Here is a 71,640-nt window from a genome sequence, read left to right as displayed (position 1 = left end):
TAGTTCTGCAATATCCTTTTAGAGGGCCAGTGATACCACTCATCAGGAAGCCCTGGTAATGGGGGTGGGGGGGACTAAGTACACTACTGTGAAACTCATCCGCGTTACACTTCAGAGTCCTCAGTTCCTTTGTGGCTTATTTAAAGGTTTGCTGCTCTGACAACTTTTAAGAACCTCTCTTAAAACCTTAAGCCTTGTGGGGGCAGAGAAGAGAGAGAACGGCCTTGGACAAAGCTGTACCTTCTGGGAGATCAGGTCTGAAGCCACTCATAGAAACGGAGACAGTCCTGCTCGCTTAGAACCAGACCTCTGCCCATCAATGCCTTTTCTGTTTTAATCCATGGCTGCGGGTATGTTGGAGCATATTTTATCAGCTGATGCTAATATACCAACTATGTATCCTACCTCATCCTAACCAGCCTGTGACATTTACTCACATTAGTTACCTCCCATTTAGGCTACTGCAATGTAGAGTTGCCTTTGAAAATGGTCTGGGAACTTCAGTTAGGCCAAAATAAGACAGCTAGATTGTTAACTGGAACTGGGCAATGTAATCATATTGTGCCACTGTACAGACTGCAAGTCAGTTCCTGGGGCCAATTCAAAGAGCTGGCTTTAACATTTAATGCTCCAGGCAGCTTTGAGTGAGGGTGCCTGAAGAAACATCTTCTTCAATACTTATCTATCCAGACACAAAGGCCATCACTGCAGGGCCCTCCTCCACGTGTCCCCACCAAATGGGGCAAGACAAAAGAGAAGTCCTCTTTATTGGCGGCATCCCATCTGTGGAATGTTCTCTCCAGAAAGTCTTGCCTGGAACCTACCTGATGGTCTTTTTGACATCTGCTGAGGACCTTTGCATTTTGCCAGCCATTTTACAATGCACATGTTTTCAGGGGACTTTTATTTTGATGTTTTTAGTTTTGCCTTATGCGCTTCTTTTACTTTTTTGCTACTGGCTTTATCTTGGTTTTATTATGTGCTATTATGTGCTATTATGTGCTATTTTTATTCTTTTTATGTTTATGTTTTTAAAATACTGTATACTGGTCAGGGAACATAGGATGGTTTTAAAGTGCAGTAAATGATAAAGAATGATTCAGAACTTTGCCAGTCTCTATTTGCAGACAGCAAGGTGTTTCTTCTCCTAATTTGATTATTATACTTTGTTGTTCAAAAGAAGCACTTACCTTTACAGAGAAAATAGCACCACCTTTAGGTGTAAATGAGTTTAGTAAAGCTAGTAGGTCCTTCGCTTTCAGTCGATCCCAGTTCATGTTGCAAACTGCCAATCTGTGTGTGATCTGTATGAAAGAAAATAAATTTGTAACGTAACATTTTGCAACCCAACTCTATCTAAGCTTTAGCACAGTGCATAATGCAAAAGCATTAGCATAAGCAACACCACTAAATGTGGCACTTAAATAACATGAAAGTTCAGTTGCAGACTGAGATGTGCGCATAACTGGCAGGCCTCTCATTTCAGTCTGAGCACTGCTGCAAAGCTCTTCCAGCCATGGAAAGACCAGAAAATTGATTCATCAAACCATACCATGACTGTGCTTCCCCACCAAAGATATCAAATAATGGAAGGGAGTTTTCTTCTTACATAGGCATAGACATTAATTGAAAGAGTTTGCCATTCTTGCTCACCGGACAGAAAGCATAAACTGTTAGCACCAAAAACATTGGCATTTAACTAGATGCTGAAGTTCTGCAGCTTTTTCAGCAGCTCACAATTCAAGCTTTGCCTTGAGAATGAAACAGCAAAAGCCACTCTTACCCTTGACCTGATACTGACTAGATCAAGCTGCAAAAATTGCATTGCCTCAGCAACTAATTTTTGCTTGGATTGCTTAATGACAGCACACATTCCATATTTGGTGGTCAGGAATCCCAGGTTTTTTTGACTAGCCACATAGTGGAAAACCTTGGAATGGATTACAACAATGGATCTTCTACTCATCAATGGATCTTCTAATCATCAATTTACTACAAGGAAATGAATGTCGCCTGGGTACTGTATGATCTATATGTGCATGAGTTACCTCTTCATGAATGAGACTGTATGAAAAATATCACACCAACTGCTTTCCCGTACAATAGGGAGTGCAGCTCTTAATCGTGCTATAAAAAGCTTATGTACAAATCTGATCAGTTCATACTGAAGTAGCTATCTGTTATCTGTACACTACTAAAAATTGGGAAAAAAAATTTATAATAGTTGCATTTTTATTTCCTTTAGCCACAGGTAGGACTACCTAAGCTATACACCTTACCTTGTCTTCACGAGGAGCATCTTTAGCCAGTTCTCCCCATTCATGTATAACTTCTGGCTCCTCTGGAAATATATCAGTCAAATCATTCTCCTCTTCATCCTCAGAACTGGTTTCTACATTTCCCTTTCCTCTCGCCAAATCTGGCCCACTGTCACTTTCATCACCATCAGTCTCGCTTTCGTCTCCAGTTTCTTCTTCATCTTCTGATGCACTTTCCTCCTCGCTTTCTCCAGTACCCTCCGATTCTTCAGGATCAAAGCTCTCCTCATCCTGGTGGGATTTAGTTTCCAGACATTTCTTGCTGACAGGACTGACAGAGGGCTCTATTTCCTTTGCTAAATAAATGGGCAACATATTTAATATGCGTGAGTGACACTGGTAACCATGGGAATCCTTGACAAAATGAGAATGATGACTGTTATCACCTCCAAATGAAAAGACATTAGGCATGATGCATGTAAAGTAGAATGGAATACCATTAAGAGTTGTGTTGTTTATGTTAAGTGCAGCTTATTTAATTCATTATAAAATGAATTAAACATGGCTATTAAAAATACTAGTTGAGTATTACATGCTCAAAACTACCTGTGAAATTAGTATCCAAGATTTTGTATGAAGTAGTGAGAATAAGTTTATCGCATATGAAGTTTAACATGTTTTTAAAACCACTGAAAATGTTATTATTTTTGATAGTATTTTTATTTAGGGGGGAAAGTACACAAATTTTGCAAAAAAGCTGCTTTCACTGGTTTTTATTTGTAAGTCACACTTTAAGCCTTTTCTCAATTTTCAGACAGCTGGAAATGGTATAATTTTAAATTATGTTCTGCAATATATCCACCAAGTAATTTTGAATTTTAAGAAATGACCTTCAGTTTGGTCAAAGTTTAAACAAAGTGTGTATAAACACCAAACTTCAAACAGGAGGATAAACATCAAGATTTTTTTTACAAATTAGGTTTTAAAAACACAAATTATTGCAAATGAGGGAGAAAAGTGCACCAGAGGCCAATCTCAAATTATTACAAGGCTATTCCATTGCCTCTGTTGAGAGAACAGCTATCTTTGGATCTCTCCAATTATTACCTGCTAGAACTGTTCCCATCCCAACTGATAGCAATGGTGGGTTACACACACCCTGTTCTCTGTATGCAGTGGGTGCAAACAGTAAAATGGAAGCTTCTACTGCCATTTTAGTTTAACCACAGCTTAGCAGACTAACTGAACTCTAAACTGAGGCTATCTTAACTAAACTTTGAAACAATCCAGCCTTATAAACTATGGTTTGAAGCTGACTCATTTCAACAAACCATAGTTAAATTATACTATCTAGCTTCAAATGATAAAACAAGCTGTGATTAATCTAAAATGGAACTTCTGAACTTCTCTCTACATAATCATTTTTCTATCACCAATCCACAATTCAGCATCATACCCAAACTAAGCTACTGTTGTTAGGGGCTTGATGCTGGGAGTCAAGGACTGGCAAATCATCACAGACTCAAGCTCCAGAAAAAGCCATCTACCAATCATCAGAAGGATAATCCACTTGGGTGATCCTGTATACTGCTATTTTTATGATCTTTAACAATAGAAGCTCTGGTATTCTTCAGTTTCCAAATTATGAATACCTACTCACTATAAATAAATAAGGACTGTACTTTTCATCTTATGCCAATAACAACTCTGTCCAGAAACTGCCATCCCTTGCTTCTGGAAAACTCTGTCTAAACAAAGACAGATGGACTGCAGTGACTAACCATTTCAGTTTGTTAGCTCCTTTGTTTAACTAAAATTGTATATACAGTGCCTTACAGAAGTACCCACCCTTGACTTTTCCACATTTGTTGTATTACTGGATTCATTTAAAATGGATTTAATTAGCATTGTTACTTGGTAATACATACAAGATACTAAACACTGTGAAAGTGCAAAATAGTTTTATTGTGGCACAAAAGGTAAGAGTTGCAGCTGAATCATATTCTTTCCATTTTGTAATAATGGATTTAATGGTGTTCAGGGGACAGTCAGGGCTGGAATATTTCAGTATTTCTGCACAACTTTGTCCTGGAGTTGTTTTGATAGTTGCTTGGGCTTCATAAGGCTGTTTACTTAGCTTGGTGCTCCAACAAGCTCTGGGGCCTTCCAGAAGTTCAATATAAAATCATATGGCACTGTAATCGCCCATAGGTGGACTCGAATCCATTATTTACAGTATGTGACTTCTGAAGCAGTGGGATACATATCACAGGAAAGGGGCTATATATTCATGCAACTAACAAGTGCCAGTTTGTTATTATTTACTTAATTCTTGTGCCACAATAAAATATTTTGCACCTTCGCAGTGCTAAGCATCTTGATCAAGTATTAACAATTAAATCAATTTCAGTTCCAGATTGTAACACAACTAAATATGGAAAAGTCAAAGAGGAGGGAATGATTTACAAGGCATTTTATCATGGATTGTTAAGTGCTTTGTGTAGCAGCTATAAGCAACGTATTTTAATGGCTGGACTAATGATTAGTGGAGTAGAACCCCCACATCCTGGGAGACAGACTGGTTCCCAGCCCCACCAGTGGATGCCTGAAACCACAGATAGTAGCAAACACTAAATACTATACAGTTAGCCCTCCACATACACAGGGGTTAAGGACACAGGATCCCCACAAAAGTGGAAAAACCACAAATGTCTCTAGAGAAAAACTCAATTGTCTTTGGAGATGCCATGCTCTTTCTCTCAGTGCCAGCCAGCCTCACTCATGTAGTTTGTCACTAGATATAGTCACTTTTTTCTTAGAGATAATTGTGTTTTTTCTCTAGAGATATTTGCAGTTTTTCTACTTTTGCAAGGGTTCTGAGCCCCTAATTCTCATGAATGTAGAGGACCATGGTCGACTGCAATTAAGTGAGACCATGGTAACCAAGACACTGGATGCAGGAGTCCTACTCTATATACCATTGTTTAGGAAATACATAAGTATCAATGAAAATTTAATTTCAACCGGCCTACTCCAACTTTCAACTAAAATTAAACTCAATCCAACATTACTGGAAATTATGACAAAACAAAATAAACCCTCATGGTTTGGGGACTGCAACCCTAGCATGTGCAAAGCAGGGTGTGAAACAGTTTTTTAAAAAGAAACTGGACTGCCTGACAGTTTAACACAGTGGTAAACAAGCTGATGCTCATCAGATATTTGAATTACAGTTCCCATAATCCCTAACCACTGGCAGGCCAGTTTGAACTGATGGGAGTCTGAAACATATGTAGGACACCAGGTTGCCTATTCCATGCCCTAAGTGAGGCATACTTAAGTGGAGGCAGGATTCCATATAGAGCAAAGCACAAGGACACTTTGGCAAGGAAAGGATGTCTATATTTGATTTTTATGAAAGACTGCACTGCACCCTGCTCTTTTCACATATTATGCAATTGCAGCCCCCATTTCCAACTGCATCAGCTGTTTAAAAATACTGATCAAGGCCAGTTTTCTTTCAGACTCTAAACATTTTTTCACTAATTCATAGATCAGAATATGTTCAGAGCATGCTTTTGTTACAGGAACCAACTACTGCTCTGAAATACCACAAAAGCTAGCTAAGCAAAATTGATCAAGTCTCTCACAAAGTGAAATTTAGCATGCAGAAACCTTTTTTTAAGGTACACAAGAAACTATTCACTGAGAATGCAGTCCAACTGGGGTACATGTAAGCCTCTGAAGCAGAGTGTGAAGAGCAGCAGAGGTGATCTATGTTTTCCCCATCCCCACCCATCCACCCACCAGCCATTTAATCCATGAACCCTCAAACTAAGGCCCGCAGGCCGGATTCAGCCAGCATGCCCATTTAACTGGCCCGCCCCACAGGTTTTGCACTCACTGTGCACGCGCCCAGCGGCAGCTTGCTCGCAAGGAGGTCATTTTGAACTCGCTCGGAAAAAACAATCTCCTTGCAAGTCAGCGCCTCGCACCGCGTGCTCCCCCTTCCGCCCCACCTTGCCTTGCCTGTGCAGGCCCCACCCCCTCACTGGCCCGCACCTCCCCACCGGCACCGCCTTGGCAGCCTGCGCCCACCACTGGCACCTGCCAACTGGCCCCCTTTAGAAAAAGTTGAGGACCCCTGATTTAATCTTTCTCCAAGGTTACTTTCCCAAACTCAGAGTGTAACTGGAGAAGTTTCCCCCGCACTGGCTGCATGTGGGTGGACGGCAAAGCTCTGACTGCAAGGTCTTACCTCAGAGAGCTATCTCTGACCTCTGATCTGGGAAGCCAAACTAATCCACAAACTCACAGACAATGTCTGGGGTAGCACAGGATTGTTCCCTCTGAAAACAATATCAAGCCCATGTAAGAAGGAAGGTTTCCACAGTGGCCATCTTCCAGCAATCCTATCTAGGCTTAATAAGCAGATATATCCAAGCATTTTCCCACTCATGCAGCCTTTTTGTGATGCTTTACAATCAAAGCAGTTAGTAACTGATTAACCATGGTTTCTTGTTTCTTCTCAAGGGGAAAGTATGGTTAGCAGCTTTGGAATATGCAAGGTTCTTAAACCAAAAGCAAATCACAGTTTAAGATTCTTGGCTCATTCCAATGTTTAAAAAAAATAGAAACTAGGGTTAAGTAGAAAATTCCTGCTTTGACTTTCAAAAGGCTTTCATGCACAAGCAAACTGCTTTTGTACATCTTGCCTTAATAAGCTGAGATAATATTATCCAGACTGAGCTAAAGAAAAATACTTCTAAGGAAAGGTAGACAAGATCCAGATGCAGATCCAGATACAGGCAGCAGACAACCAACCTAATTCCGTTCTTTTATGGGCTGAAAATCCTTCTGTGTGACATTCTTTCACTGTTTTTTCTTTTATAGACTTCTGTGAAGATTTCTGACTTGTGCTTTCTGCAGCAATTACATCTTGCTTGTTTTGCTTCTTTGGTACATGGTCCTTATTTGTGTCTTTTACATTTTTTCTGGACATGGATGATGCACTTTTTTGGCCTTCATTTTCTAGAACTTCCGATTTCAAGATGGCTGAACTCTCATCTGTCACTTTGCTTTCTTTACTATCAACAGACTTATCAGGTCCTCTTTCCCCTTTAGACTTGGACTTTCTTCCTTTAGCTTTCTTCTCTGTTTGTTTGTGGTCAGACTCTGACAAATTAGAATCTGAATCAGAAAGGTCATAAAATCGTTTCAAGTCCTCTGTGGAGCTGTGTTGAATTGGTCGCCCTCGTTTATCTACAGTGTATTTCAACTTGAACTTCTTGTCATGAAACATAGCCTGAAACCTTTTATCAATTTTGATTTTACGTTCTTTTTCTGGCATTTCCCAAAATCTAGGGTCTTTCGTAATGCGGGAAAACCGCTGATCACTCATGAGTTCCTTTTTAGAATCCATTTTCTCACTTTAAAAAATCCAAAATCGAACTGTTAAGAAGAAATAAAATTAAAATCCATTAAGTTAGATTATGATGAAAGAAAAAAAATGTTTTGCCCTAAAATTACTAATAGCACTTGTAAAGTAGCAAAGCAGCTTAACAGTATGCTTGGTGGGATGAATGTTACACACCTAGTCCAAAGAAGTACATGGCAAAATCTGGTTAAAGGGAGACTTACTCAACATTTCATTCCACCTTTCAAGTTCTAATAAAACCAAATTAGTTTAACATGGATGGGATTACAACATGTATGACTGTGGCAAATCCACCTTTTCCAGGAAAGTGCACACCAGCCACAACTTTGCAAAAGCATTTCTGCCCTCACCTGTAAATTCACCATCCAAGATCCATCTCAGCCTGTGCACATGCAAAATCATCTAAATCAGACCGTACACCTAAGCTAAGCTGAGCTTTATACTAACAAAACCATCTCTGTCTTATTTGGATCAAGTGGCAGCATCTTAGCACAAATCTTATCCATCAGTGAATGCAGGGAACAGTGATTTCAGGACCCACACTATCTCCCTAGAATAAGGATATTAACTGATAACTGCAGATCTTTAGAAATTATTTCAAGTTGACTACCTGTGCTAATGGCCAAGTCCAGCATAGTATACGCAGATAACCTTCTGTCCTTCAGATACAACTGGAGCCAATGCAAAATGAGATCTCCCAATCCTATGAGGCCAGAATGTCCACAAGCATACATGACTCTAGGTACTGAAAGCCACTGAAGACCAATGAGAATGCACTTCCCTGCCCTCATCCTGTTCCCATCCTAGGTCATCCAAAGAAGACATTGCAGCTTCAGTCCCAAAATTGGACACTACACTGAAAAGGATTAAGATAATCAGTAAAATCCAAAATATCACTATCACGGTAATTATCTGAGATGACAGAGTCTAAGAGGCAGGATCAATAAAAGGCAAAGATGTCTACGAAATGAATTTGTAAAACATTTAAATAGGTTTCCTTCCTGTCGCTGGTTGTATGCAATTTAGAACTTGAGAGTGATTGGCTAAGTTTATTACTACTCTTTCTCACAATGATATATTTAAAATATAGTGTGGCTGCCATCCCACCTGCTGGGGCAACATTTGGCTTTCACAATGTGCTTCATTGCTTCCAGAGTACCACCACATCTCTGTGGCATTGCCTGGGGGGCCTCCAGGCTATTTAGCCTCAGACTTCAGTTGGGCAAATGTATATTTTAAACACAGCAGCTTAAAAAACTGCATTATAAACAACTAATATATATAAAATGTCCATAGCTGCTCCATCTCAGTTCATTTAACTCAGTACTTACCCATGCCTAATACAATGCCTCATATAGAGCTTTTCCCAACCCTGCTAACCTGAAATCTTTAATTGGAGATACCAGTGACAAAACCTTCCGCATGCCAATGCCAGTGTTCAATACTGGAATATAACTTCTTCCTATATTCAACTATACTGCTCAAACATATTACAAGATTGAAAGTCCTCAACCATGAACTACTGTTTCACTGGACATAACAAGGAATACTCCTGTCCAGCATGACATCTCTTGTTTCAATACCCCAATGATGTTAGGATTCTTAGTTTTCTGACCTGTACTTAGTATCTGCCAACACTAACTCTAAGAAAGCAGTAGCTATTGTTGCCTAGTTAAGATGAAACTGCAAAGTGCAGATTTGTGTGCCAACCAAGTATATTTTATTCAGTTATTACATTTATTTCTCGCCTTTTTCCCCGTAAGAAAGCCAAGGTGGTTTAACAGAGCCCTCTTCTCCATTTTATCCTCACAACTATCGTAGGAAGTAATTAATTTGAAAATCAGTGACAGGCCCAAAGTCACCCAGTGAGCTTCTTGGCCTAGTAGGGACTAGAATCTGTGTCTCTCAAGTCCCCATTCTAACCCTTCACCACTACTCCACACTGTCTATTTGTATTGTTGTGGGAAATAGCAAAAGGAAAAAACCTCCCATGAACCCGCAGAAAATATTCCATCCACCAGCGCCCCCACCACACGAACACAACCAGTACACACCGTCTGCCACACTTCTCTTTTAAAACCCCTTTAACTGACTTAGTTGCACTTGGACAACTCCACGCACCGATCACACGCTCCGAGAAACTTCCGTGCGCAGATAATTTAGGTCATTTCCGGAACGTATTATTATGAACGGCAGCCGACATGGCCAAAATGTTTCACATGTGTTCGTACGTTTGAAAGTGTTCTGACTCAGTTGTAGGCTTCTCCAAGGCATCGGAGCTCAGACAGTAAAACATTAAAGAAAGCTAAAATTGCAAGTGAGCGTTGAAGATTTCTTTCTCTTTAGAAAACATTGCAATGAAAGGGAATATCTAACTCTCACATGATGTGAAATTTTTAAAACTTTGATTTCTCATCCCATCTCATATTCCCCGCACATGGAGCACTAGAGCTGCAGCCAAAGGAACCGGAAGTCGTACTGAACTGCCGTTGAGGCCACCTCTTTAATCTAACCATAGACTTAAGCGGACTAGGGTGCCTTATTCCCTTTTGATGCCAATTATTTTCGCCGGTGGAATGTAATTTCCACTGGAAAACATAGCAAATTCGAGGACTTCAGCATACTTCTGACAACGCATTAGAGTGCTTGGTTCCTGAACTGCCTTATGAATAATTGCATATGAAACATTTCAACTGGTACTCTGAAATCCAGATGTTTTGAACTACACCTCCCATAATCCCTGGCCATTAGCCATGTTGGTTGGGGTTCACTGGAGTTGTAGTCCACAAAACATTAGACGGCACCAGGCTTCCTGCAATGGGCGTTTTTTTTCTTTTTACATGTGCATCCATGGTTATGGATATGTACAAATATATTTTTGTGTTTAATTTATTCTAATTTTCTCTTGCCTTTCTTTTTGCAGTTTTTGTAGTTTAAAAACGAATTAAAATAATTATGTGTAAACATTGATCTTCCAAAGCTTCGTTGGCATCCTCATACTCAGAAGAAGGGTTAGGTTATCAATGGTAGCTGTCTACTCCCTCCAATCCAAGGGGCAGCGTGCTTATTCTGCTTAAAACATCCTTCCCCAGAACGAATGCCTTCCCGGTGTTGCAGACTGGGTCCCATCAACCCCAGCCAGCAGGACCACTGCTCAGGAATCGTGATCGTTGCAATCCAGAAGAACAGATCTGAAGGGAATTGAGGAAGGTTTGCTGCTCCGTACGAGCCGGCGGCTGCAGCGACACTGCCTGGGCTCGCTGCATTGCTTCGGGCGCGCGCGGGTTCCGACTCGGGCGAGAGGAGCTGGACATGCGCGTGCTGCTCTTTCCGCTTCCTTCCTCTGCGACTAGCGCGGGGTTTCTCCCGCCCGGCCCAGCGATGGGCGCACGGACACTCCTGGGGGGCGCCTGCCTTCTGCCCTGCCGCCGCGCCTTCATTTCAGCGCCGCCGGTAGCCGGATCTCGTTCCATCTCGGGGCCCGGAGCTCTTAGCCCTTTCGACCGGCAGCTGAAGAGGAAGCAGAAGAACTGGGCGGCGCTGCAGCCAGAACCGGAGCGCTACGAGTACCTGCGCGAAGAGGTAGGCTAGGGGAAAGAGGCCGGGCCGCCCACCCTGGCACGGTTGTCGCCCGGGGCGGGCTGGATGGGAGCAGCTCCCCTTGCTTTGTCCCCGTGAACACGACGACACGGTGTTAGCGATCAGAGGCGAAATGCGTGTTGCCCGGCTCACGGCTGCAGGAGGCATTCATGAATCGAGCGACCTTGAGCCAAAGCGCGTGAGAAGGAAGAGCCTGGTTTTCCCAGCTCCTGCGCCCCAGTTGTACGGCGGAGAGCATAATACAGGTTTTGCCGGGGGAATGCCTTGGTTAGTTCCCTCCTGAGGGCTCTTGCAGCAGTATCGAGCAAGACGCGTGCTGGATCAGTAGCAGGTCGATGCGAATCGAAACAAAACAACTCCACGTGATTTAGTACGCACAGCAACGAAAAGGACCCGTAATGGGCCACAGACTTCCCCGGTCTTCCAGATTTGCCGGACTACAACACCCATAAATCTGTCAGCCAACATGGTTGTAGCATGACATATCTGGAGAGTGGGAGGTTGGGGAAGCCCTAACTTACAGGAGTCCTTACATGAAACCATATAAACTGATGCACTCCCAGCACTGCTTTGTTAGCAATTCTCAGGCCACTTTACCATTTTTAAAGAGTTCTTGGCAAAGAGCTGAGGGCTTTTTTCTGGCATTAGGCCTATTGTGGGTAATGCACTCCTCACACAGTTTCAAACATGCTGGAGGCCAACATATGTGTGAGTCCAGAATCAGTTATTTGATCTGCTAAGTTGTGGTGGGCAACTTCTGCCACGTGCTTTGGTCTACAGTTCTCATAGGCCCTTGAAGACCAAAGTATGTGGAGGGTCACAAGTTAAAGAAACAAGAAAGAAAAAGCATTCCTTTTCCCTTAACTGGACTAATAGTAGCATTGAGGAAGAAATACTTTTGACTGGAAAAATACCACCAGGAGAAGGAGTTGAACACTAGAACTGCCCTCAGACTGTGTATGCTTTCCTCCCTGAAACTTTTTAAGCTTTAAACAAAAATGCTGTGCTGCTAATCACAGATCTTCCATGTCATAGGCTCAGGGTGAATGGATATCCACTCGAACAATGTTACAGACCCTTATGAGGAAGCCAGCACCTTAAGTGTCCTGAAAACCTCCCTTCTGCAGCTATTACAGTTGGTAGGGAAGGTTGGAGTGGCTTGAAGTAGGTGCTTTCACTTTCACCTAACAACAAACCATGATTTACCACTTGGGAGCACCACCATAACTTTGCAGAATTGTTTCTTTCTGTGGCATTCCAGTTGACAAACAATGTTTAATACGACTCACCACTGCTATTCACTATTTCAAACCAGAGTTTCAGACAAACGTGAGCCTGTAAGAGCACTACTGATGAACAAATAAAGCATCTGAACTGACATTAGGTATGAAGTGAGCTGCTGTTCAATATACTTTTTCAGTCAACTACAGCAAAAATGATTGGTTAGCCAGTAGCAGTGGTGGACTGTGTTGATTTTTTTCTGTATTGCAGGTTGGTGCTAGGATAGCTGACCGTGTGTTTGATGTAGCCAGGTAAGATACTGGGCATATTAAATTTATGTGCATACCTGTTTTTCAGGCTACCCAGTTGAATACAATACAATGTTTAAAGAGATACGGATGTTTCCTTAAAAAATAAAACTTTGGGAAACAAAATGTTGTTGATTGTATTCAGTGGAAGCAACGGAATGGGAGTTTTGCTTTGTATTGTGATAAGGATTGGAAGTTATTTTCCTTGGAGTTCCATTCTGTGTCTGTTTGAGGTTGGTGTTGCTTGCTGTGGTTGTTAAGAAAAAATTGACATCAACCATTTGCAAGTGGAGCTACTGATTTCTGAAGATTTCTGTTTCAACTTTATGTTCTTTACTTAAATGTGAAACCCCATTTTTAAATCATGCCAAGTCATAGATTATTTAATCTATGCGCTATCTGGGCCAAGCCTCCTGTCTGTTCACCACTCCTGGTTTGCATCACGATTTCTCTTCACAGCCCATGAATAAAGTGTTCCTGGGTTGTTCAGCTACTACAGGTGAAATCAGCACTCTGTGTGGCTGAGGGACAACCAACCCAGAGTTTCCACCCAGCAGGTATGAGGCAGCGTATCTGCTCACTCCCACACAGCCCCAACAATCCACCGATGAACAACCCATGTAGGTCTGCCGGTGAACATTCCATTTTGTGGACTACTTGTATTGTATTTGTATTGTACAAATATTTTTAATATCTGTTTTATGGAGTGTTGTAAATCACCCAGAGAGTTTCAACTGTAGGGCAGTATATAAATGAAAACGTTATTATCATTGTTATCATCAGAGCAAGCTTAATGTTCACTCTGATACTTTCACTGAATTCTGTGGGATACTGCCAAGTAAGTGTATATTAGATTGCAGCCTGTGTCTAATTTGAAAAGCATGAATTCCATCAAAGTATTGTATATTAAATAACTCACTGTGCTGCAGCTTTGCAAGGTAATCCCATTTATTGTTCCTAAAGGACTTTTCCCCTTGCCTTGGACCTTGGCTGTGGACGAAGCTACATAGCTCAACATTTAAACAAGGTATGATTTCTCTAGATTTAATTTGGTTTATGCAGACTGATTAAATATTAGATTAATCTCTATTGGATGGTAAATAAGCTTAAGTTGCTAAAAGTCTAGATGCAAGCTAGGCGTCTTAATAGCCCAGATATATGCTTAATTACAGGAAAGTAAATTCCACTGAATTTGATGGGATTTACACTCAGTTAAGAATGCACAGGACTGGAGATTACACAATTGGATTAGATTATGAGTTTGGGCAAGATAAAGATTAAATAAATCTTTAACATACTATTCTTGCTGAAGTAGTTCCCACAGAGTTTCTGGGGCTTATTCCCAGGTAAATGGGTATAAAATCAAAGGTAAAAGTTTTGATTTTACCAAAGGTATGTGGTAAAAGTTATCTGCATTTTCAGGGAGAAAAACTTACATTTCATAAATAAGTTTGAAAACAACTTTCGTATTGAACAGTTACTGTTTCAAAAGTATTCTGGTATAAGAAACTAAAGAATAATATTTAGGTTACACATTGAAAAATATCATCTTTTAATAGATAATTTCTCAGCACAAACTAGTGATGTGCAGATTCTGTTTTTTCCTCCACACCCAAACCAGCAGCCTTCACTTCCCCACCCCCAAAAATCAGTAAAATGGTTAGAAACTAATTCCAATGCATTTGTTTTAGGATGTTGTTGAAAAGCTTTTTCAGACGGATATTGCTGAAAATGCTTTGGTAAGTAGTTTTGGGGCAGCTCTTTAATTCATGATATTGAAAAGTAAGGTAGTCTTAACTGCAGACCTAAACCATGTTTATTATAACCTGATGTAGAAAAACACAATAGAATCGGAAATACCCACCATCAGTGTCGTGGCTGATGAAGAATTCCTTCCTTTCAAAGAAAATACATTTGATCTTGTTGTCAGCGGATTGAGGTAATTCAAGTAGACAAATTGTTATGATGAAAACTGTGTTTTCCTTGAAGCAGAATTCACACTCCAACATTTTGGATCTTAGTGTTGTGTGTCAGCATCGTTTTCTAGCATGTCTTATGCTGATATATAATTTTTGGCTGGGACTCCAAAAGACCATGGATGTGCAAAGTACACTTCTGCTATGGGGTGAGGTGGAGGCACAACTAAATTTCCCTTCTGGATGCATATCCTTACATTATATTGAATGCTGGAGGACTAGGTGTCGTAGCTTGGTATGGATTTTCAGCATCCACAATAGGAGATTGCAATAGGAAGTGGGTGCTGCAAAGTCCCAAAGGGCATGAAGAATGATGAAAACAGTTCTTTGAAACCTGGGCTCTGTTTAAAGGGGTGGAAGCTGAAATCTCCTGAGTTACCGGCCAGTTCTGTACACTTCTTAATTCTAGGTGGAAATCAGTGGAACACACTTCTGAGTGGACATGTTTAGAAGTGTAAAGTGGGCCAGTGGTAGCTTGGCTCACGAACTTAATCTGTTCCAGGACTCTGGTCGTGACCCAAAATGGTCATGAGCCAAGTTAAATTTCCCCATAAGATTCAGTGTAAGGTTTATCCATTCTGTAACTAATTTTTTTAAATCAGAAAAAATGTGAAGCAAAATGACAAAGAACAACAAAGATTGCGGCCTCCCCCCCCCCCGCGAGCATGAGTGCAGCCATCTCCCAGCCCCCACAGCATGACCACAATTGCACCCGTCATCCCTGCACACACTGTTATCCCAACGTCCTGGGGGGAGGAGAGACGGGCACAAACGCGGTCGCGCTGGAGGGGAGACGGGTGTGAACACGGCGTGATCCTGCTGAGAAGGGAGATGGTCGAGATCGCTGTTGTCCTCCTGCAGGAAAGACAGGTGCAATCACAGGCGTGCTCGTGCAGGAAAGACGGGTGCAATCTTGGCCATCTCCCCCCACCCCGGCCCCAGCACAATCGCGGCCATCTCCCCCCTTGAGGGGGTGGAGAGATGGCCATGATCACAGTTGCCACCCAATGCAGAGTTCACAACCTGAGTCAAAAAATTTTTGAAATGTTTGTTCACAACCCGATTTGGTCGTGAACTGAAGTGTTTGTAAGCCAAAGTACCACTGTACTGTTGTACTTCATAACTATTAGTATGGCTTCTTCTCTAGTTTTAATCTTATTTTTCTAGTCATACTTTACATATAGTTCTACTTTCTGCAATCCCTGGGAAATGATGACATGCATGAATTTGATTTTTCTCGCTCTCTTCTTGCTGCAAAACAAATGCTGAAGAGTAGTCTTCTTTAAAGGGACCATATTCCCAAAGTGTTTAAAACCTCCAATCAATTTTGATTGATATTTGGAGTTGCTGAGATGAAAAATTAGGTTCTAAGGCTGCAGAGCTATGCATGCCAAACAGGGAGTAGCCCCCCCCCACCCCCCGGGGACAGAGTGATTGTTGCAGCCACCTGTGTGCTGGCTGAATTTCCCCAATTAACCACATGGACATGGTTTGCTCTGCTGTCCAAACCCAGGCAGCATAGCTTAGTGGGAGTGGGCAGCAACCCTCAGATAACCCATGGGCTGCTGCTAGCTTATTTGAGAGTAGCTGGCCACCCTGAACAAACCACGCTGCCCAGGTTCTGATGTGAGCAGTCAAAGAAATACAGCTGGCACGCATGGTGTTTCTTTTGGTTACAGTGATCTGCAAATCACCTTAGTAAGACTTATCTCTGAGTAAACAGGACTGCATTGTAAATGTGGCTTACATTGAGGCTGTTTACACAGTAGCTACAATAGGTTGTGCTGCTTCTGGAGCATGCCTGGCTGCCATTTTGTCATGCAGCCATCACTTGGGAGTTTCCTCGTTGTGTGAACCTGGCAAATGTTGGTTATGTGAGGGATGTTTAACAGACCTTATATTCTGTTTCAGGGCTATGCAAGCATTCTTTAGCCCTCACATAACCAGCTTGAACAACCTGCCTAAAATGAGGAATGCTGCAAAAATGTTATTTTTATTAATTTATTTCTCCATCTAAACCTTTTATAGCTTGCATTGGGTAAATGATCTTCCAAAAGCACTGCATGAGGTAAGTACAAGAACGACTGCCTTTATAAAGATGCTTATATGACTGTATTTTACTTCTTTTCAGTCTTCTCTGTAGAGCCTGTAGGTAAGAAACTTGGCTGAGTGTGTGGAATGGGCAAAAGTGCTGATGAGAGTAACATTGAATCCTACAGTTCTGTCAATATTTCTGCTGTGTTATATAATCTGCAGCCTCTGTGCATTGTCCAATCCATTATCATTTTCAGTTCAAAACTCTTCCTGGAGCTATCACTTGATTATTACTTAATTAGGTTTCCAAGCCTGTTGGGTGCCAAAGATAACAACTCGCCTATGTGACTGGACACTTTGATTTCTTTTGTACGGTTTTTAAAAACCTGCTCATAAGCATCTAACACCAAGGTGTTGGGAATGTCAGTGTTGTGCCAGGCTGTCTTTTAATCACATAGTTCTACTTATTGCTGATGTAACACTTCCTGCCATTGCAAATTGAAATAATGTGTGGACAGGATGGGAGGCAAAATGAGAGTCTCTGAGAAAGAGGAGGGGGTATTAGAGGAACACTGAGATTGGCACAATACAAAAAGGTTGTTTGTCTGAAGTTAAGTCTCCATTGGCATAGGAAGAAAGGAAGAGGTTAGGGTGGGGTGGAAGTAGAAATCCCTAGTTGTGCCTGTATTGTTGCTTGCACTGCAATGAAATCAGTGGGACTTGCTTTGTCTTAGGACAGGCATGGGGAACCTCTTTTGGCCTGAGCGTCAAGTCGGCTTCAGACAAGCATGTTGGGGGCTGCATGCCAGCCACAGGGAGGGCCACAGCTGGTATCCAATCCTTGGTATGCTTCTCCTGCCACTCCCTCAGAGACATACTTGCATGCACACACAGTGGGCTTCATCTGTCCCTCACCTTCCCTGATGGAGAATGATGAGCAGCTGTCAAAATCCGGCCCCGAGTTCAGCTGGGGTTTTGATAAACCACTTCTTAAAGTGCCAGCTGAGTCCATAGTCAGCTTTGCCTGGCTAACAGAGGAAGGTGGGTGGCAAGCAAAGCCCTGTCAACTGGTACTTTGAATTGCTGCTCATCAGAGGATGGGATGCAGGGTCAGCATGGTCTGCTGCTTGTCACCTCCAGCTGGGGTGGCAATCAGCTCTCATGGGGTTTGAGTTGGGGTCATTCCCATAAGGAGCAGCCTAAATGAGGAATTTGGCAGGCCAGAGGTTCCCCATGGCTGTATTCAAATCCAAATTCTTATATCACTACTTAAAAAAAAAACTTTGTTCATGCATGATATATTTGTGGTGACTTGTTTTAGATCCATCGAGTCCTTAAACCGGATGGAGTATTTATTGGTTCCATGTTTGGGGGAGACACACTCTATGAGCTTCGCTGTTCTTTGCAGCTGGCAGAACTAGAAAGAGAAGGTGGATTTTCACCGCACGTATCGCCTTTTACTGCTGTTAATGATTTAGGACATCTACTGGGAAGAGCAGGCTTCAACACACTGACTGTGGTAATTATTGGTTTCAAGAAAAGAACAGTCCAGAAGACTACTACAGGGGCTGATCAATACTAATTTTTCTGCTTTGGTACAAAGCAGCCTGAAAACTCAAAAGATACAACAAGTTTCACCCTGAGGTGGAGTGTTTGTTGAATGAATTAGTGGTGGCTCATGATCGTTACAGCAGATGAAAAGGGTTTTATTTATTAAATGAAGAGGTGTTGAAGTGGCAGTATTTAAAAATGAAAAAGGATGAGCAGCAACAAACAAATTCATGTTTCTATTTTGCCCCAGTAGGTTAAACGCACAGGCAGTGTGGCTCTCCACATTTTGCCTTACAGCATCCATGCTCCCTCATCACAGGTTATCCTGGCTGAAATTGAGGAGGGCCAGAGTAAAAGAATCCATAACAAACATAAGAATATGGATTAAATCAGGACCTTATGTATAATATGCATGTGTGGCAACTCTTAATGTAATTACTGGGGAGGGTGGTGAGCCAGTGTACCATGATCCCCAGTGGGAGTGGGGTGAGTCTTGTTGCAAAAGCTAGTGTTCCTTGGTTCAGACCTAACAGCGAATGCAAGCCAGGAGCTGCACACTGAAACTAACATGGGATGGGGGTGGGGTAAAGAGAGGAGCACTCATCAAGGACCACATGAATCATGGTTTAATGTGTGTGTTTTTCCCAACCCAGCTTTCATTCCTCCTTGGTCTTTCTTTCCTATAGGCTACTGGCTTCTCCACTTAGTTTCCCTTGTTCACCCTCCTCCACATCCTCCTCTTCCTCCAGATACTCACTCTCTCAGCCCTCTTCCCAGTTCGGTTTCTAGTCATCAGCTATCCTGCTTAACCTTTCTCTTCCTTTAAACAGTACAGTTTTCTGGTGGTTCATTTGACATATGCTTTTCTGCCCTGTTCTCTTCCCTTGTTCTGCACTGTCAGCTTACTACTGACAGATACTTCCTCCAAGTATGTACACATTCTTGAAAGTTGTGTGACACAAGTACAGCATTGGTGTGCAGTGAGGTCTAGGCAGTAGGCAACAATCAGGTTTAGCTTGGTTAATGTATCACTGTTGCCCCATTGCTAGTTGGGATGTTTTAAAAACCCCAAATCTTACTATCCTTAGGATGCAGATGAAATCCAAGTTAACTATCCTGGGATGTTTGAAATTATGGATGATCTGCAAGGTAAATCAACTTCATCTTTATTTACGTTGTAAGCTGCCCAGAGAGCCTATGGCTAGTGGAGTGGCATATAAATTGAATGAATGAATGGCTTTCAGATAATGAAGTACAAGGAACAGTAAACTTTGCTGAATAAGTGTCAAATTAACATCCATTTATTACAGAATGTCAAAATTGTGAAATGTTATTGATGGGTATTAATTCAGTTTTATGAATTATCTCTGCATTGGAGGAATTAATACAAAGTATATCATTGTAATATAGAAATGACATACATTTAAGTATCTATGGATGGTAGTTTCTTAATGCTCACATGCTTATTATGTCCTGTCAATATGGACAAAATAGTATTCTGTACATTATATTTATATATCATCTGCGTTTCAGTTCCTTTCAGAGAGGCATTCTGACTGACTAAACCATAGCAATGTGTACCCTTATAGGTGTATTCTAGAGCTTTGCCAAAGGAGAATGTCTGGGGTACCATTTAGGCTGACATGGGTTATTTGCAAGCAAATACTCTATGCTTGCCTTCATAGACAGACAGAAAACCAATTTAATAATTGTGACTAGCTGTATATATCTTGAGTAAGCAACATGCCACCTCTGCTGAATTGTGAAACTCCAGTCTAATTTTAGATCAAGCTGAATGGCCATTTCTGTTCTTGCCTTAATGTAAAGAATTCAGACAGTTGCTCTGACAGCTGCTGCAGGCGGGTTGTTGTCAAAGGGCAGAAATGAGGTTTTGAATAATCCTTGATTAAACTGTACACCAAAACAGAAATTTAGGCTGCATCCTATACATGCTTACCTTGGAATAAGTCCTGTTGAACTTAGTGGAGTTTATTTCTCAGCAGACATGTAAAGGATTGTATTGGTAGAAGAACATTAATTGGAAAGTTTCTCCAGCAAATGTTTGGAAGACACTCTAAGGTATTTACCAGATAATCTGCTGGTTCTGTTGTTGGCTTAGCATTACAATCCTAAGGTATACTGTTTTGTAGCTGTAGACATTGTTTACTAAGGTTACAATTGTATGCATACTTATCTGGGTGAAAGTCTCATTGAATGCAGATGAACCTAACTTCTCAGTAAGCATGTATAGGATCAGACCACATGTGATATTTTGGGTTGGCTTTAGTTGTTCCGAGATGCTGCTACTTTGATTCTGTCCCATGCTGCTGTACTGCATGAAAATACACACAAAGTGGAACTCATGGTGTATGCTGTATCTTCTTTTAAAGCCTGAAAACTATTTTTAGGTATGGGAGAAAGTAATTGCTCTTGGACCAGAAAGCCTATGTTACACAGAGCAACAATGTTGGCGGCGGCGGCGGTATACAGGGGTGAGCTTGCAATTCCACCTGGCATGTTTTGACTTGCTCATGGGAGTGCCTTCAGTGGTGAGATGCTAGTTTGTCAGAATTTCACTAACAGTGGGACTTTTAAGTTGTCATTGATTTTGAATGGATAGAATCAAACAGCCTTTTAAATAAGTCTTCTAGGACTGGATACCAACCACATAGTATTTTCTTCCATTACCTTCTCCTTCCCACTGTAGTGAAGCAGCATTCCAGTGGTGGTGTGTGATCTACTGGATTGAATGGCAGTAAAGAGTGGAACCCCCACCCCCAGCTTCTTCCTGTAGTATGTAGCAGAAACTCAGTGAGATGGTTGCTATCTGCATCCTCTTCTGCTATAAGGGGGAGCAGGTTATACACCATCACCTTAGCCAGGGAATTGCTAAGCAAATAAAGGTTCTAAGATGGAAATGGCAAATTGCAAGTTCCACCACCACCATCATCTTCATCTAAATCATGGGTCCTCAAGCTACAGCCCGTAGGCCAGATTCAGCCCACCATGCCCAGTTATCTGGCCTGCCTCAGAGGTTTTGGACTCCCCGCACCTGTGCCTGCCGCTGCCTGCCTCACCATGCACACGCATGCCTGCAGTCACCCCCACCTCACCGGCCCATGCCCGCTGCCACCGCCTTTCAACTGGCCCCCTGTTGAAAAAGTTTGAGGACCCCGATCTAAATTGACTTCTTTTATACTGAACAATAGCCAAAGTTCTCTGGGCAGTTCACCTCATTGCATAAGTGTCAATACAATTAAGGAAAATTGTACAATAAAAACTGTATAAAATTTCAGTGCACAAAATCTAAAGCAGTTTAAACAGCTAAAACAATTCCAATAAAAATTAGAGCTGTTAAAAACAACTGGCATCCTACTATATGCCATTAAATGCCTGGAAGTAGAGAGCAGTTTTAACCTGGCACCAAAAAGATGATCAGGTTGGCAACTGGCAGACCTCAGTGAGGAGATTATTCCTTGAAGGGACACCACTGAAAAGGTCCTCCTTGTTGGAGGAAGGCCTCGGATATAGATTGCATCGTGCAGATATATTGCAATTTTGAAGAGGCGTTCCATCAGGTGTTGCAGTTCCGAGCCCTGTAAAACTGTCCAGGTTAGAACCAACATCTTAAAGCGAGCTTAGAAACATAATGGCAGACAATGTAAGCGGGCCAGAATTGGTCTTGCATGTTCAGATTCATGCATGCAGGGGCATGCAGGGCCCCCTCAAGACTTGTTGAAGTCTTCAGAATGGCATGGTGGGGGGCATGAAGGCTGCAGCAAGATAGTGATACTGGAGGGGTTTGGCAGGGCTGCCTTAGAGCGTCTCGTAGAAGAGTAGAGTTGGAAGGGGCCATCAGATCCAACCCCTGCCCAGTGCAGGACTTCAAGTTCAACCATCCATCTCGGATGTTTTTCTCGTGGATCTGAGGCAAGAATTTTATAAGGGATGCCATTTGTTTCTGTTGTAGCTCTTCAGTATTTTGTAAAATATGTATGTTTCTTCCACAGAAATGTATGGAAACAGCGATGGTACTGTACCTGCAACATATCAGATCTATTACATGATAGGTTGGAAATTCCACGAATCACAGGTAATGTGCAGCCTCCTCTGTGATACATGGATGTCTGAACAAGCATGCTGCATATATTGCTTTTTCAGTAGTATTCCTTCATCTCTGTTTTTATTTAACTTGATTAAATAGTTGCTTTGTGTACATAAAATGTCTTCCACCTTATTTTCAGGCAAGACCAGCACAGAGAGGTTCTGCAACTGTGTCATTTGGAGATTTGAGAAAAATAAATGAATTTATTCCAGGAAGCAAAAAAAATTAACACGTGGTGTAACTATGACAGATATACTGGACTCAGCACTGCAGATGTTCCTCAGTTGACCACTTAAAGTTGAAGGGCATGTGGCACTATGTTTCCCAGCATTCTTACCTCAGTGCCTAGAAAAAAGACTGTTTATTATTTGACTGTTGTGACTCATGTATATAAATGGTCGTGGTATAGAGTTGCAATTTTTTCATTGTGTAAAATCAAATAAATTATAGTATTGTGTGTAGTTTAATTTTCAAAATGTGAGAATATGAGAGGTCTACATAGTTTTTTTTAAATGAACCACAAGGAAGGGACTTGTTGCACTGTGGAAACACTACTTTGTTATGGTCCAGGATTTTCCAGTGAGATAATACAAACAGCGAATGGTTTGAAAGGGAGGGGCTAGATACTGCGAAGCAGTGCTTTAGAATAGCATAACCTAATTGAAATCTCAGTGCCATATTTTTAAACAAAAATAGTTGATAACAAGGTAATTTATTGATTTCTGGGTTAAAATTTGGACCACCCTTTGCAAGCATAATGCTAAACATCAACTACACAAGCTCAGTTGCATTAGGTGACAGATAGCTTGCTAGGAACTAAAAACATGGAGAAAGACAGGAGACATTTGGGAGAAAATTTACACTGCTCAAGAGAAGGTTCCCTTTTGTTATTTGAGGGAGCAAAACAAATGGCTCTGGCTGGCCATCTTGTTTGCATCTGTACTAACACATTCATACTCCCTCCTACATGGGAGCGCTCATGACGTGTCTCCAGCCCTGCCCATTTCCATGGCAAGATAGAGCAGTGGAGGTGGGACCAAGCTGTACCACAGAGACAGCTTATAGCAGCTCATGCCAGCAGTTCTCCAGCCACCAAAATTATAGGGGCTGAAATCATTTTCAAACGTATTTCCATTTCTTTCCCTGAGCCTAGGATCACTGATAAGGCTTGTTGGTATCTAGGCAAAAACAAGTGTGTGAATTTGTCCTTAAGCTGTGTCATTCTGTATTTGTGATTTCCCTACCGTATTAGTTAGGCAAAGAACTTGGAACGTGGGAGGTGAGGGCATAAATCATTTGAGCCATTAGCCACTTCTAAATGGTAGTGCTCTAGCTTTCGGTATTAACAGCTTTTAAATCATTTGGACTTTTTGATCATCCTAACCTGTTTTTCTTACTCAGTTCCATGATTTACATAGACCTGTGTTCCCCCATTGCTTTGGTGAAGTTCCAGTTCATTGAACAATCTGTGAGCAGGAGATCATGGAAGAGCTGAACTGGAAAGAACTGTAACTGTACATAAATCAGAAGCATTTACCTGTGGAAGACCTTGACCCTTCTTAACATAGGAAGAGAAGATAAATTTAGTAAAGCAGCCTTATGAAAAGATGATTATTTAGTTCGATTAGTGGAATGCATAGCTATTATCCTGTCCTTAACATAGCAGGCTTGGTTTCTCTTCCTATTCCTTTATTGGGCAGCCTGGCCCAAGGTCACCTCATGTGTTTCCATATTCAAGTTGGAATCAAGTTCTTGGTGACTCATGCAGACAAATCTGCTATATTACACTGCCTCTCCTCCAGCCTTATACTTTTGATGAAGTAATAGTGATATACAGAAAAGGTATCATTTTGTCCTAAAGACAAAAAAAATAGTCATACACTTTCTAGAAATGAATGAGAAAAATGTACTAGAACAACTCTAAGCAGCTAAGAACAAATTTAATCCCAGCCTGCAAATACTTCATATCAGTGGAAAGCTTGTAGTCCATACTAAACAGAACTGTACATATTCTGCTAAACTGTGCTGTGATTGTGACCTATATAAATTATGCAGATTGAGCGTAATTCAACTGGTTGTGTGGAGTGGGGAGGGGCTATGTCTCAGCACAGGGAATGCTACTCCTTGGCTTCAGAAATTTTGCATGCATTGCCTACACAATTTCAGCATCCATTTTCAATCCTGTTAGAAATGGTTTCACTAAAAAGCAGATAAAAAAAGAGTGCTGACCTGCTCAGGAAGCTGAATTCCATATTCAGTACCATTTTCCATGCTTTAGCAGTGTACAATGGTGGAATTGCAGCACACCCACCTCCCTGCGTACAATTATGTTAATATACTGCAGCAGAGAGAGAGATGAGGAGACTTGTATGAGCTCTGCTGAGAAACTTGCTCCAATGGCTTCCTTCCTTCCCTGAAATGTTTTGTGTTTCAGCTGTAAGTACTTTAAGGCTTTGTGTTTTAGTTGCTTTCCTTGTCCCTTTAGTGTGGATCCACTTGCAGATCACTAAGTGATCTGCAGTAGACCTGCAAGGATAGGATACCCAGTTATATTGCAACAGCAGTAAAATGACTCTCACCCTCGCTATGACGTACAACTGAAATGCAGCGAGCTTAAAGTAACCAATGCTGAATTTTATGTGGAAGAAGTATGAGTTGCCTTCAGTTCTCCTACTCAAAACAGATTCCCTGCTCAAAATTTATTAATCCCAAATGCATGAATTTTGCACAAAGCTCTAATTGGTGGATCTTAAAAGTTCCAATAGAAAGGTAAGTTTGAAGTCTGCTCAGCACTGTTTTATGTTTGATTTTTACCTCACATAATTCCCTCAGCTTGAGACTGAGGCATGGCGTAGGGTTCCAAAGAAGTTCCACAATGACTATCAGGGTTGCTTTGTCGAGATATAAAAGAAGAAAGGAATTGTGCATCATTAATAGCTGCATGGAAAAGTTTATTTCAGCTGGTATAGCTACTTCTGCATCTGGCCCAGTGTGGACAAATGCAAAAAAGGACACGGTTCCTGCACCTTCATTGTGCGGGAGGAAATTGCAGTATATGAAGCATGTATGACAAGCTACACCTGCTGAAATCCCACCTTTTACACAACTGTTGAAAGGTAAGGAGCCCTATCCTTTTTTCTTTTTTTTCTTTTTTCTTTTTGCATTTTGCCACCCTATATATATTTACAAACCAAAAGACCATCCATCCACCCTTTATTTAACATTGGAATTGATTTAGGCACACCAGCAGCAACCCTTCTGGAAGAAGTAAATCATCAAGGGGAACTGAGATGTATGTCAAGCCCAGAGCCTATACATCCTGAGGGATATTCTTTACCATGAGTCCTACTGTCCTATAAATGCTGAAGTGTTTCAATATTTACACCCTTTGTAAAGTAAGATAAATAGCCCTCTCAAAAATCAGCATGACTAAGACTTAACTTGAAACACAAACTCTGCCTTTAGTCATTGCAGTTCTCTCTAAACATGCAGGTTGGTGTGCTGGCAGAATTCCCTTAATAAACTATGTCCATAATGAATTTACTTTTACAGACCGGGAAAAACCTTAGAAGTTTTCAAAGGATAGATGGGATTTTCATTCCTTCTATGAACAGTCCATTAAAATATTTGACTCGGAGACAAAAGTTGAAGTGTAAAAAGTGTGTGTGTGTGTTTACTGATGTTCGAAAAGGCAGTTTTCCAGGCATGATTGGTGCAAAGAGCTAACTCATTTTAGGCAGTCTTCTGTTCCTATCAGCCAATGTATCTAGTCTTTTTCATGCAGTTCACTAGGTACTACCCAAGTTGCTACACTCCTGAAGGTAAAATTTCAACCTCCTATATACAAGCACAACTAGTGTATTTTTGCATCAGGTAGCTTTCGATTTCAGTGAAAAGCATTTTGAATACAATTCAGTTTTGCCTACTGTTTATTAACAGTATAAGCAAAGCAACAATTAATATAATCACAAAGAGACCCAAGTGCAGCCTTAGCTTGCTGTTGATTGCTGAGAGTTTCCAGTTTCCAGTTAGCTATTGAAGAGAAAGAAACACGAAACCTTTACATGTGTGTCTTGTATGCTATGCATGATAGGCACCCTTCATATAAAACTTTTCACTTTCTTTTTCTCTTTAGCTACTCATTGCTTGCAACTCCTGCAAAGGTTTATTGACGGCATGGAAGCCTACTTTCTATGCCAGATCTCTCTCTTGTCTAGCACATTATTTCTTACCTGGCTAGTAGGGGATTCACATGGGGATTTACTTCTGATTGGATATGCACAGGATTGCATCCTAACATATCTTCCACTATGATCTCAAGTTAAGCACAGAGAAGACTATCCTAACCCTTCCACCCAAACCCCTCCGCTCTCTTTTATGTAGGGGGGTCTTCTCTCACTCAGAGGCCCTAAGAGTTCCTTTCCCCATTAATTTTTCTGAACCTACAGAGACTGCTGTTGCTCTCAGAAAAGATGGAATCAACCATCTCCAATCATTAGGCACTCCAAGCTGGAGGAAGAGGACAAGATTGAAGATGCTGTTTACCAATGTCCAGATCTTGTTATTCATATAGGAAATATTGGGGCCTCAAAACAAACTTCTGTTCCTTACCCGAAATCAGTTCCAGTGACAAAGGGTAACATTATACTGTCAAAGGAGGGAAACAAATTCTCATGTTAGGGCTAGCAACAGTTCCCTTCTTTCATACAAAGAGGATCCAGCTCTCCACCAGATAATCAAAACAAGGCTAAGCCCTCTGGTTGATCAAGATTCCTGAACCTTTAATAACAACCTTTTAACAGGAACTTTCACCAAGTGCTTCTTATGCAATCAACAAATGCTGGAATTTATTTATTTATTTAAAACTTTTGTATACTGTCCACTACCAAATGGTCTCAGGACAGTCCCCTCTTCTATACAATTATTCAAAGCACAGGAGCTCTGTCTTCTGTTGCATCTATTGAGCTTCCTTTGCCCTCTGAAGCAACCACAGGGAGGACAGAGAATATAAACAAGACTGGAAGCCTTGGCTTAAAATTGCAACAGATTTACATTAAGTTTGTGTAAAAAACACTTACATTGAGAAGCTGCAGATCAGTGAGCACACACATCACTTCAAGTCTTATATATGCGAGGGCCACTGGTATAAAAGCCTCTGGGTTTGTTTCAGCTGCCATGCCATACCATCTTCTAGCTAAATGTATATCCTAAGAGCAGAAATTTATTTATTTATTTATTTCAATTTGCATGCTGCTACAATAGCCCATTTCAGGGCTTTCTGTGAAGCTCACAACTAGTAAATTTCCAACATTTACAGATGGCTCTATTAACATATCTGAGAATCAACTTTCAATCCTATACACATTTACTTGGAAATAATTCCCACTGAATTCAGTAGCGCTTACTTCTGAGTATAATTGTACAGGACATGCTAGGCACTGTCATGGCAATATTATTATAATCATCTTGACTTATATTGGAAGAGACAAGCAAAGTATAAAAAATTTTCTGGCTGATCCAGAATTCTTGCTAGTATCTATACCTAGCATACTTCAGAAGGTCTGCATCCAATGTTAGGAAAATGACCTTCTGCTCATGCAACAGGATTTCCTGTTCATCTACTCATCCTTGCACACACACCCATCTGCTGAAATGAGTCTCCAGTACTCTGAAAAAGATTTGACGTATATGGTGGGGCGCTGAAGTTAAGGAAACCATTCTGCTAGCACTATTTCATTCCACTTGGGGGTAGACATGCTGGATATAATCCAAGTCAGGTTTTATTAGCATCAGCTGGCCCAGGATTGTAGTCATAAAAAGAATGGCAATTTCCCCCAAAGTAGTTTATAGACCATTTTATATACCCCCCCCCCCAAAAGTACCGCAGTTTGTGTATCCCTTTTGCCAGAGTGCTTTTCGGCACCCTCCTCTATGGCATTCCTTCACATCCTCAGGGTTAAAAATAGAAAAGGGTTGCCTTCTGGAAGGAAATGTAGTCCCCTGCAAGTGCAGTAGCACTTTCCACTGACATGTTGAGAAGGTGGGGTGGATCTAAGTGATTGGGTAATATCTTACTGTTTGTGCACTCTTGGTTCTCCATGTCAACATAAGACTAATGTACATTCCAACAACTTTAGTAACACATCTCAAGATCCACTCAGTTCTTAGACTTGAGATGTTGCTGAAGTGCCCTTGTTATTCAATTTTTATCCTGTTACTGAGGTCACAGATAAATTCAGGGAACAGACCTATGATCCCAAGACAGCATCTGAGGGGCCACAGGATAGTTTGGATTCCCAGATCTGAGGTCAGAAATGGTGCTCCAGTCCCACTCCTTTGTCCCCTCACAGCTGCTATGGAAAGCACCACACAGACCAAGGTCAGGAGAGTAAACTTGGAGAGGGTGGAAGCAAGTTTGCAGGGTGGTAAGGATAGCAGGTTGGAGAGGCCAGGGGAGGAGCTCATCTGCAGCCACCCCAGCCTCTTCTCCCCATCCAAGATACTCCAAGTAGATGGGACAATAATGCCATCTAGAAGAAAATACAGAGTGGAAAGACAGGGAGATAAAGGTTGCTCTGCTCCTGCTTCCACTCGGCACAGAATGCCCATGAGCCTCTGAGTCTGGGGGCTTATGACCATCACATAAAGTGGGATATGGTGCCTCAGTGTCTTTGCTTTCCTTAACATAATGAGCAATTACAAAATAGCTTGCTTGATTTTGGTTTGGTCAAATCCTACCCAAATGAAAAATCTGTTTGCCCTTTTCCATTCCTTAAATATAGCTACAATTAAAAACAAACATTTTATTTCAGCTGTAATGCCTGAAGCAGCACTAGATGTGAATTACATTACCTGGGGAATGCCTAAGCCGTATTCATACATATATGCCAGATTAAACATTGCTTGCGCACTCTGTTGACTAGCAGCAAGGTTGTAATGAATGGCTGCTGTAACATAATCTCTCTTTGTTCCAAAGCCATAGAAGTGATAATCTCCAGTTTTAACTCTGGCAAATGCATTGCCTGGAAGACCAATATTTAGGAAAGGTATGTTTTCTTGTCTTTTAAATATCCTGCACTTATCATCCCAAAGCACTAGACAAGGAACTTTTCATCATCATCATCATCATCATCATCATCATCAAAACATAGCCATTTATTTATTGTATTTATATCCTACCTTTTTTCCCTTCCAAGGAATTCAAGGCAGCTTACATAATTCTCCTCTTCTCAGTCTTATCCCCACAACAACCACCCTGTGAGGTAGGTTGGGCTGAGAGTCTGTGACTGGCCCAAAGTGACCCAATGAGCTCCTTGGCGGAGTGGGGGCTTGGACCCATTTGCATGCTGTTTAGCACTACACCACACTGGCCCTGAGAGAACACATGACAAGTGAGCTTCAGCACTAGTATTTGCTTACTGCTGAAGTCCCACATCTGTTGGTGTCCCCCAAGCGAACTTGATTATCCCCCAAGCTTTTTGCCTCATTCCGCTTTCCAAGTTCCACTTTCAAGCATCAGCCATCTTTCCTTCCCCTAAAATGCCACATGGGGCTCAGAGATGTTCTTAGAAAAGGAATGGAAGATGGTGGGGCAAGTTGGGCTGGTGCTTTTGTTTTCAGGAAATCAAACCAAACCGCTATAAAAAGAAAAGAGAATGAGCCACACCACTTCCTTGTAGGTTTACACAGGTAAGAGGAACTATCTGAGATGTTGGCAAGATAACTGTGCTGGGAGGTTGGGAAAGTACTCTTGTTTTATTGGGGGGTGGGTGGCCGTGTGCTGCTTAGGTGTGTTTAATTTTGTGTGGGGTGGGATGTTCCATGGCTGTGTTTGTGAAGCATTATCAGGCATTCCTCTAAGGATCACAATTTTGTCTTCTGGGAAATTGGGGCTTAGACCTAACCTCTATCTTGTACTTGGTTTCTTGGGTAAGTTAGTCTTTTTTTGTGACTAACCAGATTCCCATGGCAAAAATTATTAATATTTCTAAATTACCCAACAGTTGAAGCTGATGGCAAGTAGATTAAACAGCAAAACCCAGGACGTGAAAATAACCTGTAACATTCAGTGGAACCTACAACCAACTTATAGATAAAAAGCCTCACTGGGAAGGCACTCTCCAGTCACCATTTAATTAACTTCAGTTGGCTGGGGATGAGGAGACACACATTGGAAAAAATCCTCCAAAGATGACCACAAAATATTCTTGATACTTCCATAGCTCTGTGACTCTCAACAGGGATCCCACCAGCACAGCACTTTTTAGGGTCTAATGTTTAACAAAAGAGCTGTGCTGGTCCAGACCAAGGCCTATCTGGCCCAGCATCCTGTTGCACTCTTGCATTGTTGCTTCCCAGCATTGTTCAGATTTGTTTAGCAGTGCTATCCTATTGTTGAATCTCACTTTCCACTATAGGAAAAATAGCTGGGATAAACTGGAACAAAAGCAAGTACAAAGAAATGCTGAAATCCTTGTGTGAGTCAGGATAGGTTTGAATAAATTAACCTTAAGAGACTGGCAAGTTGAGAGTACACTTGGGTTGAGAGTACACTTGGGCTTGACATCTATAGAATTCAGTCACCTTCAGGGCATGGGAGACAAGGCACAGTTCCTTGCTTTGCCTGAGTGGGTATTAAAGGTTCATGGTAGCTAAGTCTTTACTGTTCAGTGAGTTTATTTCTGTGCTCTCAACCTCACCAAGATACATGATAAGCATGTCAAAGAACTGAACAAATAATTAGCTCTAACAAACAGGAGGTGGTATTTTCCCTATCATCTCACCACTTCTCTCTGACAAAATAGCTGGCTTATTATGAACTAGCAATACAGTAAAACTATTTAAGCCATTCAATTCTTTATAAGTACCAAAAATAAATAGCAGTTGGTAAAAGAAATGTGATTAACTGGAAATTAAGATGAATGGGCATCGTTTTCTCTCTCAGACTTCATTTGAAGGTTAAAGTTCTCTAATTGTGCACAGGGATTAATGAAACAAGAGTAACAGCTAACAGAAACAGAGTAAAAGATTGGTGCATAGTTAATGCATTAGAAAATAAAAATTCAATACATGTCTATAAAGCAATACCCATGGGTATGCCATCTTCATTATGACCTAAATGGAGAAAGGTAAATATTTTCTAAATGGTCTGCATCCATGATTTTGTAATGACTTTTACAGAATGCTGAACATAATATTTTCTTACTATTCAACTACAAGAGCAGAAATTAGGAACTCCTCTTATTAATATGAGCAGATTGCTGGATATAAGTGGTTTTTGACTCTGTTCATACCTTGACTTGCAGCCCGTTGCCATAAAAGAAGAGCCAGTGGATAAATCTGATCTTTACGGAGAAGTTTAACCTTTTCTGTAACAAGACAGTGGGATCACTTGTCTTAATACAATCACTATGCTGAAGAATTCAACTAGCAACATAACAGAATGTTTTCCTCACCAGATTCCATGATGAAGGCTGAATTGCTCTGAGCTACCTCATAGCCCATTTCAGCTAGAAAGGCATACTGGATAAGAGATGCATCGATATTACCAGCCTGGTAAGCAAAGTATGCTGTCAGGAATTTTTCCGACCATCTTCCTAGCTCACAAACAGTTCTGTAAAGCTAAGCAGCAAAAGGACAAGCATTAAACACAGGCAAAGAACATCAGAAGTATTTCAATCCCAGTACCTTATTTGGCGAAGAATGAATATTTGCTTGTCATATTAATTTTAGGTCATCTTCCAAGGAGCTCAGGTGGCAGACAGATACTATACATAATCTTCAAAACAAACCTATAAATGATTTATTTCTTGCCCATCCTTTTCCCAAGTTGAGTGGAGACTAGAACCCAGATCTCCCAAGTCCCTGTTCTACACTCTAATCACCATGCCACACTGGCTCTATGGCTATGAAAAAATTATGAAATGCATATACATACATATTTTAAAAAGCAGCTATGAGGAAAAGGCAACTCAACTGGCAACATGCTTGAATCAAAATGTAAAAGTGAAAGAAGAAATGAACCTATCTATAGTATATAGGAAATCTAGGACCAATTAGACTTTGGTGGTTTAAAAGGCATGCAAAACTATAGACTATAGAAAGGAGGAAGAGCAAGTGCTTAATAAAAATGTAAAGGAAACACATTTTATGGCAGTGTTTTACAGAGTGTGTTCTAACTGTTTTAAGAAAGATCCCTTGATTATTTAAAAGAATAGTTACAGTCAGTGACAGTTTTTCATCATTGGAGAAAAAATGGGCACAAAGTTCAAGGCTTCAGTCACATGTGCAGTAACCTGGGACATCAAACCCTATTGATGATAGTAGGATTTACTTCTGAATAAACATGCACAGAATTGTGCTGGATGACCACAGAAACATTCCGAATTTCCGAGATGCTTCCCAACAGGGCACTCCTAGCATTACCAATCAAAGGCATTCTGCACATCTTCTTTAAGAGGAAATACAAATTTCAGAAGAAGCAGTTGGGAAAACAGCAGAGTTACAAATGGATCAAAACAATGTCTGAAGAATGAGGTAATATTCTGTGAGGCAGGGCAACTGCAGCATGAAAGCCTCACTGGGAAGTGCTCCTGTTATTTCAATAGGAAAATGAGCCATGTGTTCTTAAATTACTTCAGCTTTGTAATCAGTGTACTTTGTCACGGTTTAACTTTGCTTGCATTGTGACCTATATGGTAACAGTCTGCAAAGTATTCCTTAACATTAAAGACAAATGTATTACTCAAGATGCCAAGAAAATATGCAATAATCCATGAACACTGGCAAAATATTAGAAAACTGCATACAAAATGGGGTGAATTCCCCCAAATAGTAACATCTTTGACTTGTTTGTGACCCATGTAGAAGGAATCCCCCCCTTTTTTTTGCAGGTCTAAGGAAATCAAGAGAATGGAGTTAAGGACTTCCTCAGAATGCTTAAGGCTGCAGTCATATACAACCTGAGAGCAAGATCCATTTAAGCGGAGTAAAAATCAAGTGAGTCTGCGAGTGGAACAGCATCCATAGCTTCTGCTTCCCCTGTGCTGTTCCTGTGACCTCCCCCCACCTCCCACATCTGCTACAGGAAGTTGAGGGACCCTCTGGAGAAGATTTCTGGGGGTGTACGGGACTCCAGGGGAATAGGGTGTCTCATTATGAAAACAGGTGATGCTGAATGTCACCTAATGGAACTGACATCTGACGTGTATAGGATTGTAGTGCAGAAAAATTATACGAACTAAAGTTGATATCACTAATCAGGAAGTAAAGGGTTACATGAAGACTGCTTTTTCACAGCAAATGCTCTTCCTGTTCAGCTTCTCACTGTAACTCTTTGGGTCCTTCACAATATTGATTCTGAAAGTTGGGAGACCTTCCAAAGCAGAATTCAGTAGAGTATGCTACAGTGCAGCTAGAAAAAAATCAGCAATTGTTCACTAATGAGAAGCACTTTCCTCCCATGGCTATATGAAACCTGTGTACGAATCTGAAATTGGAGTAATTCTACTGATCTGATAGTGTGTTTATGTGTGGTTGCTGTTTTTGTTTTTTCTAACATTAACAGCAGATCCTGAACAGTATATGAGACAAACTATTCACTCTAAGCACAAGCTTTCAAACAAGGTATTACTTACTTCAACTGCATTTTGGCATGATCTAAGCACACCAGTTCCTGTGGCATACATTTGAGCCAAATAATAAATAGCCAGCGGTTGTCCATTTTGAGATGCCAAGTAAAAATACTGGAATGCAAGCTTAAAATCTTTCTTTACTCCTGAGCCAGCTGCAAATAAAGTTTAATTTGGAGTCTTTGAATTTTTATTGAACTACATAACTGAATGGTGAATTCGGGAAGGGAAGGAAAAACCATAACTAGAACTTACTATGATACATGACTCCCAGTTGGAATTGAGCATTGGCAAATCCTTTCTCAGCTGCTTTTTGAAAGTATGTAAAAGCTTCAGTGTAATTCTGGAAAATAAATCTTATTTTGATTAAAAACAGATATGTCAATAAATTAGTTTCTGGTTTTGTGGAATATTGATATCTCATTGGACCATGCTCAGAAGTAGTTGCTGTAGCACTGTCAGAAGACAGTGGCGTTAAGTCACATTATACTAAGCTTTTTAAAAATTATTTTATAAGAGTATAAAATAGGTCTGACAAAATGAAGGCTTACCAGTGGGACACCTCTGCCGTGAAAATAAAGAAGACCCAGTCCCCACAGTCCAACAGGATTGCCCTAAATAAGGTATAGAGAATGTTTCATTTAGACATATCAGAACTGACTAAATGAAAGATCACATGGAGTCACTGTGTGCTACTTAGTGTTACTGGTGTTTTCTGTATTTATCATTCTTCTGTTTTATTGCTCAGAGGGGAAAATTGCTTTCCAAAACCCACCATAGCAGACATGGTTCATATTATTTAGACCTATTTCAGTTTGGATTCACACCTGATTTTGGAACCAAATCAAGCTTGATCACCCTGATGGGATGACCTTCAGCTGAATAAGGGGAGTGCAGCCTTGCTTCTTGTGTTGATCTCTCTGATGCCATTGAGCATAGGATACACCTAGACTGGTTCTGTGTGAGGGGTATAAGTGACACTGTGCTTGAGAGAGTCCATAAAGAGTAGCATATTTTTATGCTATGGGGACGCAGGGCACCCTTTTGTCTCCCATGCTGTAACAACTATACAAAGCTGCTGGAAACAATCATTAAAATTTTTGGAGCAAAGAGTTATCAGTATAATGATGTTACCCAGCCGTATCTAAATTTGATGTAGCCATGTGAGCTCTGGGTCAGTGCCAGATGCATTAGGGAACTGGATGTGAAGCAAAACACTAAGCTTGAGTTCTGGCAAGATAGAAGCTCCATAGGTGAGCGATTACTGGGTCCGGGATATAGACCAAGTTGCCTGTTCTGGAGAGTGCTGTGCTCCCTCTGCTGAAAGGCATGCATAGCTTAGAAGTACTTTTGGATCTATGTTTGTCACTTGAAGCCCAGGTGTCCTCAATAGCTATGAGTGCCCTCCACTAGCTGTGGCTGATATGACTGCTTCAGCCATTCTTGGACCAGGATAGTTTTTCCATGGTAGTCCAAGCACTGGTAGCATCCAGATGGTCCTAGTGCAGCTGGCACAAAATGCAGCTGGAAGTCTGTTAGCTGAAGCATTTATGCAACAGCAGGGAACATCACTGCTGAAAGAACTGCACTGCCTGCCAATATGCTACTGGGCCAAGTTTAGTATGGGTATATAAAGCCCTAAGCAACTTGAGACCCGGTACCTCAAGTATCATCTGACCCTCTAAACCTTTCCCAGTCATTGCAGTTCCCAGGAGGGACCCCCTTGGTAGTGCTGCAAGATCTGAAGATTCATCTTATGGTTACCAAGAACAAAGTGTTTAATGTTGCAGCTTCCATCCTCTGGAACTCCCCTCACATTCACATTAAGCAGACACCAATAACTTCGCATTTTAAACATCTGCCTAAGATTTGTTTGTTCACTAAGCATTTTGTTACTTCTATCCCACTTTTTCCCTCCTGCAAAGAACTGAAGGCAGGTTCTGGCCCTCTTTCTCCCCATTTTATCCTCACAATGATCCTGTGAAGTTAGGCCCAGATTTACCCAGGGAGCTTCATGGCTGAGTGGAGCTAGACCCCAGGTCTCCCATGTCCCAGGCCAACAATAACCACTACACTACACTGGTTCTATGACTATGAAAAAAAATAATGTACTGCATATGCATATGTATTTTAAGGATAAATGCAATGTCTGATTGTAATTAGATGCCCGCAAGAGTCATGGAAGTTGTGTGCAAGCATTCATTTCGTTTTAAGGCTCATCTGTAACAATTACATGTGTCCCTTCATTTCTTTTTACCTTTTTGATACAGGTTTTACTGCTGAACAAGTTAGCCACCTCTTGCATAGTACCAATGCATATGATACATGAATAGATTAAAGTGAAAAGGCAGATGCTAAATGCCGACAGTCTAAACGTACAGGCAAAATGGCAGCAGGAGAGGAATGGAGACAAAATATACTTTGACACATGACATTCCAAATATATCCAGAACTTGATTCTCAAGTTAATTTTTGATGTGGGGAAGCTGTCATGGAGCACCACTTTCCCAAAATATTGGAGACACCAGTCTTTCTTTAAAATGTAACTTTGAGTGTTTTAGACCTGGTATTTACTACATAACTACACTTATGTATTTTGCATTGCATTTGCAGTGAAACCTCTAGCAGTGATTGGCTGAGCTGATTCAGGAAATTCAGCTTGCTCGGGGAACAATGCAGTCAAAATATTTGTAGTCTATCTTCTGTGAGAGAAGAAAAGTTTTCTGCTTTGCTAAGATTAAAATCTCACACAAGCTGTAGTTGCAGGAATAGTTTGAGAGGCAAGCTGAGGATTGGAGATGTGTACTTTTATTTATTTATTGCATTTTTCCTCATGCTTCTTCTAAGATGTACAGTATAAAATATAGTTGATTTATTTCTATGAAATCAATTGCAAATCTATTACATATTCAAATATTTGTACACATTAATATTTTTGTCATCAAAAACTAGTGGAGGCTAATGACCTAATACGCATTTTTTTACCAAACTATATTAAAAAGTCAATACTCCACAAGATTAGCTAGCTATTTTGCACAGCAATTACTGTTAATCCATGTAACATACAAGTAAGGAAAGACAATACCTTATCTGCTGCCATTTTGAAATACTTCAGGGCCGTGGCATTACTTTGGGCCACTATGGTACTCCCTTCCAAATACATCTAGATAAAAGTATAAAGAATAGGTAATTCTTTAGGTGATGGTGAATACAGGCAGACATGCCCTCATTTGTAACCATAAAAGCAGACTGTAATGTTCCTTTAAATCTTAGCTGACTTTGCACTTGCACTTTCTATTTCCTTATGGATAGTCAGTTTAACATGGAGCACAGATTAACCAATCCTGCTATTGCTTCAGAAAGGAAAAACTCCAAGGATACCAACAGCAGGGGAACAAAATTCTTATTATTTAGATTTGGCCTGTTTTCAGTCTCTTTTTTAATTAGACCAATAATAAGGTTTGAGAGCAAAGTAGCAGTACTAGAATATTAAAAGTCTAACTGCAGAAATAAATCTTCAAGATTGTTGTTTTCTCAACAGTCAAATATCAGCTTAGAACAGCCAAATACGCCTGAGTTATTCAATAACTTTATTTTTAGGTTTGTGGACCAATAGACTACTTCAGAAAATTAGGGAGCATCTTGAAAGTTAATTCCCTGTAACACGTTTCAAGACAAATGTTTAATGTAGCCAGATCTTTCAAATATAAATGACCATGATTTACATAATGATGACTGATAATCAACTAACACTGTGGACAATAGGGCTGGTTCAAATCAATGCTGTCCTGCATGAGATCCATGGAAGTGGTTATATGACTACATGGGGAAAAGTTAGCATGAAAGGACAGTGCATTTTTCCTAGCAGCTGCAAGCATGGGCATGGCTACCGTGCTAACTCGCTAGTTTTATGGTCTTGTTCACACAGCATTCCATGCCCTTACATAAATGATTACATGGAAGAAATTAACAATATGAGAACACATAGCATCTGCATGAACATCAGCTTGGATTCTGAGTTACCTTTCCACAAAGGAATAGTCCTTCCATTTGGGATGGGGATTCTGCTCACAGGATGCTCTCATTCAAGATGGAATTTTAAAAGCTGATTTTCCCTAACCCTGCAACCCCCAGCTCCACCTTCTATGTAGTTCCAGAACAAGAGAAAGTCATCTTGTTGTGGTACTCAGACCAGAGATTAGAGGGGAAAAGAAATGTAATCAGAAGTGTTCAGGTCTCTTGAGAGAGGGTTTCCTATTTCAAAAATGTTTAAGTTCAAGTCAAACTTATGATTTGCATACTGAGATGCAGGATATTCAATGCCTCTATGGAAATACAGTGTGATCGCAGTGGAAAGCTACAATGATCTCTAGATAGGCAAGTAGTGTGGTTCCACGTACCCTTAAATATGGAATTGAAGGTTACGTGGAGGGTACTGACCCATCCCTCCTCCTCTCCCCCTGCTTTGACCACAGCACAAATAATGTCAGCCATATTTGTGGTTGAAAATATTGGTATATAGCAGCTTGACTCCCCCGCTTTTGTGATGGTTCATCAGAAGGGCACAGAATAGAAGAGGATCACCCTATCAAAAGAATTTCAAAAAGTGAACATAAGTACCTTTCCAAGGAAAGCCATACCATTTGCATTCCCAGCATATGCTGCCTTTAGGAAATAGTAGAAGGCTTTCTAAAGAAAAATAGCAGAAGAAAGTTATGTTTTATATATGTGTGTGTGTGTTTAATTGATCGATCAATTGATCTGTACCCCTGCTTTACACAAAAACAACACCACTCAAAGAGACTTGCAAATGTCTATAATGAAAAATGATTAAACCAATAACAAAACACGTATATTAAAATGCAGCTAAAGCAAATAATAATTTTTCCAATATGATTTTAAAAAGTATTGGTAACTATTGGTAATCAAAGCAGGTATTTTCATGCCTTGGAAGCTATTTTTCATTAAATAGACTCATATATACTGGGGCATGGTCATTCAGAATGACAAATTTATATTCCACTCAATCTTTCCATGGGTGAATCTTGGGACTCCTTATGTTATTTAAAGACATAGAATAATGTGACTAGCATGATGCATATGGCTAAAAAGGGTGGGGGATTCATTGCCTAAAATAAATGAAATGAAATGAAGGACAAAAGGACATCTGTTTATATAACATTTACACATACTAATCTATACACAGATGCAAAGTTAGACATTCCCACCATAGAAATGCAATAGATCTCACCATAACAGAGAAGCCTGCAACCAGGTAAGCTACATGCCTGCCTACTCTACTGTCCAGGTGCTGCCTATGGGGGGGCAACTTCAGACCCTCTGCTGCTCTTAATGGTTCTTCACATTGGATTTGAACAGAATAGCCTTTCAAACAGAGGACTGCCATTCTCTAAGGTAAGATGCATGGCCACACTAAAAGTTACATAACTGAAATATATAGATTTATCTGTGACAAAAAGGCCATTAGTTGCCTCTGGAGCATGAGTAGGAGTATTATGGCATTCACAGTATGCTCTTCCGCAACTTCAGGCATGAATCTAGTTTGTCAGAGTGGCCTGCAGCAGTTGCCATAAAAGTGGAAAGTATCCCATGTTCAACAAAACTTTAATCAGCATGTCATACTAAAATAATTACCAGGGTCCAAAGAACCCTAGCCCTGAATGCCCAGGGATAATTTAGACCTTTGGTTTTTGAATGGTTTCCCATTGTCTATTCTTTTTATCCTACATTCTGTGCTGTAGGATAAAAAATTTGGAAACAGAGGAGTTTGGAGCAGATTGTAATATGGTCTATTTTCAGGAACGATAATAATTTTCCATACATTCAGCTGAATAAGTGTAAAGGTTTGGGTTAATCTATTTGTTTTTGGCATCTTGGTCAATCAGTGTGGTTTCTGCAAAAAGATGTGCTTTGCTAAATCCTTTAGAATTCTTTGAAGGTATCAAATGTATGTCCATTTTAAAACAAGATCATTATATTAAGTCATCATTGCTTTACTATATTTATAACCTGACTTTTTCCTGCAAGAAACCGTAAGGCATATGCCACACGGGCTTTAAAGATATGGGATAAGGTACAAACCAATTTGTAGTATCATTTGCTGAAAATGTATAAATCTTAGACTGTGTTCTGGAATGGCATTTTTGTTTAGCCCCCTTTATTCCCCTAAGATAATGCTTTTTAGAAACCTCCAAGCTTGTAGAAATCCAGTCTGCAGTCAAAGAGCACTCCATATATGTGGTTCATGGATATTTTAAAGAGGAAATTGGGCACATGTTGCCAATATTTATCAGTCTGAAAAGTTCCATCACCAGCCTCCTAAAATGCTTTTTAACCCAGACAAATGTAAGATGGGGGCAAATACTCAAAACAATATATACTCCCAACCTTCCAGACCATAGCATTAGTCTCTCATCTTAAACACGCTTGTTGGAAGCATCACATTGAAAACAACAACAACAACAACACTTCTAAATGAAAAATTTTAACAACATAATGTTTATCCCTGGGAGCTATTTGAGTATATTTACAGCATGATCTCTTTCCAGTCCTTTTCTTCCCACAAGATGCAGCTGTCCAAGATACACCTAAAAGTAATTTATTTAAAGGTGAATGCTTTTGTATCAAAAGTCTGTAAACTGCAAACATACTTTTGTGCAGAAATTAAAACTTCAAAAACAGAATTTATCTTCAAAATAATTATATCTAATGCAATCAAATGCATGCCAGATAATAATGCTTAACCCAGTATGTTATGTTATGCTTAACTATGACTTCAAAGAAACATATATTATGTGAATAGCAAGACTGCTCTAGAAATTCACTTTCTGTGGTTTCCATTAAAATATTTTCCAGGATCAAGCTCCAACAAATCTGATTCTTCTGATAGGCTGGTTCAAGATTACATGCTCGTTATAGCCACCACAACTTTTGTACACCTTTGCAACTCAGGGTACAATCCCATGGATGTTGAAAGAGAAAAAAGTACCACTATTGCCAGCATGCCCCAGCCAGGCTAGCTGGGGCATGCTGGGAATGTAGAATTTTTCTCTCCCTAAACATTTGTAGGACAGCATCCTTATTTAACATGATTTTATGCAAGTTTTTAATCCAAAGGGATGAAAGAATATCCATGATAATAAAGACTGGATTTATTGATTAAAATATCTCTTGACTGCCTCTGTTAAAGACTTTAAAAACAACAATAGCACAGTGCACAGTGTCCACTGCAATTGCTGTGCTACCAGGAATGACTGAAACCACAATAGAAGAGTAGCATTTTCTGGCACAGTCCAAGAAACTACCTGAAACCACTGCTTTTAGAATGGAATAAGTCAGCAGAGACTACAAACAGGAATTCTTTTTTCCTGCTAGCTCAATCCATTCAGAGATGGTGACTCATCAGCACTACTGGATATTGCCCAACAAGATAATAAAACTTTGAAACAGAATCAAAATAACTGAAAAAATGTCAGTCAGCTCCCTCAGGATCCTGGCAGAAAGTCAAGACTGGTGACTGCATTAGTACTGATTTTATTGGAAGCATATGGGTCAATTAGGTCAAGTTTATATAAGATATTTATCATGCCTTCATGATCCCTCATTCATGGAAGTTTGCAAACCTTTTTAAAATATCACAACCTCCAGGCCCTCTCAGTTTTTCCAGTAGTGTGTGCGTGGATGTGCGTGTGTGTGCTTTAGGGCGAAGAAAGTCTGGTATTAAATTTCATATCACAAGAAACCAGAAAAAACACCTTGTGAAAAGTTGCAAGGGGAGTATAGTGCAGCTATACCAGACCACCACCTTGTGTTTGGTTAACTGAATGATAGAAAGGTGAAAAATGAATAGAAGGGGAGAAAGGGAGAATGTAAAAAAATACAACCCCAGGAGGTAAAAGCCCATAGAAAGGACTATTTTTCCTTCCAGAATAAAAACAGATGCCTCAGTAAAGCAGTACGTTCATCATCAACTCTTCATGTACAGCAACTGAAGCTGTGCGGGAAATTAGGCTCACAACAGTGGAAGGGGGGAAAAACACGGTGACTGTGTTTGTATGCGCCCTATCATTTAAGTGACACTCTTAGGAGGTCGGGGGGTTATATAAGTTTTTACCTAAGGCAGACATTCCATCACAACAACAGGCCCTGGAGAATATTTGATGCCTTTACTGTTTAAAATCCTGAACATACATTAGGATCTCTGCGGATAAATTCCTGTGGCCAGTAGTACAAACAATCAAACAAGTAAAAGAGCCACTTGCACTATGAAAAAGTTTGAACTGTGGGGAGGAAGGTCCAAGCCATTGGGTACACAGATAATATATGTAAAAACTATTAAGTGTTTTTAAGATTTCAAATCAGTCCCAAGGTGTTTCAGCATTGTTTTCATCAAGAGAAATATTTAGAAACCTTTTTTTAAAAGAGGCTGAATCCAGGATTTACCTTCCATGGGCAAAAAGGGCTCCCTCCTTGTTATGAAAGACCTCTGATCCAGTGGAGGAAATCCAGGTGATGGAATGAGGGAGAATTCACTGATTCCCCCTCTCACTATGATTCCTGAAAATGTGCTCCAGAAGATGGAGGGAACCTCCAGAATAGCATGGGAGGTAGTGCTGTGGGCTCTTAGAAGACAGGCAAAAATCACCTCCCTTCACTTCCAGCAGGAGCAGAGTTTTGAGGAGACCTCCAGTCAAGGGATACTACCATTGCTGAAAGGAGACTCTGACTTTAAACCAATTAAAAAATGAACTCTATCTCCTGTATTATATAGTATGTAGCTTAAAACAGTGTGCAACTCAAGCACTTTTGAAGCCAATTAAATTATGTCTGTATTCATGTAAATGTATCCCATATGATCTAAAACAATTGCTTAAAGGAAAATATAAAAGAAGTTAATTACTGTAATCAAACAAATGGTCTCTTACCTGTATCTGTGTATCTCCTCTTTCAGCCAAAAACCTGTAGTACTGATAGACTTCCCAATCCAAGAATTCTGCATTAAAACTCAGATTTTCTGGTCTTCCCATCAGCCTCACCTTTTCAACTGGCATATCTTCATTTTTTTCTAATTTGTTAGCAACTGTTAATAAAAACATCACCAAACAGTACAAGCAGATCATCCTTTTCCCAAAATCTGTGCAGATTTAGGGTTTCCTTGCAAATGGAACAGATAGGACTATGACAGAGAAACTGGTGTTCTGATCCTAAGCACTTGCTTCTGCCAAGTCCCAGCATGATATCTTGGGACTGAATCCAAAGAACTAGGAATGGAGAGAAAATAGCTGCTAGCACTGATGCACAAATGTGTGCGATAGTACTTGTACAATATGGTATTAGGGGCAGACGTATCTGAAGGAAGCAGTATAGCAGCTTTTTCTGCTGAAAAGAAAGTGATCTATTAGTACATCCAAAATTCAATGACAAGGGTAAGGATGACAGCCAAGAAACCAAAAGTAATTCTGAAGGAACTGGAGAGATTCACAGCTGAGATGGAAAAAACCATCCATGGGATAATTATTAACTGTATGACTCACAAAACTAGACTTTATGGAAGAGTGGTGAAGAAGAAAGCCAGTTGGAGTTTGCAAAAAGGCAGCATGAACACACAGCAAACTTGTGGGAAAAGGTTCAATGGTATGATGAGACCAAACTGAAACTTTTTGCTTATAAAACACTATCTGTGGTCCAAAGTCAACAGTGCTCATTGCCCTGAGAACACCATTCCCAATGTTTTTGCTCAGCAGAGACTGGGAAACTGGTCAGGATTGAGAGCAAGATGGATAGAGCCAAATATAGAGCAATTCTAAAGGAAAATTTCTTTCAGTTTGCAAGGGATCTGGGTTTGGGACATAGATTTACCTTCCAGCACACAATGACCGTAGGTACACAGCCAAAGCAAGACTGCAATAGCTTAAAAACAAGAACCCGCATGTTTTAGAAAGACCTAATCAAAACCCCTCCTTCATGGATCACTGCCTTGTCGTGGCGAAGGGGCTTGTGTAGCTCAATGAAGCTATGAGCTATGCTGTGCAGGGCCACCCAAGATGGACAGGTCATAGCAGAGAGCTCTGACAAAACGTGATCCACTGGAGAAGAAAATGGCAACCCCAACCCACTCCAGTATCTTTGCCATGAAAACCCCATGGGCAGTACCAAAAGACAAAAAGATATGACGCCAGATGAGCCCCTCAGGTTGGAAGGTGTCCAATATGCTACTGGGGAAGAGCGGAGGGCCAGAAAGAATGAACTAGTACTAGTAGCGCCAGAAAGAATGAAGCGACTGGGTCAAAGCCAAACGGACACTCAGTTGCAGATGTGTCTGGTGGTGAAAGGAGAGTCTGATGCTGCAAAGATCTATACTCCATAGGAACCTGGAATGTAAGATCCATGAATCAAGGCAAGCTGGACATGGTCAAACAAGAGATGACAAGACTGAACATCGACATCTTAGGAATCAGTGAACTAAAATGGACAGGAATGGGTGAATTTAATTCAGATGACGATCAGGTATACTACTGCGGGCAAGAATCCCTCAGAAGAAATGGAGTAGCCTTCATAGTCAATAAAAGAGTAGGAAAAGCAGTACTGGGATACAATCTCCAAAATTACAGAATGATCTCAGTTTGAATCCAAGGCAAACCATTCAACATCACAATAGTCCAAGTCTATGTCCCAACCACTGGTGCTGAAGAGGCTGAAGTTGACTGGTTCTATGAAGGCCTACAACACCTTCTAGAATTAACACCAAAAAATGATGTCCTTATCATCCTGGGGGATTGGAATGCTAAATAGGAAGACAAAAGATAACCGGAATAACAGGCAAGTTTGGCCTTGGAGTGCAAAATGAAGCAGGGCACAGACTGGTAGAATTTTGTCAAGAGAATACGATGGTCATAGCAAACACTCTTTTCCAACAACCCAAGAGACGACTCTACACATGGACATCACCAGACGGTCAACACAGAAATCAGATTGACTATGTGCTCTGCAGCCAAAGATGGAGAAGCTCTATACAGTCAGTAAAAACTAGACCAGGAGCTGAGTGTGGCTCAGATCATGAGCTTCTGGTTGCAAAATTTAGGCTTAAATTGAAGAAAGTAGGGAAAAGCACTAGGCCACTCAGGTATGACCTAAATCATATCCCTGATGAATATACAGTAGAGGTGACAAATAGATTTAACGAATTAGATCTGATAGACAGAATGCCTGAAGAACTATGGACAGAGGTTCGCAACATTGTACAAGAGGTAGCAACTAAAACCATCCCAAAGAAAAAGAAATGCAAGAAAGCAAAATGGCTGTCTGAGGAAGCTTTACAAATGGCTGAGGAAAGAAGGGAAGTGAAAGGCAAGGGAGAAGGAGAAAGATACACCCAATTGAATGCAGAATTCCAGAGAATAGCTAGAAGAGATAAGAATGCCTTCTTAAATGAACAATGCAAAGAAACAGAAGAAAACAATAGAATAGGGAGGACCAGAGATCTCTTCAAGAAAATTGGAGATATGAAGGGAACGTTTCATGCAAAGATGGGCATGATAAAGGACCAAAATGGCAGGGACCTAACAGAGGCAGAAGAGATTAAGAAGAGGTGGCAAGATTACACAGAAGAACTATTCAAGAAAGAGCTTAACATCCCTGATAACCACGATGGGGTGGCCACTGACCTCGAGCCAGACATCCTGGAATGTGAAGTCAAATGGGCCTTAGGAAGTCTGACCAACAACAAAGCTAGTGGAGGGGACAGTATTCCAGCTGAGCAATTCAAAATCTTAAAAGACGATGCAGTAAAAGTGCTACACTCAATATGCCAGCAAACTTGGAAAACTCAACAGTGGCCACAGGACTGGAAAAGGTCAGTTTACATTCCGATCCCAAAGAAGGACAATGCCAAAGAATATTCAAACTACCGCACTATTGCACTCATTTCACAGGCTAGCAAAGTTATGCTCAAAATCCTACAAGTTAGGCTCCAGCAGTATGTGGACCGAGAACTACCAGAAGTACAGGCAGGATTTCAAGAGGCAGAGGAACTAGAGATCAAATTGCCAACATACGCTGGATCATGGAGAAAGCTAGGGAGTTCCAGAAAAACATCTACTCCTGCTTCATTGACTACGCTAAAGTCTTTGATTGTGTGGATCACAACAAATTGTGGCAAGTTCTTCAAGAGATGGGAATCCCAGACCATCTTATTTGTATCTTGAGAAACCTATATGCAGGTGAAGAAGAAACAGTGAGAACTGGATAGGGAACCACCGATTGGTTCAAAATTGAGAAAGAAGTTCGGCAAGGCTGTATACTGTCGCCCTGCCTATTTAACTTATATGCAGAACACATCATGAGAAAGACGGGGCTAGATGAATCACAAGTTGGAATTAAGATTGGTGGGAGAACTATCAACAACCTCAGGGATGCAGATGATACCACTCTAATGGCAGAAAGTGAAGAGGAACTAAAGAGCCACTTGATGTGGGTGAAGGAGAGTGCAAAAATTGGCTTGAAACTCAACATTAAGAAAACTAAGATCATGGCATCTGGTCCTCTCACTCCCTGGCAAATAGATGGGGAAGAAATGGAGGTAGTGACAGATTTTATTTTCCTGGGCTCCAAGATCACCGCAGACGGGGACAGCAGCCAAGAAATTAAAAGACGCTTGCTCCTGGGGAGGAAAGCTATGGCAAATCTAGACAGCATACTAAAAAGCAGAGACATCACCCTGCCAACAAAAGTGCGTATAGTCAAGGCTATAGTTTTCCCAGTTGCAATGTATGGCTGTGAAAGTTGGACCATAAGGAAGACTGAGCACAAAAGGATTGAGGCCTTTGAATTGTGGTGCTGGAGGAGACTCCTGTGCGTCCCTTGGACTGCAAGGCGATCAAACCGGTCAGTCCTAGAGGAGATCAACCCTGACTGCTCCTTAGAAGGCCAGATGCTGAAGATGAAACTCAAATGCTTTGTCCACCTAATGAGAAGGAAGGACTCCCTGGAGAAGAGCCTAATGCTGGGAACAATAGATGGCAAAAGAAAAAGGGGACGGCAGAGGATGAGGTGGCTAGATGGAGTCACTGAAGCAGTTGGTGTGAGCTTAAGTGGACTCCAGGGGATGGTGGAGGACAGGAAGGCCTGGAGGAATGTTGTCCATGGGGTCGCGATGGGTCAGACACAACTTCACGACCAACAACAACAATTCAAAACCCAGGGTTCTATCCAACTGAGAATCTGTAGCAAGACACAAATGTTGCTGTTCATCAATGGTCCCATCCAACCTGACAGAGCGAGAGCAGTTTTGCCAGGAATGGGCAAACATTTGCAGGATCCAGATGTGTGAAGCTGATTGAGATTTCCTCAAGAGAAGACTTGTATCTGTAATTGTTGCCAAAGAGGCATCTACTCAGGGGGTGAATAATGATGCAACCAACAAGCACCACTTTGTTTCTGCTTACTTTTGTGACACAATAAAAATATTTTGCACCTTCCCCGCCCCCAAGTATTGAGTATCTCACCTACAGTGAAAGGTAACAGTGTCAATTAAATCCATTCCAATTCCAATTCAATTTTGTTGCATTTCAATGCAACAAAGTATGGCAAAGTGGGTGGATGGGAGAACACCTCTGCAAAGCACTTTGTTCTCTCCTCACCAGGCTTCATAACTGCTCTGCCCAAGAAAATCTCAAGTACTGAGCTGCTGTGACTGCATTTTAACATATCCTGAGATTCCAAATAAATCGGTTCCTAGCTTTTCTGAATGTCTGTTTCACTTTCGTCTGTTCACTAATACAGGGTGAGAATTTTTCCATTTTTTAAATACAGGTTTTAAATAACAACATAATATTCTAGAACAGGACATGATGTGATAACTTACTAAAACTTGCAACTTTCCTGTAATTAATTAGTGCTCTTTCACAATTCCTTGGAACATTGATTCCTAACCAGTACCGATAGCCCTGAAAAAGAAGATGGGAAGAAAGGGAGCAAGAAGAACAGGGGAACCAGAAAACTTATAATTGTCTTACCACTCAGGAGTTTAGAATTGGGAATATTCAAATATGTGATTTACATACCATAATCATTTGGGATATAAGATTTCCTCCAATACTTGCAAATGTGTAGTATACAAGTGCCTAAGTGGAGAATATGATTAAAAATCACGCCAGAAGCAAAAAGGACATATTAATACAGATCAATGATTTCAGTGACAATGTAGTAATGTTAGTATAGCACTATATTACCTTTGCTTGATTATATTCCATTCCTATTCCATATGATGACAAGAACCCTAATGCCTGTAGGACCAAATAAAAGCAAACATTCAGCCAATTCCTCCTGGTTTTGATCATCTATTTTTAACCGTTCTCTTAGACACAGTTATTGAAGTGGCAAAGTTTTCCTAAGTTGATTTTACCATGTCAATATTAAGCCTGAATGCACTCTTGTGTGAAGGTGACTGGTACATTTACTCTAGGACACTGTAGTGAAATGTAGGAAATGTACTGTGATAAATTGGTTTGGGTTTATACCACCTCAGACTCCTTGTGTATTTCTTTAATACAATTATTCGTATTATGCCTCTCAGGACAGAAATCCTTCCAAAGGTGGCTACAAGTAACATAAAGATATCAATAAAATCGGAGTAAACATGAAGTCACAACTGCCATTAAAATATAACTATTAATAGGGATGCCTCCCATAGGACAGTTGATAGTGGAAAGCCTTTAAAGGGTAGGAGGGCATTGAAATATGAAGAGGGAGCTGAAACAGGCTTTGAAATCGAATTTGTCTGCTGCATCCCACTTCTCACAAGCTTGTAATGGTGTAGCGGGAAGTGGGCAGAAATAACATGTGACTGGATGCTCTCCCATTAAAGAGAAAAAGGAAGAAGTTTCCCTGCTAGGTTTGTTTTGTTTTATGTGGATGGATAGAAAATCATCTAGGTCACTTGCAATCTGCTACATTCTAAGCACAGGTTTGCCACCAAGATGTCAACAAAGTGTCCTGACATGGTATATACTGGTTCTTACCATATGAGGAGCAGACCAAAGCAAAAGAGTGCCTCATGTGATACTAATTCAACAAGCACAATGCAAAAACAAGGCTTTAGTTCATGGCCGCCAACAGTAACCACTATGCATATGAAGAGGGGGGCGGGTGAGGAAGTGAGAGGTGGCTTCATGGATGGATCTATGAAACTGCAATGGCTTTACTTAAGATAGGCAGTGCATGATAAGCAATTTGCCTGCAGATATTTGGGTCTGAGGGGCTTCTCAATTTCTTTCCACATTTTCTCCAATTATGGTGGGCCTGAAGGAAGAGAAATATGTGCAATGGCATGCAAGTAGTAGCTGAGAAAAGCAAGCAAGCCTAGTATTGCCTTTGTGTTTATGGGTGAGAAAAGAATATAAAGTATCAATGGGAAGTTGCCAACTGGGTACCTGAAATGTGGAGGAAATGTCAGTAGCATGACAGATTCTATGTGTCTACCTAGTGAAACTATTCCAGACAAACTTTTTTTTAATGTGTTGTATTGTTATTATTTATGTATTTATGTATTCTTCGTGAGCCGCCCCGAGGTTTTGTTGCGATGGGGGAGGCATAGAAATGTTTTAATAAATAAATAAATAATAAACATGGAAGCTTGTTCCATCACTCTGCCACTGACAACCATCCACTTTAAAGCAGTGGTAAAGGTGGAACTAGCCACGGCACTGGGTACCACAATGCATACAGGTTGCCTGAATAGTGCAGCAGTAACTTCTGTAATTTCTCAGGATTGTGGAACTTGAGTGAAAATGGGAAACCTTTAACACATGTTAAATCAAGAGGAGTTTTGTTGTTGTTTATTGCATATTACTGTATGTGTGGAAACACAAGACTTTTCTCCAGACTTAGGTAATTATTATGACAATTCACTGGGAAAACTCAAGGCAAAAAACTTGGATTCTAGGGGAAGCGCAGCTACAACTTAAAAGAAAATTGCTACTATTCTGTGTATGCCCAGGATTGTTTCGGCCAATGTAGGCCAATGCTGAAGGGCAATCTTCTCTTCTGCACAATGATTAAAGGATCCTTGCCCTCTTTTGTATCTGGCCACTCTGTGCAATCTACTCTTGAGGAGGATATGCCACCCCATCCTCTTATACAGGGTTCTCCTGCAAAAAGAAAACTATTTCATCACTTTCACTAGAATGGCCCACTCACATTCAGGCCTTACCAGCTTACCTCTTAGGCAGGCTTTATACATCAAATATGGAATTACTTTTCTTTTCTGAGAGAATGTTTCTGTGCTCCAGCAGGAACTATGCAAGCAAGGGACTAAAGTGCTTGCCTGCATAAATGAATCTTGCAATATTTTAAAATCTACTCCAAGATGTGATGACATTTGACAAATGAAGTGTAAATCACCATTTCAAGCATCTGCTTGAACTTCCTAGATTTTTTTCTAATATCATGGTTGTATTGCTTTGTTTGAAAGTCATTTTCTTAAAATGCAGCTCTCAAAATGTGAGATGCACCTTAATATGGCCAAGGGATATTGAGAGTTATGGGAACTCATAAAATACAAGGGCAAAGTCAAAGAAGACTGTGCTTAAATAAGTAATGTTCATGAAGCTGTCATACTGTTCATCTCTTTGAATACTGAAACATAAATACATTATATGGACATCTCCCAGTCACATTAATACAATGTAATAAAACATTATATGAGCACACAGACGTGCCTGTACTCCCTTTCATGAATTCTTAGTTGGTGAATGATACAAACACACACAATTTTCAGATAGACTGTGTATGACATCTCCTTGAGGTACAGACATGTACTTCCATGTTTATCACAGATGCATCTAAATTTATTCCAGCACTTTTACATGTGAGGTCAGAGATGTATAAGAGATTCATAGTTTGATTATCATGCTGCAGAAAACAACATGAAAAGCAGAGGTCCATTTAATGATTAATTAAATGGTTAAAACTCATATGTCATTCCTCTCAAGTTGTTGTTGTTGTCGTCATTATCATCCTCCTCCTCACCATCATCATCATTTCTATATGCCCCACAGCACTGAAAACAGCATGTTGTCCATGTTATAAGAGTGGACTCCTATGGAAAAGAGGAGAAGCCACTATTCATTGTGACAACCCAGATTCAGGCTGGACATCAGGAAAAGCTTCCTCACTGTCAGAGCAATATAACAGTGGAACCAGCTGCCTGGAGAGGTGGTGGGCTCTCCCACACTAGAGACATTCAAAAAGGGGCTGGATGGCCATTTGAATGGGATGGTGTGACTTGGTGTTCTGTGACAGCAGGGGTTGGACCCGATGGTCTTCATGGCCCCTTCCAACTCTATCTATCTATCTATCTATCTATCTATCTATCTATCTATCTATCTATCTATCTAGAACATTTATATGCAGTCCTATTGCGAAAGCCTCAGGATGGCTTACATAAATGAAATAACATAAAATATAGCATGAATAAATTACAGACCCACACTGGCTGCAGTTAAAAACATATAAGAGACAATATTAAAACTTATTAAAATATTGCTGAAATAAAAAGGTCTTAACCTGGCGCCGAAAAACAAATAACAACAGCGCCAGGTGGATCTCTCTGGGGAGTGCATTCCATAGGTGGGGTGCCACCGCAGAGAAAGCCCACCTCCGGGTACTTTGCCTCCTAATATCTTTCATGAAGGGTTCCCGGAGGAGGGCCTCTGCTGCCGATCTCAGGGGGCGGGAGGGGAAATATGGAAGAAGGCGATCCTTTAGGTATCCAGGTCCCAAGCCATTAAGGGCTTTATGAGTAATAACCAGCACCTTGAATTGAGCCCGGACTTCAGTGGGAAGCCAGTGAAGTTGACAGAGGACTGGGGTTATATGAGAATAACGCCCAGTCCCTGTCAGTAACCTGGCTGCTCTGTTTTGCACCATCTGAAGTATTTGGACTGTCTTCAAGGGAAGTCCCACATAGACCGCGTTGCAGAAATCCAACTGGGAAGTAACCAATGCATGTGTCACTGTCGCTAGGCAATCTTCCTCCAGGTAGGGACGCAGCTGATAGATTAGCCAAAGCTGAAGGAAAGCATTCCTCGCCACCGCAGTCACTTGAGCTTCCAAGGACAGCTCCGGGTCGAGGAGCACTCCCAAGCTGTGGACCCTGTCCTTTAGAGGGAGTGCAACCCCATCCAGGGCAAGGTCCAGGCCACCTACCCAGGAGCTCGATCCACCCACCAACAGGACCTCCGTCTTGTCTGGATTAAGTTTCAGTTTATTGGCCCTCATCCAGCCCATTACCTTGGCCAGGCACCAGTTCAGTACAGCCACTGCCTCACCTGGATTGGTTGAAAAAGAGAGGTAGAGCTGGGTATCATTAGCATACTGATGATTCCGCAGCTCATACCTCCTGATGACCTCTCCCAGCAGTTTCTTGTAGATGTTGAATAGCAAGGGGGACAAAATGGAACCCTGTGGTATGCCATGGCATAACTGCCATGGAGCAGAGCCAAATTCCCCCAGCACCACCTTCTGGAATCAGCCGTCGAGATAGGAGCAGAACCACTGCCAAGCAGTGCCTCCTACTCCCAGTCCCGCCAGCCTATCCAGAAGGATACCATGGTCGATGGTATCGAAAGCCACTGAGAGGTCCAGGAGAACCAACAGGGACGCACTCCCCATGTCCTTCTCCCTGCACAGGTCATCATACAGGGCGACCAAGGCAGATTCAGTACCGTACCCGGGTCTGAAGCCGGACTGAAATGGGTCCAGATAATCAGTTTCATCCAAGAGTGCTTGGAGTTGTCCCGCCACCACCCGTTCAAACGCCTTGCCCAAAAACGGGATGTTGGCCACCAGTCTATAATTCTATGATTATGTGATTCATCCAATGCAACAGAGCAAGAGAGGCAATCCTCATTTTCTTACTCTTCCTGCTCTGCATTTTCACTAGATGTCTGTTTTCAGCAGTCTAACAATAGTATCTTAGAGAAGGAGGAAGAAGGCTGGAGTGGCTTCAGGATACCTTGAATCCTGGCCACTGATTCCAGCCTCCTCTCTTCCCCTTTGCAGCCCCAGTCCCTCCCTGGACTTTTTTCTTCTTCTCCAAGGTTGCTTTTTTGACCTTGGACAGCAGTTAAGCATGGTTCTTTCTGTGTCCACTACAAGAGGGTAGAGAAGGAGTTTGAAACTCCAACACCAAACCCTGAGGTCAGAGCACAGTCCTCCTTGGTGGTAGTAATCTCAAGTATCTTATGGAGCGCCATATGCTGTCTAGGACTACAGGATCACATCCTAATTCAGTTTTCCATACAGTACCACAGAAGCTGGAAGTGGCTGGTGCTGGTTTTTTTTTGTCACACAAAGTGACATTTTAATGAGTGGTTTATTTACAATAAAATTGTTTTCATATAGGTGACACTTATGCATATAAGTATATATAATATTATGTACAATAAATATACCTATAAATTACATACTTGTCATACATAAGATCAAGATGTAACATTAAAAGTTATCTCAAGCAACAAGAAATATTTCAGTTAGTTTGTTGCAGCTCAAATAGTTGTATGTTCTAAAAGTCTAAGCAAATGCTAAATACCTCATCATTTTCTACAGTGGAGGCACTGGCTTATAGCCACACTAAGTCAATCAAGTATTATTCCCATTGAAATCAGTGGGGCAGGTTACTTGGTTTCAATGGGACTAAAGGATGACTAGCTTAGTTTCAACTAGAACCATAACAGTATAAGAGTGTGAGGAGAGTTTTGTAATGATTTACTAAGTACACAATATGCTTGCATAACTTAATTTTCAGGCATTCTCTTATGTATAATTGGCTTTTTCTGTTATTTGATTCCATCATAGGGTTGTTTTATGATGTTTCATCTACACTAGACATGTGTGAAAATATAATCAGTTCCAGTAATTTCAGTAATAATAAGCTTAAAACATGTAATTTTGACTCCAGGGAAATACTAGCCACCTTCACAGTATCTTCAGAGGAGTCAGGATTGACCTGTAGTTTCACTGGTCATAGAACTTCTGGAGATGTTTTCTGAATACATCCAGTAGCCCTCTTCAAATCAGGCAGCTTAATGAACAATTAATTTTTGCTCCCCCACCTTGGCTCAAAGTACATCACATTTTAACTGCTTTTCAAATTATTTATGCACCGCTAAGTAGACAAATGCCTATTTAAAGCCTGAGCTAATTAAAGAACACATACAGTCTGGCCTTTATGAGACCCTTCTTCAGCTAAAATCTCATACAACGATATAGCTGCTTTTACATCCTGAGGACCGTTAAATCCAAATAGCATGTCAGCTGCCAAATTCTCCATAGCTTTCTGGCTCCCCATTTCTGCTGCCTTCATAAGGAACTGCTGGGCTCTGATACAGAGATACAAATTTCAGATTTAGTCAATCAGGCATTTAAGTCTCTCACACCTTCACATACAGTGTAACATCGACAGTGCCAGTGATAGTGCACCAACATGTTCCACTGCACAGGTACACAGCTGATATTGACCCATGATCTCGCTCCCCACATCATCCCAGTAACATTTGGTAAAAGGAAATATGAAATGGTTTCATCCTATTCAGTGTTTTTCTTCTTCATTTGCTGCTGCTTGAATGGCTGGGAAAACACTGAACATGTTGACATCATGCACTTCTTGTACCAAACACTGCAGTAAGGGAGATGTGGATTGGATTCAACCACATTTCCTGCTAAATGTTATAGACCCATTACTGGAAAGAGGCATTTAACTGGGATTAGTAGTACAGTGGCCTTTCTCAACCAGATGCCCTCCAGGTGTGCTGGATTACAATTCCCAGTATCCTCAGATAGCATGGCCATTAGCTGGGGTATGATGAGCATTGCAATCCAACGGCTAGGGAAGGCCATAGTAAAACCATATGGTAGTGACAGCATTGTTCTGAAACACATGAATTCAGAATGTGCTTAGAGCTACTTCACACAAGCAGATGCATGACTTCACAATGCAACTTTTACTTAGGATGTACATGTATTACAGATCTAATGCCATCAACAGATATTAAATATTTTGGAACAGAATTATTCCAATTCAGCTGCTGTCAGCATGAAGAGCTTTTCCTTTCCTGCTGTTCTGCTTCTTATCCCCTAGGTGGAGGTATGCTAGAAACGTGCAAATACACAAGCTGTCCTTTTGCTTTCAGAAATAATACCCCATTTTCTTTTTCTGCTACAAAAAGCAGGGTGGGGGAGGGGAGGGAAGGGGAGGACACTTAAACAAGAAAAGAAAAACTGGAAGAACATGATTTTGCCTAAAGAACCTGTAAACAACTGTAAGGGATCATGAACACACAAGAAATACCTCATGAAGAAAAGCTCCAAGTGCAGAAGGATCAGGTAATATACGTGCAGTCTTAATGCATTAATTCAGAACCCTTTGAGAATGAAAAGTATAACAATGGAAAGTATTTGGGTCTAGGGGATGTACTCTGAAAAAAGGAGGTATTGATCAAGGCAATGTCTACTGACTCATTTTGGATGCAACACAGGTCAACACAATCTGTTCACGTTTAGTTCCCCAACATGACTTTACTACACTAAGATCACGTATTTTGAATTTCATTCTGTTCAGCAAGTGGACCCAGATGGATAAACTCAAGGCAGAATGATGTCTCTCTTCTACAACCTTGAGTTCCCAGCCTTTTGTTGGCTCAACAACAAGCACAGGAGTGTGGGGCTTTTAGAGCAGGGCAGGGGCTTTAATGCTTCCAATTACTGTTTTAACCCTAAAAGCTCCCTCTGCCCCCAACAACATTTTGCTCCTGCTTCCTCTCAGCTAGGCTTGAAGAGGGGAGGCCATTCTAGCTGAGGGAAAGCCAAGCTCTTCACCAGCTTATTTCATTCGAACTGCTTGCTGTGTAGTTGAATGATACCAAAAGCCACACCTATATAACCTTGTTTCTGGGGTTGTGATGAATGTAGAATTCCTCTAGGATACTAGTGGTGGCAGTAGGGAGGGGTGGGCTCATGTAATTAATCCCCACCATAGATATTATGCAGCTTCCAAAGAGGGGCAAGACTTGGGAAATAAAAAACTTGAAACATACGCACTTTGTCTAGATTTAAGGCCTTCCATTCTCCCCTGCCTGTATACTGGGGCTGACACACAACCACAGGACTGACTTCTATTTGAGATCTAGTGACTCTGTCAAGAGATTACACATTGACCCCGAATGCTTTTCAGGACTTTTGTCAATCTGTTTATCAAGACCAGCTCCTCCCCATCCCATCTCCAACTTGAAGCTTCTCTCTCTGTTCATTCTATCTCTCCCCTCTTCCTTCCTTCCTCTGAGCGGGTGGGGTGTGGCTCTTCACTGCATCAAAAAAGAGAGCCTGCTCTTATACGCTCCAACATCTTGTTTTCAGTAGTTTAGGTTGGTGTGCACCTTCCTATTCCTGCAGATGTTGGGCCTAATGCACTTTCTCTTTTGTGTATCAACCAGGGACTTTAAAAAGGTGATATTGCTCTATGTGACCTTTCTCTTTCCTTCATTACCTGGGCTCCCCTGCCACAAGAAAGAAGAGTGAATTTGCTTGTGGAAATTTGCAAAGAAAGTCGCTGAAAATATAAATAGGAGGCCTTATAATGAGCAGTGTGCCGTGTTTGCATAGATGTACTGATTTACATCTCCTGTAGTGCAGTGTGAGCAAAACAGGGGAATGAACACTTACTTTTCCATTCCTTTTGTATGTTTAGAATGTTTCAGTATGTTGAGGCTTCTCTGATATAAATGATGGCCTTTACCCACTTTTTCTGCAGCCTCCTCTTCCACTAGAAATGTGACCAGAAAAACAGTTACTTGAAAACGTAGCATTGTAGATTTTCAGCCAATGATGTTTCAATCGAGTACTTGTAATAAGCCATGTTTCTGGGCTTTGTGTTCTCGATAGTCTCTATTCCAGTGTAGGCTAGAGTGGAATTTAAATGTACAATTCAAGTAAGATTTGCACATGAATTGAGGCACCTCTTCAAGCATGGCCCATTTTGTATAATGCAGTATGTGCTTACTAAAGATAGCTTGTACAGCAGAGCCCCATTAAGCATTTATGCATCCCTTTCATTGAAAACTCTAGGCCCTTAACGCACCCACCAACACACCCCCTTACGACAAGTGAAAAATTACAGTGTTTCTTCAGCCATAACAACAGGTAACACTTATGTTCTCAACACTTGGCAATGTCTAAGCAATTTCACAGCCCTTCACTTTTCCTCTTCTATCTCCTCTCAACATTCATTGCTCCTCTTGCTTGCATGCACACAACTTCCCCAGTACTGATGTCCATCAAACAGTTTCCGTAGAAACATATAGGTCAGATCAGGCTTTCTTCCCCAGTTGGCAATGACCCATATTTGCAACTCCGTTCTCTCTGGAACCCTCACTTCTTCCTCCATCCCAGCAGATTTGCCCTCAGTTTTTCAGTCACTCTAAGGGCCAAAACAGATGTGATACAAGAGATAATAACTATTTGATTTTTCCAATGTGATTTTTCCAATTTAATTTAACTTTCAAGCAACGATAGGGCTATCCTTTTTTTAAAGCATTGCTACTGATAGTGTTAGCACACACTCATCCACACAATTTCCCAGATATAAATTTCCTCCCCTCACAGCTACATTACAAAAAGGAGTCTATTTCTTCTTATTTGTTTGTTTAAACTTTTATATGCCATCCCTTATGGATGGCATCTCAGGACGGCTTACAATCGTCTTATGACTATAGTACATAAAAGAGTTGTACTTGTGGACTGTTTGTCTTATTGCGCTATGTGTATATTTTAATATGTATTAGTCATAGTTTTCTTATACAGTTGCCATTTTTGTTGTCACTCAAATGTTCTAAATCTGTAATTCTGTTGATGCTTTTCATAAGTTGGGAGAGGAGGAAGAATGTATTGTGTGTAATAGGTTTGTTTCTTCAGACTGCCAGGATTTTGGAAGTACCTTAATCCATCCCAGAATGTATAATAGGCTAGCAAATTAAGGGCCTGCGGCTTTATGCAAGGAAGGCACACCGAAGTAAAATGCCAATTTAGAATGGCAGAACTGGATGTCCATGGCATTTTGCGATGTCTGGTTTATTTGCACCTACTGTATATCCAGGCTGAGCATAAGTGGAGGTTCACAGCAGTAACACACCAACAGATACCATGCCTCCATTAGGTTACTAGGGAGGCCACCAGCACCATAAGATCCTGCAGAAAGCAGCTCATCTCTCTGCATGTCTCTTTCGGTATCACTCCAGAAGCTGCAGTTTTTCCACACACACAGCTTGAATGACCTTTTCTCCATGGGGATATCAGTAGCACACTTAAGCCTCGATTCCCAAATGGCTGCCCCCTTCTGGAGAAACATCTCCTTAATGAATGAATGGGTGCTTGAGCACTCTTCCAGAGCCCTCAAAATACTAATAGTCCTGCTGTTTCCATGAATTCCTTTCTGACCTCATGTGAGACTTACAATCAAGAGTAATACCACTGTAATAAGGGGCTTCTCCAAGGTCCTCTGAACTGAGCTCCAAACATACAATAAATCAGTGGGTATGGCAGGGTGGTTAGAGTGCTGGATGTAGATAGGGGAAATCCAGGTTCTAGTCTCCTCTCAGCCATAAGCTCACTGAGTGTAAAAAGTGGGCCAGTCTCTTGCACATTGCAGGCTGTTTGGTGGGATTCTGAACAGGAGGAAAAGAAGCAAGCCTTCGAAGCTTTCTTATCTTCAAATATTTTATTAATTATGTTGAAAGCAGATCTTCACGTCTTCTGCCACATGTATTTGTAAATATTCATTCAGTGACCATGTATTGGTATATGGGGACCACTTTGGCTTTTCACTTTGCTTGTGATAGATTTACTTTATTACAAGCATTATCTGCACAATTCATTTTGAACAGAAAAATCCTGCACCTTGCAGCATCCCCGACCAGCCATACTACTTAGGGAATGCTGAGAGTTGTACAGCTTTGAACATCAAAGGAACGCAGCCTGCGACTTTATTATTTCCTGTTTATCAAGAAAAACACTGTTTATGACTAGAGGCAGAATGTTCCTTAAGAAATTAATCTGAGAATTGGTACAGATTCCATCTAAAAATCAAGGATTAATCTGTTGGATGTGAAAGTTTTAATTTCTTTAGTCTTGGAGTAGGAATTTCAGAATTTTGTTCCATACCTGTGTACAGTATTCATAGGAAGCTGCCAGGGTTTCTAACAGGGGTACTTCCCAACTATATTTGGAGATACAGGGATTCAACCCAGCAGCAGCAATGCTAGGTATTGAAAAGGTCTGCAATGCAGACCCACAGAACAAAATAATTGTACACATTTACTAGTGTTAATTTACATACGTTCTAAAATCTCTCTGTTTATGTCTTTAATAGACTCTTTTTCCTCTATTTCTTTTTTTTTTTTTTAACGTGTATGGACAAGGCAAAGGAGGGGATTTGATTTCAGGAAAAAAATCATTTGGAAGATTCAAGGTGGTGGGCAACAGGATGTGAAACATGCGGCCAAAAAGTCAGCTAATCTAAAGGATCAGGTGCAACAGAGATAATCAAGGCCCTTGCATGTTTATTTTGGCAAATGCTCAAAGGCAGCCCAGGAGTGGGACAGATGAACTTCCAAAGATCTGTGGTTCTAGTTGAAAGATTCAGAGCTCCAGCCCTGAAGGCTGCCCTCTAACACATCCTCTGCCACCTGGAATTTTCTATATGCCATGCATATATTGAGCAAGTAAATTACTTGTTGGCCCTCCTGAAAGGCCAACAAGTAATTTAATGCTCCAGAGTTCTCAGGTACTGAGATTTATTCCTTACACTCAGATTAAAACCTCCGGTAGATATGTGTGGCTGCAATGCCATACAAACTGGCCTTCTTAAAGAGAATTATGCACCACCATGAGCTTGACGGGACTGTAGGTGGCTCAGTGGTTTAAACCTCTGTGCTGCTGGGCTGGTTGATTGAAAGGTTGCTGGTTCGAATCTGGACAACGGAGTGAGTTCCCACTGCTCCATCCCAGCTCCTGCCAACCTTGCAGTTTGAAAGCATGCAAATGCAAGTCGATAAAAAGGCACCACTTCGGTGGGAAGGTAACAGCATTCCGTACACCTCGGTGTTTAGTCATGCCGGCCACATTCATTTATTTATTTAGCAGAATTATATGCTGCCCTATTTGCCTAAGCCTTGGGGTGGCTTACAAATAAATAAATACTTGACCATGGAAACTCTGCAGACAAATGCTGGCTCCCTCAGCTAGGAAACGGAGATGAGCACTGCCCTCTAGAGTCAAGCATGACTGGACGTAAGGTCAAGGGGAAACCTTTACCTTTACGAGCTTGACAAGCGGGGCAAACCAACAAGTGGAGAGTTCACTGCAAATATGTCATAACAGTCTAGCAGCTGTTGTTAGGCACACAGGGACAGGCTGACAGAGTGAGCAAAATGATGGATGTAATACTGCAAGATGTCTAACCCCTGTTGTGCCCTTTCCATGTTCCGTAGTATTCCACATAGTAACTCTCTGTGGCTTAACCTTTTTGCATATAGAAATAGTAACTTTTATTGGCCATCATGTGATCATAAAATGTATTTTATAGTATGTTGAAAGGTATTCACTCTTTAAAACAGTTTAGCTGAAGATTAATAGTTTTTTTTAAAAAAAACTTAAAATGTAATGCTGTGCTGTAGCAAAGTCCTGTTATACCCAGAGCTACCATCTTGTTTTATTGATAGCCAGGAACCACAAAAAGATATATTAACATGTTATACAGTGGAATGGCTTTTACAGAAATATAATAGCAAATGTTTAATACGTTTTATGTAGCACTTGATTCTACATTTTGACAGTAGAATGCTAGATTTTGTAATCCAATTTGAGATTTATCATAAGAGTCCAACTTTCTGACAAAATGATTTAATGGCTAGTTTCCTGCGCAATCCTCTACTTCTATTATTCAGGGTCTGGAAATAATGTGGTTGCTATGCTGAGGAATGACTGCTGTCTCCAGTGTGTGCTGCACCAAGGAGAAAGGGGGCAGAAACTCACAAGAAATACAAAAAAGGCACACAGCCACAGCATCCATGAAAACGCCACTGCAGCCCAGCAATCAGGGACTGTGCCACTGAAGATGTTCACATGCTGTCCACATACTGCCATGGAATTCACCACAGTGGGGATGCTTCCCCTCACTGTGCGGCCCTGTATACATGCATCCCTGGAAGATGACACCATGGTGCATCCCCCCAGTCCCTAAGCCATCAATTCACTAACTACTGCAGTTCCTCAGGCATCCCTACAGCTACTGGTTTGAATCTCCTTAAGTTTCTCATAAGCATCAGTTTGGAATGCAACACACACAAAGAGGAGGTCGAAAAAATACACAGCATCTACAAAGCTCCCTAGCCTGCGGTCTGTTCAAAGCTCAGCACTGCGACAAGATTTCAAGATCCATTCAAGGATGAAAAATACTGGTGTACCAGGCAGCCATGGAGAGGCTGCCTGGTACACCTGGCTGCCTGGCCCGAGCACACTGTAAGGACAGCTATAAACACATACTGGCAGCAGTTCCCTGCAGTGGTTCACTCTCTAGGGTGCAGGTCAACAGCTGCACAAGGGCCCTTTCAAATTTGGGGGCAGTGGGGCCACAGTAGGGTGTACATACAGTCCCTGGCCAACCCTTGCTTGAAGGGATGGTGCTGGAAAGCAGGCAAGGGGAATTTGAGCCCTGCAGGAGACAAAAGGACAATCCACCTCTTTTGTGCCTGATAAAGAATGCTCAGGTGAGGCTGTTTGCAGAACCTTGAAGCCTCACCACAAGACGATCAGAGCAGCTTCCCAGGAGCCCAGTCACAGTAGCAGGGGCAACCAGTCAGGTCAGCCCCCTCATCCACAATCAAGTCATGCAGGTCTTATTCTGGGCTGACCTGGCATTCAGCAGCAGCACCAGACCTAAGGGGAGGCTTCCAGGAATCATCTAGTTGGAAGAAAAACCAGAAGGGGGATAGCTGTGAGGTATCTAACCCCTCTTCTCAACAGCTAGCTTGCTGATTCCCCCCAAAGCCATACCTCCACCTACCCCTGATAACACTAAAGGGGCACCCTCTTGCTCCCCAAAGTTACCCAGCCACATAATTAAAATGGACATAATAAAAGCATCAAAAACAAACTGGCTGCTACACTTCTAAGCTGATCAATAGCAATTGCTTTGAGACTGTCCTCTTCCCATTCCAACCAAAGCAGTCACCAAATGGGCATGAAACAGGTGATGTCCTTTGACACCATCCTTTGGACACTGCCTTGGTCATCTCTCCCTGAAGCAGCCACTGGTGATGGCTGTACTGCTGGAGCACAGCTGCTGCTTCTCCAGCCAGGGACAGGAGAATCTAATTAAAACAATCATAAAGCTAATGTCTTTAAAAGCCCCTTAAAGAACACATTTGAAATGGTGGTGGTGGTGGTCCCTAGTTCTACACTCCTACTCTATAAAAAGGCATAGTCCTACTCTAGAAAAGGTGAGGAGACTCAGGCACACCTGGGCCAGTTAGAAGGAGCTCCCTCTTCTGCATTATAGCCGGCCTAATGATTGATTCCACTTAAGGTATAGTCCTATTGTGGAAGTTGTACGGCATTTTTCTGCCTAAACATACACAGGATTGAAACTTTAAGTACATTACAAAAATTAATCATTTAATACCATGCAAACATACTTAATGAATGTTGATTCAGGGCGCTTAAAAACTTATGTGCCTGCTGCCGCCTAAATGCAGTTTTATGTCGAGAAGCATGATAACAATAAAATCAAACAAACCAATGATTGACAAAATGCAGACAGTTAATGGAGGACATGAATTCAAGCTTATCAAAATTGCCTCCCAGCAATTTATAGTTTTTATAAATTTGACATTGTCCTCATAGTGGCAAAAGAACACACAAATCAGTCAAATGGCAAGTTGTATGAAATATGGAAGTCAAGGGAATGGATCTGTTGGCACCAGATAATGTTCTGATATAAACAATGGAACTGGGGAAGCCAACACGAGTTACTTCACATTGTGCGTAATGCATTCCCTCCCTTGTCACAAATTATCAGTTTTGTTCTCCCTTCACTCCTTTTTGATGTGTGATGCACTTTATGAATGAGCCATTGTACGGAACGCCTGTGGCACAAGGCAGCTGCATCTCGCCCTTCTTGTACTCTGGACATGCTATTTTATTAGTCTGCTATTTGAATGCTCTCTAAAAGGATTGTGCTCTGGGGCTGCTTCCTTCCATTATGGTTTAACCACACAGGAGTGCCTCTTCAGTAATTTTCTACATCTGAAATGGTGCTGTCAGAAGGATTAACAAATGGGTACCATGGCTGCCACCATGTATCTTCCAGATCCTCCAACATCTAATGCTGTATCCAGCCTAGTCTGTACTATTTGTCAATCCCATGTTAAGGTTTCAGATATAAAAATTGCTTCTGCCTGAATTCCACTGTTATTAATTCTTTAAAACAGTTCTTAAGGTGAACTGACACGTTAGATGAAGCAAATGCACTACCAAATTATATATCTTCTACTCTGTTTCCCCCTGTAGGAAAAAGATAGAGTAATGGAATTGGATTTTCTACTCCACTCCACTATGCTACAACTTCAGCCTTCTTGGACTGCTTCAGCATTGCCTTCTTTAAAGCTTCATTGTCAAAGAAACTAGGCATTCTTCCTTATCTTCATCTGATTCAAGTGCACTTTCAAGAACAAGTTACACAGAGCAGCAGAGGAAACATTTTGTTCCTTTTGAATGCTCATTTTGGATGAATGAATCCAATGAATTACAACAGAGATGGTGGTGGCAGTAGCGGTTGCTTAAAAGGTAGTAAAAACTTTCCAGGTCAACAGTTGTTTCTCTTCTCCATTACAGCAGAATCAATCACACTTCACTGGTTTAAAGAAATTAATCACTTCATGTAATATTAGGCAAATTAAACTTGATGAGTGCTGATTCAGCAGTGCACTTCAAAATGAGTGCCTACTATAGAGTTTCTAAAATGCTTTGAATGTGGAGTGGGCATAATATCTTGGACTCAGGTGTTAGTGGCTGCTTGCATGTATTACAGTGGGGGTCGGAGAGAAGTCAAGATTCCTCAGTTTACCTTCTCTCTTGCTTTAGCAAGAGAGAATAAGATGAAATTGGGTCCCTTCAACTGTCCCCTCACTGTCAGCCTTTTTCAGATTCTTCCCTTCGACTGTTGCTAACAGCTTTGAATCCCTTTTCTGTCTTTACTGAGTAGTTTGAAAGAAATGCGTAAGAGGAAAGAAGGAAGCCTTATACATTATACAAATGCTCCCACTGCATATGGTGATCAGTTTTAATATGAGAGGCAATGCTGCAAAATGAAGGAACATTTGGTGCCAGTGACCAGTGTTGATTTTTAAAATATATATTTTGAGATGTACACATTTTTTTTTGTATTTATTGGGGCTCTTCTGCAGGTAGGGCAGTGATCTGAGACAGAGAAGCCACCAGCAGGCTTATCTGCTCAGATCACCCCTTCCAGAAGTTATTTGCTTATCAACATGTAGTTAGCCCCATAAATATGTGGAGCAAAACTGTAGTGCCTGTACTTTTCATAAGAAGGTTTTACAATCTGAATTGAATGTGTTCTTTGATCCGTAACTAAAATATGTATACATTATCAAGCAAAGTTCTGGACAAAATCTGTATCAGCTGTTTGTTGTGAATTGCCCAGAGATCAATGGCTATTGGGTAGTATAAATAAACACTGACCACTTAAATGTCAGACCTAGTTTCCTTAGTTTTGTCAGTGTCTCGTCCCTGAAGGTGTTTGCTCTTCAAGCTCCCACATGAACATAAGTAGCTAGCCACATTTTACCTTTCTTAAAAAATGCTGTCAAGTTAACAAGTGTATTTTTATGGGGTATTATTTTTCAGTGTAGGTTCAACTGACTTTTGATTTGCTTTCCTGTTATCATAAGCTTCCAAATCCAGGTGCCTTTTTTCTTTCTTCTGGATTGGGTCTTTTTATTGAATCTTAATGTATTTTAATGGATTTTTAAAAAAATGTTCTCAATGCTGTTTTATATATTGTGTTTTTTGTTTTTATATCCTGTTGTGTCCCACCCAGAGAGCTTCATCTATGAGTGATATAGAAATGTAAATAAAAATAATAGGTATTTATGGGGACATGGGGCAAAACCATCTTTTTATACTTTTGGTTAAGGTCTGAGTTGTAGCTGAGTGAAATAGGTTACCCTAAATGTTGTACCTGACTCCCCAGGATCCTGATAAAATAATATCTATCAGCTTGCTCAGGCTTCAGATAGGCATGACTCCTCTAGGCTTCAGATAGGCATGACACGGTCTACTCAGAAGTAGACTGACTGACTCCATGGGCTCACTCCAGTAAAATCAGCCGTAGCAAAACAAGAATATAATGGAGATCATTAACTCATCATGCTATCCCAACTTGGAACCCTCCAGATATTTTGACTATAACTCTCAGCATCCCCCAGACAGTATGACTGGGATAGCAAGAAAATTGGGAGAAATTGAAGTGCACTTACTGAAAATGTCAGAATATTACTCATATATATATGCACATACACCACCTGGAGAAGATAGGAAAATTTGAGCAAGTAGCAGATACTTAGAGTGCTTCCAGGCAGAAGCTCCTAACAATATCAACTAAAAGACACTGTGTGGCTATTCTGTCTTTTATTTTTTAATGAATTTTTTCTGCTAAGAAAAAAGACTGAAAGTGCAGCTAATTAAAATAGGAGTGCCTTCTGGATCCCTTCCCCCAACTCATTCTAGCAAATTTTTGTCAATGAGGCAGTGGGATTGCACAATACAAGCCTAATCAAGAAACATCATTATGCTTTGAACTGAACTATTTACCTTGCGATGAAAAGGAATCTTGCATTGTTAATCTTTTGCTCTTGTTCAGGGTTTCCTGAAAAATAATTTCGTATGTCATCTTTCAAAATGGGAAAAAAACTTGGGACAGTCTGTGTTCTAAAAACTGCCTGGTGGTACATAAATCCGATGATTGCTACTTTGGTACTCTCTAGATGTGCACAAGGTGGTGGTGGTGGGGGGGGTGGCACAGGATCAACACACAGATCACATTGGGCTTATCTTTGTAAAAGAAAAGTACATGATTAACCTGTTGGCTTAACTAGTACAGCAAAATCTTTCGGTAGTTAACTGAAGTATTGACATTAGACACACTGAAATGTGTGTTAACTGTTGCAAACGACAAATCAAGAAAACTCAAGGATTTAAATTGATCTTTAAATGGCTGCAGCAGAACTATGCTTTCTGCATGAAAGACTAAGTAACACTTAAGTGGTTTGAATTCTGGCTTATTACATACAACCCACATAGCTGTGAAATGTTACATAATGTCACTTGGGATTTTGTCATTTGAGATTTGTTTGTCCTGAGCATTTTTCCTCTACTTTTAACAAAAATAAATTATTTCACAATGCTTTGCTTTGTATTTCTCCTAAAATGTGTTCTACCTGTTTACACTCAAAATAATATCTAAGTAATTTGATTTGATTAATCTGAGCATTATAGGCATCTTTTATTCACAGTCAATGTTTTTATTTTATGGTTCATTCTGCAACAGCATCTCCTACTACCTCTAGAAAGGATTTTGCATTTAGAATATGAAACAGCTACTCAACAGCTATCTCCTCTATCACTGAGACTGTGAAAGTCAAAATCAACTTTGCTGTAGGCAGTAAAGCAGTGCTCAGAAGAAAAAAAAGGTACTGTGACCCCTGGAATGAAACAAGAATTTTTCAGAAGCAGTGTGGGGATGCACCAGCAGCATAGGTAATTACCCATGTGCTCACTGGTATGTTTAATGTATTGGCACAACCCAAAAGAAATAGGCAACATTCTTTATATTACAGTAAATGGATGGAAACTTATTGTGCCTTTTAATTGGCAGAACTGCTGTTGATACAATGAGTTCCCTTGTTGATTTCACTGATTTCTCTTCTCTCAGCAGCCTTTAAGTCCCTCAAGAAAATCTATGCCATAGTTGGGGGGACCCAACAGAGAACCATGGGAGGTGACAGGAGGAAAAATAAAACAGCAAAAATTGCCTCCCCTCTAGTAGAAGTTTCTGCTACATTAAAGATTTCTCCATGAATAACACTCTTTCTATATGTAAAAGGCTACAACTGGTAACAACTAAATATTTTCAAATATTAAGGTTAGTGGTACCTAGAGAGAGGCAATAGCACAGTGGTCAAAGTGACTAGAACAGAATGATCCGGAATCAGACTTTACTCAGTCACAAAGCTTAATGAGTTACCTCAGCCAGTTGTTATCTTTCAGATTAACCTGCCTCACATGAATATAAATTATTACTACACTGCATTTATATTCTGCCTTTTTCCCCTATTGTTAGGAACCCAAAGCTGCTTACATAGCTCCATTTCATCTTTGCAATTATAACCCTGTGAGGTTAGGCTGAGACTGAGTGACTGGCCCAAAGTCACCCAGTGATGGCCAAGTGGAGCTTAGAACCCAGATCACCCAGTTCCTCAGTTCAACTCTCCAAGAACTCAAAGCAGCTTATATCATTCTCCTCCTCCTGTTTTCAGTCTTATCCCCATTGAGAGTCTGTGACTGGCCCAGAGTCACCCAGTTGACTCTGTGGCTGAGCAGGGACTAAACCCAGATTACCTGAGTCCCAGTCCTGCACTCTTAACCACTACATCACATTGGCTCTCTATGACATCCTCTGTGCATGCCTGTATATAAATAACATAAGTACACAGCCTCTGTCTCTGTCTCACACACACTTGTAAAATCCTATTTGTGATTGACTAACTGCCTAACTAACGTATTTTAAGTATTAGATATTGCAAAATACTGTATCCCGTATGTTTGCAAATGCTGTTAATTACTTCAGGTAGACTTTGACTTCAACCTCTGACTTCTAAGTATAAGTCTCTTTTCTTTTGAATCATTTACTTTTTGTTTCCTTATCTGGGGATTCCTTCAGTGCTAGAATAAATTATTATGCTCCTATACTTGCTTATATAAAAACAACCCTGTGCTGTAAAATAATCAACTATTTGTATTATGTTAGAAAGCACAATTAAAATAACAGTTCATATAAAAGTAAAACTGTTTTTGAAATGGCAGTAATTTACCTCATTTGAAATGTTTCTTCTTTGATCGGGAAGACTTTCTTCTGTTTCTGAAAACAATTAAGACATCAGATAGAGTACAATATTTTACAAAATGCATTTAAAACATCATAAAAACAAAGGAAGCCATGTTGGTTTCTTTAAAAAATTCCAAAATCCACAAGAGGACAGTATCTTTAGTAAGGACTAAGAATAATGTTATGCTTTTTTGTGACAGTATGGCTGGTCCTAACAAAGGTATTGCTGGACTGTGGGTTTTAGATCTAAAAACACTATCTTTCTTCAGATTAAACTTTTGGCTGGGATTGACACCCCCTAGCCACCCTGGCAACAAAACCAGCTTTATGAGCTCAGGAAAGTTTGGGGCTTGCTGCTGCTGTTTTTTTATAAACAGTAGCCCTCTATTTTTCACAGAGAGGTGTTCTGTACTGACTGAAGAGAAGAATGTTGCAACATAGACATGGATTTTATAGAAGCTTCGCAGAGTCTTTATGCATCCTGAAATGTATCCTTGGTTCCAAAAAAAATACATGGGTCTTCTCAAAAAGAGTCCAACCCCAGTGAAAGGACTCAAACAAAAACAGCAACAGCAACCAGAGAAACCTGCTGCTCAGTGAGACTCAGGACATCACTGACACATCCTCAAGATGTTTCCATATAACAGCTGTGGGCAGCTTGTGACCCTTAACTTGTTTTGGCCTCCAATTCCCATCAGCCTAACTCCACCAGAGCTAGTGGAGAATGATTATTATTATTATTATTATTATTATTATTATTATTATTATTATTATAACATTTCTATGCCGCCCCTTGCCGAAACCTCGGGGCGGCTTACAACATGATAAAATACATTGAAATACAATAGTACATGATAAATTACCATTAAATATAACAATACAAAAAATACATTGATTTACAAATCAATGATCACAGGATCACAAATCAATGATCACAGGATCACAAATCAATGATCACAGGAGTTGTAGGCTAACTTGAAAGCCTCAAGCTCAGATGGCCACATACTATGCCCAGTAATGGCAAGAGGGGGGCAGCTATTAGAATGGTAAAATAATATAACAAAGCTACAGATTAGGAGCGTAAGTAGTTCCTCATATTGTACAGGTATTTATGAATTTAGTAAACCTGTATTACTTCTTTTAAAAATCCAGATTCTGGAACTCCCTTATGACTCTTCAGAGGCCTCCTTGCCTACACTGACAGATTCTGATGATTATAAGACCATGAAGCTTCATTTCAGCTTTTCAACATTACTGGAACAGGCATGTTTAACCTCAGCGTTGTAAGAACCATCAGTATATAAAATAAATAAATAAATAGCCATACTTGTTAGTCTTTTTTACCAAATAACATTATCATCTCAACTTGATCTGCTAGATTTACTCAAATTATTGCCTAAATTTTACTAAATGTATTCCTGCATAAAATTTTGCATATTTGCTTGACTTAGGCAATTTTTAGGTTGTCCTCTTTGGTAAGTGCAAGAAAAGATGTGAAGGAATAGTTGTGTGTTTCCTATAGCTTTATTATTCTAATCAATTTATCAGAGAAATTATTTTAGGTTCATCAGTTAACATACAACCTAAGCTTCAAGACAAAAGAGAGCTTCAAGACTTGCCCGTGGGCCCCATACTAATCTGTGTATGTTAACCCTTGGAAAATTGGAAAACTTCCAAAATTAACAGTAGATGTAGTTGTTGTAGGGGCCCCAGTACGCTGCTTTGCCCGGGGCCCATAATGCTGTTAAGATGGCCCTGTAGAGCACGTTGCAGAATTCAAGCCTAGAAATTACCAATACATGCACCACTGTTTTCAGGTGATTCTCTTCCAGGAAGGAACACAGCTGGTGAGAGCAGACAGTCTTGGCCACAGCTTCTATCTGAGCTGGCACCTGAAAGGCAGGGTCAACTAGCACCTCAAATTCTGAGCACTCTTTCAGGGGAAGTGTGACCCCATTTAGAACTGGTTGACACACCTCTAATCCTGAGACTTAGTTCCGATTAACAAGATCTTTCTATACCTGTTTATTCAGAAGTAAGTTCTACTGAGCTCAGTGGAGTCCACTGCCAGGTAAGTGGATATGAAATTGCAGTTTTATCTAACTTGAAATGCAAAAATTGCACTGACAGTGGTTTATGGTTGTGGCCAATTACTGATACAAAGTACTTGTGTATGCATGCATGCTTATGTGTATTAGTTTGCAGCTCATGTTTGAAAAGCAACTATGCAGTTATTTCTCTACAGGAGTGTACTCTTTTAAAATCATCCTTAAATTGTAATGTACTGTATTCTCAGCAAAAAGTGGACTCATGGAAGAAAGCAATTACCAAAGTAATTTCCAGAGTATAATGAAAACCTTTCCCTGAAAATAGTCATTTTGGTCTTGAAGTATACCAATGTAGCCATGCATGTTATTTTGTGCTGGTAAATTTCTAAAAATGAAAGAATAATCTACTTCCCCTCTCCAACTCATGTTCAAAATACACTTGGTAGTTTTGAATGTGTTTAGCAACTCCAAGAAAAATTGTTTCCTGTCCCATTACATTTTAAAACTAGCTTTTTACAGCATCTTCAGACTCACTATCAATGGCTACTTACTCAAACTGCAGAATACAAACATTCTTTACCTGACCAACTACAATGTGGTTACAGCCCTTTTCTCCAGCAGTGCATAGGATTTTGGGGGAGTGTGCTCTTTTTTCATTTTGGAAAAGAACAGCTCTATATGCTTCTCCCTTTAGATTTCAAGAAAATATTGGAATTTTTCTGCTATTGCTTCACAGTCAGATTTTATGCAGATTAGCTTGCGTGGCCATAGACAAGGTAATCTTCTTTGAAACATCAGGAGAAGGCTGTTTTCTGTTCACTTACTGGTCTGGGGTTTGCTGAGAGCTGTATGATGGTTTTCCTATCAATACACATATAGCATTGCACCCTGAGGATATAATTTTATACTCAAGGCCCACCAGCTGAGGGTTATGGATGTCCCATGCAATATCAAACAAACCAATGAAAAATACACTGCTGAAACAGTTTAGATAAAATATGCCTAGCAGAACACACCACTGAAGGGACTATCTCCTTCTTGCAACAAGAATGAGTTAAGCTATGTCTGTCTGTCCATTTGCAGAAATAAGCAATAGATGCACATGGAAGCAAGTACAGAGTCCATAAAGGGGGGATAGAGGAATGGAGCCTTCTATTGAGTATAGTGGGACTTCTGTCTCAGTAAATATGTATAGGATTTCTACAGTAATAAATGAATTA

At 40.7% G+C, this 71,640-nt stretch overlaps 3 protein-coding genes across 11 annotated transcripts in view; 1 reads left to right on the top strand and 2 right to left on the bottom strand.

Annotated features, from left to right (window-relative positions):
- Positions 1 to 9,851, bottom strand: part of ESF1 (ESF1 nucleolar pre-rRNA processing protein homolog) — a 53,142-nt gene extending 43,291 nt beyond the window's left edge. For 2 of the 6 annotated variants that reach the window (XM_044454385.1, XM_044454391.1), the window contains exons 1-5: positions 9,750 to 9,803; positions 8,306 to 8,551; positions 7,083 to 7,709; positions 2,280 to 2,614; positions 1,191 to 1,304 (exon numbers count right to left, since the gene is read on the bottom strand). In XM_044454385.1, coding sequence (XP_044310320.1) covers positions 1,191 to 1,304; positions 2,280 to 2,614; positions 7,083 to 7,680 — 1,047 coding nt within the window. In that variant the 5' untranslated portion in view covers positions 7,681 to 7,709; positions 8,306 to 8,551; positions 9,750 to 9,803. Of the gene's footprint in view, positions 1 to 1,190; positions 1,305 to 2,279; positions 2,615 to 7,082; positions 7,710 to 8,305; positions 8,552 to 9,749 lie in introns of all 6 variants that reach the window. The other 4 variants (XM_044454390.1, XM_044454389.1, XM_044454386.1 and 1 more) reach the window with 4 other exon arrangements.
- A 1,147-nt stretch (positions 9,852 to 10,998) lies between these two features.
- On the top strand, positions 10,999 to 22,951 carry NDUFAF5 (NADH:ubiquinone oxidoreductase complex assembly factor 5). 4 transcript variants are annotated; one of them, XR_006417048.1, is made up of 11 exons: positions 10,999 to 11,277; positions 12,787 to 12,827; positions 13,788 to 13,851; positions 14,516 to 14,563; positions 14,660 to 14,763; positions 16,829 to 16,868; positions 18,156 to 18,353; positions 19,474 to 19,534; positions 20,794 to 20,934; positions 22,396 to 22,478; positions 22,630 to 22,684. XR_006417048.1 is itself a non-coding variant. In XM_044454515.1 (11 exons), exons 1-11 carry the CDS (start codon positions 11,008 to 11,010, stop codon positions 22,717 to 22,719), a joined length of 1,083 nt encoding a protein of 360 aa, XP_044310450.1. In that variant the 5' UTR covers positions 11,006 to 11,007; the 3' UTR covers positions 22,720 to 22,951. The 4 variants fall into 4 exon arrangements, 3 of the variants coding, with proteins under 3 accessions (XP_044310450.1, XP_044310454.1, XP_044310453.1); XM_044454515.1 differs by having other exon boundaries at positions 11,006 to 11,277; positions 20,794 to 20,877; positions 22,630 to 22,951; XM_044454519.1 differs by lacking the exon at positions 14,660 to 14,763 and having other exon boundaries at positions 11,240 to 11,277; positions 20,794 to 20,877; positions 22,630 to 22,951.
- Positions 22,952 to 26,402: 3,451 nt separating this feature from the next.
- On the bottom strand, positions 26,403 to 57,000 carry SEL1L2 (SEL1L2 adaptor subunit of ERAD E3 ligase). Its single transcript, XM_044454625.1, has 17 exons — positions 56,858 to 57,000; positions 54,357 to 54,519; positions 48,370 to 48,423; positions 48,202 to 48,261; positions 48,003 to 48,084; positions 43,066 to 43,220; positions 40,672 to 40,728; positions 38,741 to 38,809; positions 37,206 to 37,283; positions 34,672 to 34,734; positions 34,376 to 34,463; positions 34,127 to 34,275; positions 31,946 to 32,111; positions 31,784 to 31,858; positions 29,343 to 29,512; positions 27,569 to 27,697; positions 26,403 to 26,522 (listed from the first exon to the last, which is right to left on the bottom strand). Exons 1-17 carry the CDS (start codon positions 56,998 to 57,000, stop codon positions 26,403 to 26,405), a joined length of 1,821 nt encoding a protein of 606 aa, XP_044310560.1.
- Between the last annotated feature and the right edge of the window lie 14,640 nt (positions 57,001 to 71,640).

Source organism: Varanus komodoensis, unplaced genomic scaffold, assembly GCF_004798865.1.
Source record: "Varanus komodoensis strain SLA01 unplaced genomic scaffold, ASM479886v1 scaffold7_3, whole genome shotgun sequence".
NCBI lineage: Eukaryota > Metazoa > Chordata > Lepidosauria > Squamata > Varanidae > Varanus > Varanus komodoensis.
The sequence above is the reverse complement of the archived record's forward strand: the minus strand, read 5'-3'. Positions and strand labels throughout refer to the sequence as shown.

Excerpts from the sequence above, each read along its gene's own strand:
- SEL1L2 (XM_044454625.1), bottom strand. The coding sequence starts at position 57,000 with ATGCTACGTTTTCAAGTAACTGTTTTTCTGGTCACATTTCTAGTGGAA. Across the intron at positions 54,520-56,857 it reads CATACAAAAGGAATGGAAAA|AGCCCAGCAGTTCCTTATGA; the intron begins GTAAGTGTTCAT and ends TCTCTGTATCAG. Across the intron at positions 32,112-34,126 it reads CATGCCAAAATGCAGTTGAA|CTTTACAGAACTGTTTGTGA; the intron begins GTAAGTAATACC and ends TTTGCTGCTTAG.
- NDUFAF5 (XM_044454515.1), top strand. The coding sequence starts at position 11,008 with ATGCGCGTGCTGCTCTTTCCGCTTCCTTCCTCTGCGACTAGCGCGGGG. Across the intron at positions 14,564-14,659 it reads ATATTGCTGAAAATGCTTTG|AAAAACACAATAGAATCGGA; the intron begins GTAAGTAGTTTT and ends AACCTGATGTAG. Across the intron at positions 14,764-16,828 it reads CTTGTTGTCAGCGGATTGAG|CTTGCATTGGGTAAATGATC; the intron begins GTAATTCAAGTA and ends AACCTTTTATAG.